The sequence below is a fragment of the Salvia splendens genome, chromosome 7 (genome assembly GCF_004379255.2).
Source record: "Salvia splendens isolate huo1 chromosome 7, SspV2, whole genome shotgun sequence".
Classification (NCBI taxonomy): Eukaryota; Viridiplantae; Streptophyta; class Magnoliopsida; order Lamiales; family Lamiaceae; genus Salvia; species Salvia splendens.
In genome coordinates this window covers 24,338,970-24,411,058 of record NC_056038.1, presented here as the reverse complement: position 1 = coordinate 24,411,058, position 72,089 = coordinate 24,338,970, and the positions used below count along the sequence as shown (strand labels likewise).

The 72,089-nt window shown below is 37.9% G+C and overlaps 3 protein-coding genes and 2 long non-coding RNA genes across 14 annotated transcripts; 1 reads left to right on the top strand and 4 right to left on the bottom strand.

The window, feature by feature from the left end:
* Positions 1-31,136: 31,136 nt before the first annotated feature.
* Positions 31,137-34,756, bottom strand: LOC121811648 (heterogeneous nuclear ribonucleoprotein 1-like). Its single transcript, XM_042212531.1, has 2 exons — positions 34,388-34,756; positions 31,137-32,329 (listed from the first exon to the last, which is right to left on the bottom strand). The coding sequence occupies exons 1-2, from the start codon at positions 34,613-34,615 to the stop codon at positions 31,364-31,366; spliced, it is 1,194 nt and encodes a 397-aa protein (XP_042068465.1). The 5' UTR covers positions 34,616-34,756; the 3' UTR covers positions 31,137-31,363.
* Positions 34,757-35,738: 982 nt separating this feature from the next.
* On the top strand, positions 35,739-41,506 carry LOC121740815. The gene is made up of 3 exons (XR_006037678.1): positions 35,739-36,804; positions 37,473-39,326; positions 39,406-41,506. It is a non-coding gene; the product is annotated as an uncharacterized LOC121740815 (long non-coding RNA).
* LOC121740814 lies at positions 41,498-46,380 on the bottom strand. The gene is made up of 3 exons (XR_006037677.1): positions 46,205-46,380; positions 45,921-46,016; positions 41,498-42,090 (listed from the first exon to the last, which is right to left on the bottom strand). It is a non-coding gene; the product is annotated as an uncharacterized LOC121740814 (long non-coding RNA).
* Positions 46,381-51,973: 5,593 nt separating this feature from the next.
* On the bottom strand, positions 51,974-53,540 carry LOC121742588 (60S ribosomal protein L23). Its single transcript, XM_042135774.1, has 4 exons — positions 53,464-53,540; positions 53,107-53,391; positions 52,336-52,377; positions 51,974-52,249 (listed from the first exon to the last, which is right to left on the bottom strand). The coding sequence occupies exons 1-4, from the start codon at positions 53,474-53,476 to the stop codon at positions 52,167-52,169; spliced, it is 423 nt and encodes a 140-aa protein (XP_041991708.1). The 5' UTR covers positions 53,477-53,540; the 3' UTR covers positions 51,974-52,166.
* A 1,007-nt stretch (positions 53,541-54,547) lies between these two features.
* LOC121741543 (probable inactive histone-lysine N-methyltransferase SUVR2) lies at positions 54,548-62,009 on the bottom strand. Of its 10 annotated transcripts, none has more exons than XM_042134361.1 (11): positions 61,908-62,009; positions 60,387-60,634; positions 60,240-60,266; positions 60,063-60,098; positions 59,342-59,945; positions 56,840-58,044; positions 56,446-56,711; positions 55,952-56,018; positions 55,794-55,844; positions 55,160-55,253; positions 54,548-54,923 (listed from the first exon to the last, which is right to left on the bottom strand). In XM_042134361.1, exons 2-11 carry the CDS (start codon positions 60,576-60,578, stop codon positions 54,910-54,912), a joined length of 2,556 nt encoding a protein of 851 aa, XP_041990295.1. In that variant the 5' UTR covers positions 60,579-60,634; positions 61,908-62,009; the 3' UTR covers positions 54,548-54,909. The 10 variants fall into 10 exon arrangements, 7 of the variants coding, with proteins under 7 accessions (XP_041990295.1, XP_041990296.1, XP_041990293.1 ...); XM_042134362.1 differs by having other exon boundaries at positions 60,387-60,631; positions 61,908-62,007; XM_042134359.1 differs by having other exon boundaries at positions 61,868-62,001.
* Between the last annotated feature and the right edge of the window lie 10,080 nt (positions 62,010-72,089).

Genomic DNA, 72,089 nt, shown 5'->3' with positions numbered 1-72,089 from the left:
CTTCGAGATGAACAAAAGGAATTACACCTTGGCAGAGTTGTTGACTGAACTTCAGTCGGCAGAGGACCTTATGGTCCAGGCTAAGGCGGCCATGATGACTTCGGCGCCTCGTTTCTCTGGCTTAAAGCCTAGCAAAGGAAAAAGGCAGGCACCGAACTCAGGACCGGCCAAGATAATTAAGGGAAAGAAGAAGAAGAGGGCTAACAAGAAGCCCACGGGGAAGTGTTTCAAGTGTGGAGAAAAGGGGCATTGGAAGCCAGGCTGTCCTAAACGGGGCAAGGCTACAGGTATGTACCAAGCTCTAGTTGTCGAGTCTTGTTTGACTTCGACATCAATTTACACTTGGGTTATTGACACATGAGCCACTGATCATATTTGTTTTGATCCTGACTTAATGCAGGTGACAAGACGGCTACATGATCGTGAGATCGAAGTCCAGCTGGGCGACACTACCAAAGTGGCGGCCGTTACAGTGGGAGACATTTATTTGCGTTTTAGTAGTGATAGATTTTTTATTTTGAAGAATGTTTTGTTGATACCTTCTTTTAGAATAAATTTAATTTCAGTTTCTAAATTGGTTTATGATGGATATTCGATTTCTTTTAATGACAACTGCATTATTAATAAAGATGGTTCTTATATCTGTCGTGGTATCATGGAAAACAATCTGTACACAATCACTTCTACACAGTTTAATAATCGCAAATCAGAACTCAATACAACATCGAAAATTTCAAAGAAACGAAAAGAACCTTCAAATTCAATGAACGAAACGTACTTGTGGCACCTTAGACTTGGTCATGCCAATGAAAGGAGGATCCATTCTCTTGTTCAACAAGATCTTATCAAAGGTCTAGAGGAGGAACCTTTTCATAAGTGTGAGTCATGCTTAGAAGGCAAGATGACCAAGAGGCCTTTTAAGGCTAAGGGCAATAGGTCCAAGGAAGTACTTGAGCTCGTTCATTCCGATGTATGTGGACCAATGTCAACTGAGGCAAGAGGTGGTTTTCGATACTTCATCACATTTATTGATGACTTCTCGAAAATTGGATATGTCTACTTGATGCGTCACAAGTCAGAGTCTTTTGACAAGTTTAAAGACTTTAAGTCATGGAAAGAATATCAAATGCCTACGATCTGATTGTGGAGGCGATTACCTCAGTGCCGAATTTTTGGACTACTTATCGGAAGTGGGAATTCAATCCCAACTGACTGTGCCGGGCACGCCCCAGCAAAACGGCGTGTCTGAAAGAAGGAACAGGACCTTACTAAACATTGTTCGATCGATGATGAGTTATGCACGTTTGCCTATTTCGTTTTGGGGACATGCCTTGCTTTCCGCAAGTCACATTTTAGACAATTTACCATCAAAATCCGTACCTAAAACTCCATATGAGTTGTGGACTGGGCGTAAGCCCAATCTAGCACATATCAAGGTTTGGGGTTGCCCGGCTCATGTATTGGAAAAGGATCCAACTAAGCTAGGATCTAGGACGGAGGTATGTTTGTTTATAGGTTACCCCAAAGGAACGAAAGGTTATGAATTCTTTAGTCTCCGAGATAAGAAAGTCATTGTGAGCACTCACGCGACATTCTTAGAGGAAGACTATGTAATGAATCATAAACCCAGCAGTGAAGTGGCTCTTGATGAGCTAACTTCAGTTACAAGTTCCATTAACCAAGAACAAGTACCAAGTGTACAAACAATTCCCGAAACTTCAACTTCTACTAAAAATATTGTAGTGCCGCGCCGCAGTGGGAGGGTCTCACATGAGCCCGACAGATACATTGGTTTGGGAGAATCTATGGATCACTCCTCGGACAGCAATGTATTAGATCCCTGGAACTTTGCGGAGGCGCAGGCAGATATCGATCATTGCGAATGGGTAAAAGCAATGGATTCGGAACTACAATCTATGATAGACAAAGACGTCTACGATTTGTCCGTCCTACCCGAAGGTTGTACTGCCATTGGGAGCAAGTGGATATATAAACGTAAACGTGGACCCGATGGACGAGTTAAAGTCTTCAAAGCAAGACTAGTGGCCAAGGGGTATACCCAAAAGGAAGGCATCGATTATGATGAGACCTTCTCCCCAGTGGCCATGCTCAAATCGATCCGGATACTGTTGTCTATTGCAGCTTATATGGATTGGGATGTATGGCAGATGGACGTTAAGACTGCATTTATAAACGGTAGTCTTGAGGAGACCATCTACATGGAACAACCCGAAGGATATGCCATAAAGGGCAAAGAACACATGGTTTGGAAGCTTAAGAAGGCCATTTATGGCCTCAAGCATCCAGATCGTGGAACCAATGTTTCGATCAAACTGTTTGCAAGTTTGGATTCGAAAAGTGCCCAAGTGAGAGCTGCGTGTATAAGAAAGTTGATAAGGGGAATGTGGTGTTCTTAGTTTTATATGTAGATGACATTTTTCTAATTGGAAACAATAAAAAGATGTTGTCATCAGTTCGAACATGGTTATCAAACCAGTTCGAGATGAAGGATATGGGAGACGCGGGACACATCCTCGGGATCAAGGTTCTTCGGAATCGAGAGAAGAAGATGTTGTGCTTATCTCAAGAATCTTACATCGAAACAGTACTTAGTCGTTTTAGCATGCAGGACGCCAAGAAAGGTTTCTTACCTTTTAGACATGGCATCCATTTATCTCAAGAGATGTGCCCTAAAACGCCGTCTGAGATACAAGCAATGAGAAGGATTCCATATGCTTCGGCAGTTGGAAGTCTCATGTATGCTATGCTTTGTACTAGACCAGATATTTGCTTTGCTGTTGGCATGGTGGCAAGATATCAGTCGAATCCGGGCCAAGGACATTGGACTGCCGTAAAGAACATACTGAAGTACCTTAAACGGACTAAGGACTATGCTCTAGTTTACAATGCAGTCGAGCTCTGTCCTTTGGGATATACTGACTCAGACTTTCAAGCTGATCAGGACTCGAGAAAATCTACTTCAGGATATGTGTTCACCTTAGGAGGTGGAGCCGTAATTTGGAAGAGTGTGAAGCAGAAATGCATCGCGGACTCGACCATGGAAGCCGAGTATGTGGCCGCATCAGAGGCTGCAAAAGAGGCTGTATGGTTCAAGAACTTCCTTATGGATTTAGGTGTGGTTTCGAATCTGCCCAAGAGCATCACTATTTATTGTGACAATTCTCGTGTTGTGGCAAACTCAAAAGAACCAAGAGCTCACAAAGCGAGCAAACACATAGAGCGGAAGTATCATATCATTAGAGATATAGTGCAGAGAGGAGACATAAAAGTGGTCAAGATTGCGTCAGAGAACAACCTAGCAGATCCTTTTACAAAGGCTTTGGCGGTAAAACCGTTCGAGTGCCACGTTGAAGGGATGGGAGTTCGACTCATTCAAGACCTCAACTCGCTTTCAGTATAAGTGGGAGAAATTTAGACGTGTGCACTACTATTTTGTATACTCGAAAGCTGTTTTGAGTATAAGTGGGAGATTGTTAGGGTTTTGTATACTAGAAATCACCTTTCGAGTGATTGGATACTGTAAAACTCTAATGGTTATTTTCCAATAAATGCAACAGATTATTTTTATCATAATGTTGTTATGTTTTACATTTAATGTTTGTTTATTGCATATTTAAATATATGAGCAAACGTAACAAAGTTTAAGTCTTTGTTTTAGTAGACCGGTTGTGGGCGTCGTCCAATTTAAGGTAACACGGTCAGTTCTAAACAAAGAAAAATAAGAATTTCACAACCTAGATAGGCCTAGACTACCTATCGCGAAAGGTTGCAATGTCAGTCCGATTATTTCTAAACCTTATTGAAATAAGATGACGTTGGTGTGGTATAGCACTGAATGGATCTAACAGCAAGACGAGTCTTTATGCTATCTACTGAAAGACGAGGTCTTGAGAATTAATTTCTTAATCAATGTACGTTAGCATTGAGCATACGATATTGAGTATCCACTACTTTGACTTACCAAATGTGCGGGTTTTTTGTAACCCAACGATCCAGGTATATTGTGTAGTGGTGATCATTATCTAGAGGTGCTAGGATTGCTATTATGTTGAAACGTGCGCGAGGAGAGTCTCGTTTGATAACATCCACAAGAGGAGCTCGAAACGAGGTTTTATTATTCGGAACCTAGCTAGTTGGAGTTTGATTACTCTATGAATAATAAATAAGAGTTTCTTGCTAAGTCCACTGTTGGAATTCGAAATATGTTAATTAATTAAGTCTATAGCAGACATTAATTAATTAATGGATGTTTCCATCTTAAGCGCGGGAAATAAATCAAATACAATTAAAGGAAACCCGGAATACTTGTAATTTCGGATTTGGAAGGCAGTGCAATATTACTTCTGTAGTGGCTGCTCGTAATATTCCAATATAAGCTTATATTAAATTGTGGGTTCAATTTAATTAGTAAAAAGCTAATTGGGTGAGGCCTGTTCCAGATTCTTCCTTAGATCCCTGACTGGGCCCAATATGTGACTTAAATAAATAGGAGAATAAAGGAGACAGAAAACACAATAATTAATTTGTCAAATTTTCGTCCCCCCCCCTAAAGAGTGATTTTCGAAAATTGTGCTCTCCTCTGTGAGCTGAGTTCTGTCTTCCATTATTCGAGTCCTAGTACGTTGGTGAGATTTGCCCACACAAATATCAGCGTATAGTCCGGGACACCAGTCAGAAGATCCGAGGTCTTGTATTGAATATCTTCACGTGGAGACGGAGCAAGCCATCATCGATTCTTGATTGAATCAACCAGGTAAATTGGCTAATTCCGTAGTAAGCATGTTTTAGGAATTTTATGTGCTAAAGCATGTTTTAATTCAAGTTATGAGCATGATACATGTGATAATTACGCGAATAGATTTTGTCTAAATAATCTGCTAAATAGATCAAATTCATGTGATCCGTTTTGTCCGCACGCTTCCGCTGCCAGCCCCTTCATTAATATACATCTATTCTTCTTTATCTTACAATGAATCTAACCAAAAGATTTACAGAAAACAAAAAACAATAACAAAATTTAAAAAATTCAGATTTAGGTGTCGCCGGAGAGGAGGTGAAAGCTGCTCCGCCACCTTTTTCGTGAGAGAAGGAGAGAGTGTGTTTGTGTGTGAGGGTGAATGGTGTGTGTATGTGAAAATATGAGAACAAAGTTGATTTCCTAAAATACCCCTATGCAGTTTTTATTAACTAAAAATGTTTACTTATTTTAGTCATTGGATTAAGATAATGTGTGGCTGAGATTTGTTCTCTAGTTATACATTTAACATTAATTATATCTTATCACTAACCTCTATATATATATATATTATACCACCATTCATTTGTCAAAGAGGGCAAGCGCGTACAATTCTTTTAGCAATAGCATTAGCCGCACATAATATTTGCATAAATCTAAGAAGAACTCGACTGTCGCGCAACTAGAATTCATCAACTTAGGATTGTTTACTGAAGTTTCCAAGTTCAAATTTATAGTATGGGTCGGATAAATGGGAGGAATCTAGTACGTTGCAAATTGAAAAGCAAAAAACATGTGCTACGCTAGAATATCAACCCCACCTAAGGTTATCATAAGGTGGTGTGTATAAATCACATATTTGATTTTACTGGTATTATGGGATTGATTGCTATGAGTCAAATTGGAATAAATATTTGGATTATATGATGGAATATGATATTGGAATTATTTGATGGAATATGATTTACATATGTTATTGACATTATTTGAATTATTTAATTAAAGATGATATGTGACAGTCTTGCCCTTGATCTAAATCACAATGGGACATATTGAGACCTATAGGTCGATCATATTGGGAAACATGTCAAATCATATTGGTTGAGGTGTGATAGTCACTCTTGAAATGGTTGGGTTTCTATGGGTCCCCCATGATCCTATGTAGGTCCACCACTGCAGACACATGGTCTGGTATTAAAGACGAAAAGACTATTGTGGCAGTCTGACGTAGTTTTGACATAACTACTTCATCCATAACCTCAAGAAGAAGTACATGAATTATTGATCACAACCTTTAACCACTAGTTGAGAGTTTTCTTTTTAGCATTAAAATTAAGAAAAATATGTTATATTAAGTAGAGAGAATAAAAGAAAGAAAATGTGTTAGAGCATTTATAGTGGTTGAACATAATTCCACCATATAAATCCGCTCATCTCATTTTCCTCCTGTCACGCCAGCATTTCATCCTCCGCCCTATATATCCGCCCATCCCATTTTCCACCTCACAACTTATTTTTATTTTTTTATAATTTTTGTTAAGTTATCAAATAAAATAAATTAAAATACCAAAATAATATATTATGAAAATCTTTGTCATATTATAATAACGAAAAAATACAACGCAAAACAAACTTTAAAAATGTACAAATACGCTTCAATGGTTACGAGCTCCCGTTGGAGGCGAGTATGGACATGTTCTTCTACAGTATTAACAAAAGCGAAAAGAATGTGTCGGTATCCGTGTAGTAAAATCCGATGTTGGGGTTCTCGGCCCACACCGGAGCTTGGTCCAGCAGTGTCTTCATCGCCACAATTGGTGACTTTTTCACCTTCATCCTCAACTAGACATGCCGAAGGTTCCGGAACCGCCGGTTTCGATTCTAAAAATCTTGAACCAGAACCGAACTTTGAGCATATTTTGCGGTTATGGTTTCGGTTCAAAATCGCCAATTCCGGTTTCGGTTCTAAACCGACAGTTTTCAGGCAGTTTTTTGTGGTTCGGCTTTGAACCGCCAATTTCCAACGATTTTTTTAGGTTCTGGTTCCGCATGGAACCGCCCGGAACCGCCGGTTTTGGCACGATTTTGAATCTGGAATTTTGGAACCTAAACCGACTCACGGTTCCAAAAGCAGTTATTTCGGTTCCATTTAACTCTCACAGTTCCGGTTGGGAACCGTAATCGTCGGTTACAGTTTCGTGGTTAACCGTCCGAACCGTGAATCTAGGGCATATCAATCCTCGACTATCATGTTAAGCATAATGATGGAGGTGTACATAATATCACCGATACACTCTCTCTCAAACAAACACGCTCAGCTTTTAACTATTCCCCAACATGCCTGGAGCACACTAAATATCCGGTCTACATTCTTCCGCGCAATCTATTGCCTTTAAGCAAAGAGGGCTCTCTTTGGATCTGATGCGCAAGAAAAGATCTTGATGCATTCGAAAATGCCGTTGGCCCCCACCGTGGCTCCTAGCTCACATTCTCATATTCTCTTGTTTTACTTTTAACATTGCATATTATTTTTAGTATACTTATTTCATTTAACACTTTCCTATTTCTATTTTTCAAATACACATGTTTTTTAATACTTCCTCCGTTTCAAAAGAATAAACTTTGGGTTCGGCACAGATTTTGATGCAAAATTGGTAAAATAAGAGAGAGGTAGAGAGAAAAAGTAATTAAAACATTATTTGTGGGGAATGGACCTCATTAGAGAGAAAATAGTTTCCACAATTAGAAAGTGCATATTCTTGTAGGTCGTACTAAAATGAAAAGAGAGCTTATTCTTGTAGGACGGGTGGAGTATTAATTTACCTACGCTTTTATTTTTTATTTCACACTTTCCAAAAAAAGTTCTCCTTATCAAATTATACTCCCTCCGACACCCATTAATTGTTCACTTTCACTCTTTATCATAAATAGTAAGTAGACCTCACATTCCACTAACTCATCTCACTTACATTTTATTACAAAACTAATATATAATAGTGAGACCCCTATTCCACTAACTTTTTCTACTCACTTTCCTTTGCATTTCTTAAAACTCGTGCCGAAACCAAAATGGACAACTATTGAGGATGGAGAGAGTCCTATTTTATAGTTACACCCCAAATTAACTTATTTCAATATCTCATTGATCGTTATAAACTACTACTATAGTACTCCCTCCGTCCCATAAGAATATGCAATTTTTCTTTTTTAGTCTGTCCCAGAAGAATATGCATTTTTTCAATTTGGAAATTTTTTTCTCTTTATTGAGGTGAGACCCATTCTCCACTAATAATATTTTAATTAGTTTTTATTTCTATCTCTCTCTTACTTTATCAATTATACATTAAAACTTATGGCCAACCTAAAATGCATATTCTTGTAGAAGGAACGAAGTAATTTACAATTTTCAATTATTTAAAAAAAATATGTGCATAATTGATTTTAAAGTATTGGTGATGGTCAACATCAATGATACTAACCGATAACCACCATATTTTTCTGTATCTCTAGTTTCTGCCGTCATACTATTATTCCCTCCGTCCCATAATAAGAGTCACACTTTACCATTTTGGTCTGTCTCATAATAATAGTAACACTTCATTTTTATCATAAACAGTAAGTCAGTCCCACATTCAACTAATCCACTTCACTCGCATTTTATCATAAAACCAATATAAAAAAGTAGATCTCATATTCTACTAACTTTTTCAACTCACTATTCTTTATACTCCCTCCGTCCACAAAAAATAAACAAGTTTTGCCATTTTGGTCCGTCCACAAAAAATAAAATAAGTTCAAAAAAGAAAGTTTTCAACCAATACGAACCCTACACATCATTCTAAATGTGGACCACACAATCCACTAACACTCATTTCACTACCTTTTCCCTCCATCTCTCATACTTTTCATATATCTCTCTTATTTTACCAATTATACATTAAAACTCGTACCATTCACAATCTTGTCTATTTTTCATGGACGGAGGGAGTATTTATTATAACCCGTGCCCATAATAAGAGTGACTCCTATAATGGGATGGAGGGAGTATCATTTATCACTTATTGCAATCCCCTTGACCACTACCACATATGCTGAACTACTTTTGGTAAGACAAATAATATCGTACTCCTACAACCTGTTTTAGTAATTTGGGTGAAAAGCCAAGAATCTGATATTCCAAGAATATTCCCTTGAGAATCTGGCCATCGTCTATCCTCAAACTGTTCGACGAAATGCCCATTAGAATCTTGCATAGTGTTTTTCTTATATTTCTTCTTTTAAAAATACAATTCCTGGTAACGAATCGGTTACTTGGAGCTCTACTCAGTAGACCAGACTTTCTTGTGTAAACGGTTGTTGCGATGCGCTTTGAAATATGATAAAGTAATATGATGTGATATTAATATATGAACAAATTATAAATAATGACAATATGCTATGTCCGACCACACCTCTCTGTGATTTTTTATTTCCTTAAAAGCCTTCTTGGTTCTTACTTTTCTCACTCATTGATTGCAGAATATTCAAGCAAAGTGTCTGTAAGATTTCTTAAAACGAAATCAAAATTCTAAAAATTTATTCATGCAAAAATATTATTATAGGACCTAATATTATAATAAAATAGTTAAAAATAACATTGCATGGCCTATCAATATTGCGCGTTTAATATTCTGTCAATTCGTATAATGTAATTCCAAATATAGTAGTAAAAAATATCAACATTCTAATATGGTTGATTTATTCTGTTGATGGCGGTCAACGAAATCTGCTTTTGAAAATGACTTTCACATAGATATAAGGATAAGCGACACCTACATTAATTCAGTGTAATTGTAGGGACCAGATCATTCGGGATTCACTAATTACTGAGACATCTTTTATTGATATTGATCTAAGATGGCTAATCTCGGAGGTACAAGCCAAGTACAACCGTGGTATCAAGATTACACACTAACTAAGTGATACAATACAATAGGAAACCCTAGCAATAGGCCAGTCATTCACTGGACTGACCTCCAAGCTCGATCCTATTGGTACACCTGCACACTGAGTAGATTCTTTAGAACCACAAGAAACTGATCCTACTGGATCAGAGAAACTACAGAACAAAGCAACTAAGGAAGAATAAAGAAGAGATGTGGCTCAGGTCGCAACAGCGACTACACCAGGCCAAGAACCTCCCCACACGCTTAAACCACAAGTTTCAAGGTGAGAAACCGTTGAACACTAAAGTCAGAAACCCTAGTCTCACTGACTACCGCCAGAACAGTCACCAACGCTCACAAGTACACAAATCTCACAGATCTTACAAAGATTTCACAAGTTCTCACACTCAACCACCGTACACAATCGGATCTCGAACCCTAGGTTCGATCCAACACCCAATCTCTAAAGGAAACCGAGAGAATAACCTAACTCAAGATATTCACCTATAGATCTAGCTAAAACACAGAATCATCAGAGAAACTAGAAGATCGGAGGAGATGACCAGCGGTAATCGCATAGATGTAGAGTGAGAAAGAAGAGAGAAGGCAGAGAGAAATCTTAGGGAGTAAGAGAGAGAGAGAGATTAGAATAGAATGAGTGAGAGATGAGGAGATGGCTCCTCTACTAACTCACATAGAAAACACAACCACAGATCCAACGGTTGTAATTTGTGTAGTTTTGGTTTTCTGTCTGTTCTTCTCACACTTAACACACAAAACAACACATCCTAAAATCCCGTGCCAATCCCCAAGTGTGACATCTACTATGGGACGGAGGGAGTATGTTTTTATCTTCTCCCACTTAGCCCACTGCTTGGTCTAAGTGTGAGCAGTTTGTTTCTCTGTTTTGACACTAACAACCCTGTTTTCCACTTCATTAAGTCACTTGAGGACAAGCTGTAATGAAGTGGGAGAGAGGAAATAGTTAGCGTCAACGTTTTGTGTTTTGTTTAGTTAGGAATCTTTTGTTAGTGTTTTCCTTTATGTGTTTTCAGATAAGAACTGGTTTAAAAAATAAAAGCAAGATTCCCTTAGTAAGAATGATTGAAGAAAGGATACATGTTGATAGGGCTGGAAAAATATACTGAAATACCGCACTTACCGTACCGAAAAAATATCGAAAATACCGAATTTTCGGTATACCGTACTTTTCGGTACGGTATCATACCGTTCCAACAGTTTTAGGTACGGTAAAGGTATGCATTTTGTTTATACCGTGGTATACCGCGTTATACCGCATCATACCGCAATTGCGGTATATACCGCAAATAACACGGTATACCGCAAATAAGGTATATACCGCAATTGCGGTATATATCGGAAATCATTGTATACCGCGGTATACCGCTTATTGCGGTATACCGAAATCACGGTACGGTATACCGACAAAAGCGGTACGGTATCGGTATACCGCAATTGCGGTATACCGACAAAAGTGGTACGGTAAAGGTATGGTTTTTGGTCATACCGCACGGTACGGTACGATATGCGGTATGGCCATTTTGGCGCGGTATACCGTACCTTTCCAACCCTATATATTGATTTGTGAGTGTCCCTTCTTTAATAACTAAAATCTGTTTGGAAGATGTGAGAAAGATAGAAGTAGCTTTAATCTAATACCTCTGTGAAGCCCTCTAAAATGTGAGTTAAAAGCCAGAGTAGAACACTTTCTACCAAAAAAAAATACAGAGGTTGTCGTTGATGCTTAGAGGGATATGACTCAAGCTAGTGAGGACTAAATGCAATAAGAACAACCAGGTGAGCTTAATTCTTTCGAATCATGCGATCCCGCCTCACTGTAAGGGCACCCCCTAGTTACACCTTTTGAGCCTGAAATATGATCATCCCTTCTTTGGAAACCCTAAGCCTTCATGTCATGTCAACAATGGGATAGGCTAGGGCAACTCACCATTTGGGGATAGGAAATATGGGAGTATAAAACAGAGAGTTAGAAAGAAAACGGGTAGGAAACATTGTAACCTGACCCACAAAAAAAAGAGAAAGGTAGAAAAAGAAAGTTAGAAAATTGGCAGGAAGAATGTATAACCTGACCCACAAAAAGAAAAGAAACTAAAAAAAGAGAGAGGGCAGGAAATGATGTAACTTGACCCTAAGAAAAAGTTAGATAAATAAGGCCAAAATGCCTAGGGTTATTTCCAAGGTTTCAGATTGTACATAGGAAGATTGTTCTAGTTTTTTTCTTAAGTTCACATGTCATTCATACTTCTACATACCTATGAACTTAGAACCCATAGAACTCTCACCTTTATACACTACAACCCTTGCCCCATTACAACCTAAATAAAGACCTAAAGGAGTTAGCTTCTGTCAACAGAACTCGAGCATCAATGGTATGACAAACTGAATGAGAGAATGGTCCTAACAATTCTGGTGAGGATTGAGTGACAGAGTGAATCCAATAGTTGGAAAGATAGAAGCTATCTTGACAAATGGACAAGCATGATTAGGTAGAAGAGGGAAGGGAAAAGAATCTGAGACTGTAGACGATTGGATTGACCTTAAGCTTGTGGGGACGATTGCCAAACAACATAAACATGTTCTGTCCTTTCTGTCTTTTCAATGTGTTTAGTTTGCTTATGTGTTTTTACTATTTACGTCTTTTACATTTTTACGTTTGTTTTATTTTCTTTTAAATAAGAACCATGCTTTGAAACTTGCCTCTTTTCTTTTTCTTTTCTTTCATAGTTGAGGACAAGTATGGGTTAAGTGTGAGCAGTTTGATGAGGCTCGTTTCACGCATGTGTTCTATCATAAAACTGCATCGAATTCTGTAACTAACGTCCAATTTTGCGCCAAGTGTGTGTGAAAAACCGCCATATTCAGAAAATGAACAGATCAATTGGGCGGATGAACGGATCACGGAAAGAAGTCAAAAACTGCGGCATTGAGTTGATCAAGTCAGAATCAAATGGAGCTAGCAGTAGTTTCCGCATGGAAGATAGAGCTGAAGACCCCACCACAAAATTGAAGGGCAGGAATGACATTTCGGAGAGGATGGTACCCTAGGGATCAGAGCCCTATGCCTCTCTAAATAAAGGAAGCCCAACACAAGAAAGAAAGAGGTCCGAGTGGGAGGTTAAAGGGGGGTCTCACAGGCATTCTTATAATATCATTAGGAATTCAGCTCTCTTCTAGGGTTGAAATCAGAGCTCTTTTACTTCATTTTCCTGATTTCCGTTGCACACACACTTGGTCTTGTTTTAGTTTAGATTAGTCGTGGTTTGGTGTTAGGTTTTTGCACTTTTAGCTTTCTGTTCTGTTATTCCGCTTCGACAAGAAGCAATGAAACAATTTCCTATTTTCGTTGTTTATTCCCAGCTCACTTTTGATGTTGTTGACTCTTTGATGTTTTTGATTTAGTAAAACTAGAGTTATGGTTTTATTTCTTGCTGATGTGTTCTGTTTTCATGCATGATACTTATGATCTGTTTTGATTTTCGTTTGATGTCGCATGTCTTAGCTCTAGTGTGTTGCTCCGTCTTGATTTGGTCAGATCTGAGTTTCCGAGTTGTGTTTCTATCTAGTTATGAAGAAAATTGTCATTAAGTTTGTTCAGGATGTTTAAATCTAGTAGTTTATGTTTTATTTCTGCATGATCATGGTTTAGTTTCTAGTTTACGTAGTCGTAAGTTAGATTTTAGGAGTAGATCCAAGTTTACAAGATGTTATGATGTTTTACTTTTCGTAACTTTTCCGATCTGTTTTCTTTTACTCTGTTTTTTATGTTGACGCTGTGAAGAAGATGAAGTTGTTGAAAAAGTTTTACTTTACAGTACTTTTTGCAGGACACTGACAGTCGTCCATTTTATGTTGTTTGTCCATTTATGAAAAGTTTAGTTGAGTTGATCAAGTGGTTTTAATTTCGTCTAGTGAGTTGATCAGTTTATTTAGTTTAGTCTCTCAACTCAAGTAGTTAACTTAACCTGCCCCTAGAAAGCGTGGTCGCAGCCATTCCCAAGCCGTGCCCAAGAACAAATGTTAAACACATCATCTCTGTGGGATCGATCCTTACTTCCCTATACTAGTTAATAGTATTGTGGGCTAAGGTTTTGAAAACACACTTTTAGATCTTCGGTTCATCTCACTCAAGTTGAATCTAAGTCAAGTTGATCAACCTGAGTTTCTATTGGATCCGTTCACCGGCATTTTGCATGTAGAAGACACGCATAGGCCAGCTGGATCAGTTTGATGATTTAACTTGAGCAAGCCACAATGATACAAAAAGAATGAGAAGAACAGAGAGCGATAAGTGCAAGCTTTTCAAATGGCGTCGTTGCTGGGGATGATGGCGTTTATCCTACATTTGTTGTGAGACACCTTGGGTGTAAAATTGTTGATATTTTCCTTATTTCTTTATTTTGATTTCAGTTGAGAGACAGCTCAGGGCAACGACAGTGAAGAATCAATGTCCTTATCTATGTGGATCAAGTGTTTTCCTTACTGGATTGAACCAAGGGAGCTACTGGAGCAAAAGAACACATAGATGGACAGAGCGTCTCAGGTTTTATTTAAGAATTTTAGTTTAAACTTTGTAAATAAACTTTTTTTTATTTTTTTTCCCCAGTTCGAAGGCACCGAGTTTAGGAAGCAAACATAAGAAGAAGGAGTGGTTGAAAAGATATTATCAGAAAACAACCAAGCAGATTTTTCACAGAAATTGCCTTTGTGGCAACATGTTTCAAACATGATGAGAAATGAGTGGTAGTTCGATATATCTAGCTCCAATACCTGCTTTGTGTATAAGTGGGAGAGTTTTTGGCAGTGGGTATACTCGAAAGCATGTTTTCAGTATAAGTGGGAGATTGTTAGGGTTAGTATACTGAAAAGCATGTTTCGAGCGAGAGTTCGTACGAATAGAACGTTGCATGTATACGTAAAAACTCTACAATCCACTTTTGACCCGATTCAGTATTATTCGAGCATTTCGCACGAATAGAATCAGTATATTATTACATTGTGTTTGCTTGTGCGTTTATGAGATGTTTTATAAACATTTAAATGCATAAGAAGTAAACAAAGCCTAAGTCTTTTGCTTAGTAGACTGGTTGTGGGCGTCGTCCACTTTAAGGTAACTACAGTCGGTTCTATGCAATGCTTTGCAAAAGAAAAAGAAGAATTTCACAACCTAGATAGGTTTTGGCTACCTATTGTGAAAGGTTACAATGTCAGTCCGATTATTTCTAAGCCTTATTGAAATAAGATGACGTTGGTGTGGTATAGCACTGAATGGATCTAACAGCAAGACGTGTCTTTATGCTATCTACTGAAAGACGGTGTCTTCATAAATATTTAGTTCTTAATCAATGTACGTTAGCATTGAGCATACGATATTGAGTATCTACTACTTTGACTTACCAAAGGTGCGGGTTTTTCGTCACCCAACGATCCAGGTATATTGGGTAGTGGTGATCATTATCTAGCGGTGCTAGGATTGCTATTATGTTGAATCGCGCACGAGGTGAGTCTCGTTTGATAATGTCCTCAAGAGGAGCTTGAACAAGGTCTTAATGGTTTGCACCATAAGAAGACGAATGGATTATGATCAGTAGTGGGAGTCTAATCTCCTTTGACGAATCCAAGCATTCTTCTAAAGAATTGGATAGTAATGTAAGAAGGAATCAAAGTCTTTCTAAGACAAGTTTGATTTAAGTGATGAGTTGTACTCATGAAAATCTTATCATTGATGGGATAAATGTTAGATATAACGAGATACACCTTAAAGAAACTACCATCATCAGTACCTTCTACAAAACACGAGTTGTGGACTAGAGCGACTCTAGTCTAGTACATCTCAAGGTGTAATGTTGTTCCAACGCATGTTGGAAAGGTATCCAAGTAATTGGAGTTGAGTACTGAGGTATGTTTTAAGGTTGTCCCAAATGATGTAAGATTATGAGTTCTGTAATCTTCAAAGATACAATTCTTGTATGAAGATCAAGAGATGAACTACAAGCCTAACAATGTGATAATTCTCAAGATAAAAAGAGAGATATCAGATTTTCCATATTTCCAAAGAGTCATACCATTAGAAACTTTTGCACTAATAAAATCAACTTCAACACCTAAGATTGTGAGAACCATGTCGTAGTGGGAGTGTTCCCAGGAACATAACAAGTTCATGGGTCTAAGAGTGTCGCAAGACTCGGTCTTAGATTAACTTGAACATATTCCCTTTAACTACTATGTAGAATTGGTTCATTTGGATATTCATCCTTGGAAAGGTGATAGATTCCAAACTACAATCTTAGATAGACAACATGTTTTACAAGACTTGCAATACTACCTACAGGCTGTGTCTGTCAGTGGGAGCTAGTGCATTTGCAAGTGTAAATGTGGATCTCAAATGGCTAGACAATGACAATGGGCTATGCCCATTGAGAAATATCATCTTCTCGATGTCGCTGTGCCAAGATTTGTTCGATCCTATTGTCTATCAGCACTCACATAATTAGAATGTATGTATCATGATTGTCAAGACAGCTTTCTATTAATAGAAGTCTTGAAGAAATCATCTACATGGAACATCCTAATAGGTATGTAATAGAGGGCAAGAAACACATGATTGGAGACTTAAGAAGACCTTTGTGGTCTTAGGCAAGCATCTAAATCAGAGATAAGTGTTTTGTCGAGATTGTCAAATGATTGGAATTTGACATGTGCTCTTTAAGTGTGTTGCAAGCACAAGGAAGTTGAAAGTGCATTAAATATGGTATTATTGGTACTCTACGATGATGAAATCTACAAAAGTTGCAAACAACTAAGATTGGCATCTAGCGTAGGAAACTGGTTGTCTACCCAGTTTAAGATAAAGGATTTAAGAGAAACTAATTACATTCTAAGCATCTAAGTCTTTAAGATTGCTAGAAAGAATGTTGAGATTCTCTTAGGAATCCTATATCTACACATAGCTTGGAACATTTTAGCATTAGAATTTCCATGCAAAGGTTTTTACCTTTCAAGATGGAATTGTCTTGTCTCTAGTCAAGTGTCGTTTGACGCTTAGTAAGAACAAGAATTATGAGACTAGTTCTGCAGATAGATGTCTCATGTATGCTATGATGTGTACTAAGTTTGATATTAGTTGTGCTCTTGCATAGCAAGTATGTATCATATTAACCATGGCAAAGGACTTTGATTGAGGTAATGAATATACCATAGTACTTGAGAAAGACTAATCGCTATATTCTAGTTTACCAGTCATTCATGTAATGTCCTTAGGGTTACACTGACTAAGTCTTATGACTAATCATTGATCGAGTAAGTCATCCTCAGTTTATGTGTTTACATTAGGAGTATACTCCTAGTAGCTTTGATTGTAAGTTTGAGTATACCTATGAGTATTTTTACTCTAGCAAAGGTTAACTCAAGAGGAACACGAAATCATAAGCTAAGCAATCACATAGAGAGATGAAATTAATTAAAGATCAAGTACGCAGCAAAGACATAGTGGTTGAAAAGATATTATCAGAAAACAACCAAGCAGATTTTTCACAGAAATTGCCTTTGTGGCAACATGTTTCAAACATGATGTGAAATGAGTGGTAGTTCGATATATCTAGCTCCAATACCTGCTTTGTGTATAAGTGGGAGAGTTTTTGGCAGTGGGTATACTCGAAAGCATGTTTTGAGTATAAGTGGGAGATTGTTAGGGTTAGTATACTGAAAAGCATGTTTCGAGCGAGAGTTCGCACGAATAGAACGTTGCATGTATACGTAAAAACTCTACAATCCACTTTTGACCCGATTCAGTATTATTCGAGCATTTCGCACGAATAGAATCAGTATAGTATTACATTGTGTTTGCTTGTGCGTTTATGAGATGTTTTATAAACATTTAAATGCATAAGAAGTAAACAAAGCCTAAGTCTTTTGCTTAGTAGACTGGTTGTGGGCGTCGTCCACTTTAAGGTAACTACAGTCGGTTCTATGCAATGCTTTGCAAAAGAAAAAGAAGAATTTCACAACCTAGATAGGCTTTGGCTACCTATCGTGAAAGGTTGCAATGTCAGTCCGATTATTTCTAAGCCTTATTGAAATAAGATGACGTTGGTGTGGTATAGCACTGAATGGATCTAACAGCAAGACGTGTCTTTATGCTATCTACTGAAAGACGGTGTCTTCATTAATATTTAGTTCTTAATCAATGTACGTTAGCATTGAGCATACGATATTGAGTATCTACTACTTCGACTTACCAAAGGTGGGGGTTTTTCGTCACCCAACGATCCAGGTATATTGGGTAGTGGTGATCATTATCTAGCGGTGCTAGGATTGCTATTATGTTGAATCGCGCACGAGGTGAGTCTCGTTTGATAATGTCCTCAAGAGGAGCTTGAACAAGGTTTTATTATTCGGAAACTGGCCAGTTGGAGTTTTATTACTCTATGAATAATAAATAAGTGTTTCTTGCTAAGTCTACTCTTGGAATTAATAAGATGTTAATTAATTAAGTCCATAGCAGACTTTAATTAATTAATGGACATTTCTATCTTAAGCGCGGGAAATAAATAATAAACAAAATGGAAACCCGGAATACCTATAATTTCGGATTTGGATGGGGAGTTCAAATTACGTCTGTAGTGGCTGCTCGTGATATTCCAATATAAGCTTGTATTAAATTGTGGGTTCAATTTAATTATTAAAAACCTAATTGGGGGAGCCCATATCCAAAACCTTCCATAGATCCCTGACTGGGCCCAATATGAACTATTATAAATAGGAGAATAAAAGAGACAAAAATAACAATTTTTTGAGTGAAATTTTCGTCCACTCTAAATTGAGAGAGGGGGACGATTTTTCTTAAGGAATTTCTCCTCCGTGAGATTTTCAGCTCCTCCTCCGTGAGAAAGTTCTGTCTTCTTTATTTGAGTCCTAGTGTTTGGATAAGATCAGCCCACCCTGATGTCGGAATACAGTTCGGGACACCAGTCAGAAGATCTGTGGTCTAGTATTGAAGATCATCGTGGAGAAGGCGCGAGCAATCGACGATTCTTTGGAGAATCAACGAGGTAAATTGGCTAACTCCATAGCAAGCATGTTTTAGGATTTAATTGTTCTAAAGCATGTATGTAATTCAAGTTATGAGCATGATACATGTGATAATTACGCGAATAGATTTTGTCTAAATAATCTGCTAAATAGATCCGTATTATGTGATCCATTAGAACGCACGCTTCCGCTGCCAACCCCTACACTGACATCTGTATCACTCAGGGGTAGGAAGCTGTGTATGTAAAACTAGAAGTACTTGGCATCTTACCTAAATTTTCGGGAGCTAGTGATGAAAGCCCAATTGAATTCCTTCATGAGTTCAGCAAAATCTGCAGAGTGCAGAAAAGGCCAAAGGGGTCAAGCGAGGAGGATTTCAAGCTGAGAGTTATTTCCTTTTCTTTGAAGGGAGATGCAAAGATTTGGTTTAGGGGATTGGAACCCAACGTCATCAAGACGTGGTCAGATTTTAAAATGGAGTTCCTGAACCAATTCATTCCAGCAGCAAAAACAAATGCACTCCGAAGGAAAACTAGAGAGGCTACCCAAGAGTATGGTGAGAGCTTGAGCAAATACTGGCACAGATACAGAGGTCTTCTGGATGCATGCCCAAATCACAACCTGATGGAAGTGGAGGTCTACTCAGAGTTCTACGATGGAATGGATGAAAAGGGCAAGGACCTAGTGAACTCATCAAGCGGAGGAAGTTTCTACAAACTCAGGTTGAGTAAGGCCAAGATTGTCATGGAAAGGCTTCTAAATGCAAAAAGGGAATACGATGATACATCGATCACTCCATTGCAAGAGAAAGTGAAGAGTACTCCCGTAGAAGACAATGACAATCTGCTGAAGAGCCGAATTGACAAGCTAGAGGAAACACTCCAGTCAGTGATTAAGTCAAGCCAACCTCAAGTCCTTTAAATCCAAACCCACTTCCAGACTGATCAAGTGAGTCTTCGCCAGAATACATGGGAGATCTAGAGTTCAAATAGGAGTTGGAACCCTTGAGTTCAAGCAGAGGTGTACCAACAGGAATACCCACACTATGGAGAATGAAACTGGTCAGAAGAGTACCCACCTTTCCCACACCATACAGAGCCTTATCCGATCTCCACCCAAACACCCTCTTGGAAAATGCGATATCCACACTACCAACCTTACCCTTAATTTCAAAGCCATGAGTTCAGCCCACCGACATACCCACCTGACTATTCTAGTCATTACCCTTCATTCCCAAGTTATCCTTATCAGACCTACCCTCCCGAGGCAGTGAATCACTTTTCGACATGGTCAAATGAGGACTGGCAAACTCAAGATCCTCATTATTACCGAGACCAAACTTGTCGTGATCAACATCTATATCAACCTCAACCTCAACAGAGTTTTGAACCACCCTTGAACGAAAATCGACATGCAGAATCTGAATGGGAAAGAGTGAGGGGTGGAACGCTTCACAACAGAACATGAGAAGCTGCACGAGATCAAATGATGAATTGGTGATGGAAATGCAATGCACTTATGATGAGCAGAAATCCAACATGGATGAAATGATCAGACAGGTAGCTCTACTAACTGATATGATGAAAGGCATACAAAAGGACAGAGCAAAGTCTGGGGTGAATGAGAACAAGGGAAAGGAAGAAGGTGTGAGTGAGACCGAGGAAAAAGAAACATCTACTGCTGAGAAAAAGTCAGAGGCATTACCGTAGAAATAAGGGGAGGTAGGAGCTGTTGAGGTAGAATTAGATGAGACAAAGACGTTAGCCGAAGAAGAGTCAATTACCACACCTCCTGATGATAAAGCATCGCAAAAAATTCAAGAGGAAGCGAAAGATGAACCTCGAGAGAAAGAAGATAGGGTCATCAAGCGTAGTGTGGAAGTCGTCAATACACTATTCTACCTCCGGACAAGAAAAGTGCATGGACTCAATGAAAAGGTGGAGAAATTCACAGCTCCAGCGGAAGGAGAGAAAGCACCTGTAGGGAAACCACCACCAATGATTGACAAGTCTGATGGATGTTGCTACAAAGAAAGTGAACCAGAGCTGAAGAAGGAGAGAAATAAAAGAAAGGCTGCAAGGTATACCTATTGGGTGCAGCTACAACCATGACCGAAACCGCTTAAGGAAGAGAAGTCTCCTAACCCTGGACTACGACCCAAGGAGGATTAGAAGGTTCAAGGGACATACAAGAATCACAAAAAAAAAGCGGGCAGACACAATGGTGGAGTACCCTAAAAAAAATTGGTGGGAAGCAGGGAGAAGAGTTAATTCAGGAGCTCTAGTCGAAGATTATTCCCATAATGGTTTCCCGACTTCTGAGCTGATCAAGTTGGAAAAGACTTCAAAACCACTTGATCCAGTCATTTGCAAGGGTGGCACCGAGAACCAGAGGATGGATTACTATGAGGAGGAAAGGAAACTGCTTAATCATGTGCATGAAGATGCGAAGGCTACAAGCTGGGCAGAAAGTACTACTTCTCAAGTTTTGATGGGAATTGAAGCAAGAAAAATTCATAAGAGCAAGTGCAAACTTGCAACTCAATAGATCCACCACGTCCGGGCAGCTACAAAGTTTCAGGAAGTATCATGCCTTATAACCTTTTCTTTGTTAATCCACCTAAAAAGGATAATGGTAAATAAATCGGCAGTAAATGTGAAAGGAGAATTCCCACTATGCATATTCAGCCTGATTAAGTGAATAAATAGTTGCTAGACAATTCTCGAAAATTTACTTACTCGGCTCAATGAGCAAGGTACTTGATCAAGTTAATCCCGAGAATTTTCCTACAACCTTATTAAAGTTTTTATTTGAAAACTTCCAAAAACAAATTTTAAGTTCGAAAATGACAAAAATATTTTCCAAATCTTTGGACGTGTCTGGCGGGGAATTTTAATTTCAACTCAATTCTCTTTTATGTCTTGAAAACCCTCTGCCAATACTCCAGAGAATCTTTTATTTTGTTTTTTGGTTCTTTATTTTCAAATAAGGGTTTGACTGAATAGGTAAGAGAGAGAATTATTGCAAAATTTTTGTTTTTAACCGTAAGAGGTAAAAAGAGGGGGAAATATAGAGAATTTCAAAATTCAAAATCTGGCGCGGAAGTCAAACGGTCGCTGACATCGCGGAGACCGTACCCTCTTCCCCTTTTACCTCTATTTATCAAAATTCCTCCTCTCTCTACCCTTTTCACATTTCAAAAAACCCTTAGCTTCCTCCAACCTCCGAAAATTCCTAATTTTTTGTCTCCCAGTTTCAGGCGCAAACAGCCTACACCACCACCCATGGACAAATCATCCACCAGCCATTATCAGAAACACTCAACAGGGCGACAAGCATGGTTGATTTCGTCGACTCCTCACCCGGAAATCATGACACCACCAACTCCCCAGTCGATGACACCCCCAACTTCAGGTACGCCTCAGCCAACAGAGACGTCCGTGAGGAGTACGTACTTTAAAATTCTTGGAGACGTAATGGGGAAGTTCGTTCCGAGCGACAAGACGAGTGAGGTTTTCTCCAAATTGGTAGAAAAATTTAAGGAAGAAGAAAGTCAAGTTACTCCTATTCCCATCGGAACCCCAATCAGAGAACTAATCCCGACAAAACCAGCGGCACAATCCCTCAGCCCATCAACTACCTTTCAGGCTCAAACCCTCGTATCAGAAACAACCAGATCTGCCGATAATCTTGAACAAAAAGCAGAGATCGATGGGGGAGTAGAGTCCGGCAAGGAAGAAAACAACCGAGAAAAGGGTGAAACCGGTGGAGAAAAGGAAAGAGAGATTCGGAAGCCAGTAGGGGAAGAAAAGAACTGGTCTGAAGTTTGAAGAAATCACTTCCGAAGTGATTAGGGAGATACGCAAAGCTGAAGAGAGGGATGAGGAAAAATCAAAAGAAAAGTGATGAGGATTGTTTCATGCATGTGTTCTGTAGTAAAACTACATAAAATTCTGTAAATTACAACCAATTTTGAGCCAGGTGTGTGTGAAAACCACCATATTCAGAAGAAGGAACAAATCACTTAGGCGGACGAACGAATCAAGAAAAGAAGGCAAAAACTGCGGCGATTGAGTTGATCAAGTCGGGAATCAAATGGAGCTAGCAGGAGTTCCGCATAGGAGATAGAGCGAAGGACCCCACCACAAATGTGAAGGGCATGAATGACATTTCAGAGATGATGGTACCCTAAGGATTAGAGCCATATGGCTCTCTATATAAAGGAAGCCCAACACAAGAAGAAAGGATTCCGAGCCGTAGGTAGAAGGGGGTCTCAAACACTCTTAGTTAGAATATCTTTAGGAATTCAGCTCTCTTGTAGGGTTGAAATCGGAGCTCATTTCACTTCATTTCCTTGATTCCGTAGCACACACACACTTGGTTTTGTTCTAGTTTAATTTAGTTTGGTTGGCATTTGGTGGTAGTTCTCTGCACTTTAGCTTTCGGTTCTGTTATTCCACTCCGAGAAGGGGTGATGAAACAATTTACTGCTTTCGTAGTTCATTTTCTAGTTTCACTTTGATGATATTGACTTTTGATGTTTTTGATTTAGTAAATTTGAAGCTATGTCTTCATTTACAGCTGTTGTGTTCTATTTAATGCATGATGTTTCTGATGTGCTTTCAGTTTCCTTTTTATGTTGCATGTCTTAGATAAAAAAACGTATTGTTCTATTTTGGTTTGGTCAGATATGATGTTTTTTGTTTGAGATTTCTTAGGATGTTTAGATCTAGTAATTTATGTTTCATTTCTGCATGATTATGGGTCAGTTTCATTTTTACGTAGTCGTAGCTTAGATCTTAGGAGTAGATTTAATTTTCCAAGTTGCTAAGATGTTTCGACTTTTGTAGCTTTTCAGATTTGTTCTTTACTTTGTTTTTCATGTTGATTTTGAGAATAAGATGAAGTTGTTAAAATGTTTTTACTTTATCGTACACTTTGCAGGGGACTGTCTGTCCCCCGTTTATACTGTTTGTCCATTTATGGAAAGTTCTGTTAAGTTGATCAAGTAGATTAGTTAAGCTTTCATGAGTTGATACGTTTAGTTAGTGTAGTTTTCTCAAGTCAAGTAGTTTAACTTAAACCACCCCTGTAGAAAGCGTGGCAGCAGCCATCCTCAGGTCGTGTCATGCAAACAAATGTCAAACGCATCATCTCTGTGGGATCGATCCTTACTTCCCTGTACTACTTAATAGTATTGTGGGTTAAGGTTTTGAAATCACTCTTTTTAGCTTTTCTACTCATCTCACTCAAGTCGAATCTAAGTCGAGTTTATCAGCCTGGGCTTTCACTGGATCCACTCATCTGCAGTTTGCAGGTAATGGGCACATATGGGCTGGCTGGATAAGTTTGACGAATTAACTTGAGTAAGACAAAACGATACAACAAAAAGAAGATGAAGGAGAGAACGAAGAGAGTCTAGACCATTCAAATGGCGCCGTTGGCGTTTATCCTACATTTGTTGTGAGATACCTTGTGTGTAAATATTGTTAACATCTTCTGTGTCTTTGTTTTTATTTCAGTTGAGAGACAGCTCAGGACAACGAGAGTGAAGAATCAATGTCCTTATCTATGTGTATCAAGCGTTTTCCCTGCTGGTGTGAACCACGAGAGCTACTGGAGCGAGGGAACACATAGATGGGCGGAGCGTCTCAGGTTTTACTTAAGAATTTTAGTTTAAGTTTTGTAAATAAACTTTTTGTTGTTTTCTGTTTTCCCTAGTTCGAAGGCACCGAGTCCAGAAGGCAAACAGAGGAAGAAGAGAGAGTGGAACCACAGACTGCTCAAAACGAATCACCTCCCACTCCACCAATCAACTTGGAAACCAACTGTGAATAAAGTGAAGACATAACCTTTGTGATTCCACGTGAATCAATAGCCACCTCGGACAAAGAGGAAACCACCATGGTTTGTGATCAGAAAGATAATCTGGAGATATGTTCACTCTATTCCCACTCGACAAATGAGCCGACATCTGCAATATCTATCACTCCAGGGCAGGAAGCGGTGTATGTGAACCCAGAAGTGCTAGCCATCTTACCTACCTTTTTGGGAGCTAGTAAGGAGAACCCAATTGAATTCCTTTGTGAGTTCGACAAAATTTGCAGAGTACAGAAAAGGCCAAAGGGATCAAGTGAGGAGGATTTCGAGCTGAGAACTATTCCTCTCTCCTTGAAAAGCGATGCAGATGCCTGGTTTAGAGGATTGGAACCCAACAGCATCAAGACGTGGTCAGATTTCAAAATGGAGTTCCTAAATCAGTTCATTCCGGCAGCAAAAACAAATGCACTCATAAGGGAAATCAGAGAAGTCACCCAAGAGTATGGCGAGAGCTTAAGCAAGTACTTGCACATATACCAAGGTCTACTGGATGCATGCAGAAATCATAACCTGATGGAAGTGGAGGTCTACTCAAAGATTTACGATGGAATGGATGCAAAGAGCAAAGACCTGGTGAACTCGTTAAGCCGAGGAAGTTTCTACAAGCTAAGGCTGAGTAAGGCTAAGATTGTCCTGGAAAAGCTTCTAAACGCAAAAAGGGAGTACGATGATACATCAGTAACTCCATTGCAAGAGAAAGTGAAGAGTACTCGCACAGAGGACAATGACAATTTACTGAAGAGCTGAATTGACAAGCTAGAAAAAACACTCCAGTTAGTGATCGAGTCAAGCCAACCTCAAGTCCTTCCATTCCAAACCCACTTCCAGACTGATCAAGTGAGTCTTTACCAGAATACAAGGGAGTTCTGGAGTTTAGATACAAGTGGGACCCCAGGTCAAGCAGAGGTGTACCAACGGGAATACTCGCACAGTGGAGAATGGAGCTGGGCAGAAGAGTACCCACATTTTCCATACCATATAGAGCTCTATCCGATATCCACCCAAACACCCTCTTGGAAAATGTGATATCCACACTACCAACTTTACCCTTAATTTCAAGGCCATGAATTCATAATTTCAAGGCCATGAATTCAGCCCACCGACATACCAACCTGACTACTCCAACCATTACCCTTCATTCCCAAGTCATCCTTGTTAGACCTACCCTCCCGAAGCAGGGGATCACTTTCCTACATGGTCAAATGAGGATTGGAAAACCCCGGATAGGCACTATTACCGAGACCAAACTTGTCCTGATCAACATCAACTTCAACCTCAATAGAGTTTTGAACCACCAACTTGGACGAAGAATCCATGCATTTCAAAGTGTTCAACCAGAAGATGGTGATGAGCTATAGGGACTGGTCACTGCGACTGGGTCTGCTGAGCCCTGAAGAGGACAAAAAAGGAGATTGGTCTCGGTGAGAGATTGGCCAACCAAAATGCACGGAGGAGTTTGATGTGGCTTGTTTCGTGCATGTGTTCTATAGTAAAACTACATCAAATTCTGTAACTAACAACCAATTTTGAGCCAGTTGTGTGTGAAAACCGCCATATTCAGAAGAAGAAACAAATCAGTTAGACGGACGAACGAATCACTAAAAGAAGGCAAAAACTGCAGCGATTGAGTTGATCAATTCAAGAATCAGATGGAGCCAGCAGGAGTTCCGCATAGGAGATAGAGAGAAGGACCCCACCACAAATGTGAAGGGCATGAATGACATTTCAGAGAGGATGGTACCCTAGGGATCAGAGCCATACGCCTCTCTATATAAAGGAAGCCCAACACAAGAAGAAAGGAGTCTGAGCCGTAGGAAGAAGGGGGGTCTCAAACACTCTTAGTTAGAATATCTTTAGGAATTCAGCTCTCTAGTAGGGCTGAAATCGGAGCTCATTTCACTTTATTTCCTTGATTCCGTTGCACACACACACTTGGTTTTGTTCTAGTTTAGTTTAGTTTGGTTGGCATTTGGTGGTAGTTCCCTACACATTAGCTTTCGGTTCTGTTATTCCATTCCGAGAAGGGGTGATGAAACAATTTACTGCTTTCGTATTTCGTTTTCCAGTTTACCTTTGATGTTATTGACTTTTGAAGTTTTTTGATTTAGTAAATTTGAAGCTATGTTTTCGTTTCCAGCTGATGTGTTCTGTTTAATGCATGATGTTTCTGCGGCGGAAGAGAGTAACTTGATTAATTGTTTTCAATTACAGAATCCCTATTTATATCTAAGGACCCTAGGTTTGGTTCGAGTCGATCATTCCGGGAAAGAACCAACAAGAAAACCCTAAACGGAGCTTATAGTTACGCTCGACTCGAAATGTTTTTAATTAAAAATATCTAACAGTAATTAAATAAATAAAGTACTAAAAATTGCAATTAATGAGAAACAAAGTCGCCATATTTTATAGGCTTCTTGGACTGGCGCTGTGGTCTTCCATCCCTCCTGGTTGGCGTCACCAGGTGCACCTCCGGCTCCTCCTCTTCCCCCTCGGACTCGCTCAACTGATCTTCAGACTCCGGTTCTCTGTAGCGGCGGTATTAGTCGGTGATACGATGGTACTCGTATCAATTCCCTCCCCAATAACAAGCCCCTTATCCGCAAGGAGATCAGGAAAATGAAGCCCAACATTAGCCAACGGTTCCCAGGATAGCTACGAATGCAGATCCTCTCTCCACTCCACCAAAACCTGCTCGATTGGGACCCCGTCCTGCAAAGCCATTCGTCGATCCAACACCCGAGCTGGCCTGACTACTGGTTGAATTCCCACCACCTCGCGTGGTAAGTCAGTCACAGCAACCCTTTCATCACCTTCCACAAACGGCTTAAGTAGACTTACATGAAAAACGTCATGAATCCTGGCCCCTGGTGGAAACTCCAAACGATAGGCAACCAGACCAATTCTTTCAATCACCCGAAAAGGGCCATAATATCACTGTGCTAGTTTTGCCGGCAATGGTTTCGCCACAGAGTGTTGGTGATAATGTTGAAGTTTAAGGAGGACCCTCTCCCCTACCGCGAAATTGACATTTCTTCTCCGTTTGTTAACTACCGACCGCATCTTTTGTTGTGCGCGTTCCAGGTTCTTGCGCAGCTTCACCAATAATTCTACACGCTGCTGAATTATCTCCAGTACCTCGGGGTCATGCCTCTTTGGTGACGGTTGTGCAGCAATCGGAGCTGGAGGCTCACGTCCATATAGAGCACGAAAAGGCGACGTGCCAAGGCCTACATGGTGAAAACAATTCAACTCCAACTCCGCCCAAAGGTAAAAAAATTTCCCACTTAGACGGACAATCTATCGTGAAAGATCTCAAATATTGCTCAAGTCCGCGATTTCGTACCTCCGTTTGACCATCAGATTGCGGATGATAAGCTGTAGAGAAATGCAGTTTAGTACAGCTAAGACGAAGCATGTCCTTCCATATCTCCCCCAAAAAATAGGATCCCGATCAGACACCAATGTCTTTGGAAAACCGTGATGTTTCACAACGGTATCAATAACAGTCTAGCTACCCTCATTGCATCAAACCGAGCTGGAAGTGGCGCGAACTGAGCATAATTCGATAAACGATCGACCGCCACCATAATCGTTGTGTAGCCCCGCGAAGGTGGAAGACCCACGATAAAATCCATTGACATATCGTCCCAAACTTCAGTGGGAATAGGTAACGGTTACAGTAGGCCCCTAGGTTTCTGGGTGGAATATTTTGTCGTTTGGCACTCCATACATGCTGCTACAAAACGCTTGACATCTTTCCGCATACCGGGCCAATACAAATGGCCAGACAGCTGGCGTAATGTTCTGCCAAAACCAGGGTGACCAGCTTGTGGTGTGATGCACATAGCGAAGGGCATCACGCAAAGGCGAAGTTTCGTGCACATAAATCCGGCGTCCAGAGAAAATCAGATCGTCCACAAACGAGTATTGTGGGTCAGCCGTATCTGCCTCAATTCTGCTACGCAAGTCACGGAGGGGTTGCAGCGATGTAGTTTCTGCCCATAATAGCTCCACAATATCCGGCATTGGATGGGCAATTGCTTTTTTGATCACTGCGAATTACAAACTCTCGCCCCAACAAATATTTTCTACATTTCTGGACCGCCCCCACGATAGCGTATAATTCCTTATGGTAAGTAGACGTGCTACGTCGACGAGGGCCTAATTTTTTACTTAAAAATGATATTGGGTGACCATCTTGCATCAATACTGCGCCAATACCAAAATCACAGTCATCCGTCTCCACATAAAATGTGAGTGTAAAATCTGGTAGTTTGAGGACCGGGGTTGCGGTCATTGCTCGTTTCAAGGCTTCAAAACTCTCTGTCGCAGCCTGCGTCCAACAGAACGCCTCCTTCTTCAGCAAATCTATCAATGGAGAAGCAATAATCGCATATCGCGCAATAAACCGGTGATAATATCCGGTAAGGCCCCAAGAATCCCGTTAACTGCTTGACGGTCACAGGTTTGGGCCAAGCCACCATCGCCTCGATTTTGGCCGGATCCGCAATCAACTTGCCCTCCGAAATCAAAATGTCCCAAGTAATCCACAGTTTGACTGCAGAACGAGCATTTAGATAACTTCACAAAAAATCTGTGGCTCGCCAGCATAGATAGGACTTCACGAAGATGCTACGCATGTGTATCGAGAGTGGGACTAAAAATCAGTATATCATCGAAGAACACTATCACTGACTTCCTCAAGAGTGGTTGGGAAATACTCCCAACGTTCCATAGTAATTGAGGCATTTCTTTTCGGCAAGGAGATTAAGAAAAAATGTGTTAGGTGGGTTAAGTAAATGGAGAATAAAGTGAAAAATGAAAAAGGTAGAGAGATGAAGAGAGAAAAAAGTAAGAGAGAGTAAAGTAGGTGTGGAAAAATGTGTTGATTTTTACTAAAAAGAAAAATGACTCTATTACTATGGAACGTACCAAAATGACTCTATTACTATGGAAAGGAGTAACTACAATTCATGGCCGCCTGAAAGGTGGAAGGGGCGTTCGTCAGGCCGGACGGCATCACCAAAAGTTCAAAGTAACCGTCGTGGGTGCGGAACGCCGTCTTATAAGTATCATCCTCGTTCATCCAGATCTGGTGGTAGCCCGAGCGAAGATCTAACTTAGTGAAATACCGAGCTACGCCCAATTCATCAAATAGGTCATCTGCAGTTGGTATCGGGAAGTGGCCTGGTACTGTCTCCTTATTCAAAGCTCTGTAGTCCACACAGAAACGTAAAGTGTCATCTTTCTTGCGAACCAACAACACGGGAGAGGAAAAAGGACTATGGCTCCGCTGTATCACATAGGGTCCAACATATCCTTAACCTGTTTCTCTATCTCGTTTTTTCTAGAAATAAGGATACTTGTAAGGTCGGACATTGACCGGTTTCGAGTTAGGCAGTAAATGGATGCGATGATTGAACTGTCACCGGGGCGGCTGGCCCGTGGGGAGCTGGAAAACCGGCGCAAAGGCCTGCAATACCGTACTGATTTCGAGCGGCATCCTGGTCGAAAACTCCACCCCCGACTCGGTAGGCTCTAGTTCGGACAATGGCTGCACCTGTAACATTTCGTATAGCTCAAAAAGTGAATCCCTAAACATAATTGCCGCCAAAGAAGCTAAGGATATGCACTGAGGTGACTGAGTAGTTCCATGCAAAACCATCAAGTCATTGCCCTGAAAGAATTCCATTGATTTTGCGACATAGTCTATTGTGACACGTCCTAAAGATTCCAGCCACTCCATTCCCAACACAACGTCCGGTCCATGAATGGGAAGTATGTGTAAGTCCACCACAGATGATGTACCCTGCACGACCAACGGTGTACTTTCTCTCATGTGGGACCATAAAATCGATTCACCATTTCCAACGTAGACACAGAAGGGTTTCACCGCAGTCAGGGGAAGTCGCAGGCGTTCTGCAATGCGTGGGTGCAAGAAATCATTAGAGCTACCCGTATCTACCAATATTGTGACTTTCGCGGTGCCGATGTCTCCGGATAATGTAAGTGACTTAGAATGACGCTTTCTGTCCATAGCGTGCAAGTGCGATAAGTCAGCTGCTACTATCTCCTCGTTCAGTGGATCCCTGGGATGAACATCCGGTATCTCATCCTCCCCATCCTCGCCCACTGTCATTGTAGTATATTGCAAAACATGTTCCTTAAAAAACTCTTCAAATCCAATCTCAATAGATGATGCCGGATGCAGAATATCACATCTATTTGAGAATTTCAGAGAATAACAAGTAACAATAAACGAAGATAAACAGACACCCATTAAGAAACCAAAGCTTACCAAAACAATCGATTACCTTATTCAAGGCTAGTCGAAAACAATGGATCACTTCAGAACACAGAGAACATACATCGTTCACATCTGAATGTGAGACGGAAAGCCACTTACTTCTCTTTCGAGTAATAACACTAAACTCATCGAGTCCTCCTTCGCGAATGGGTTTTATCTTACAAGTATATATAGAACCCCTGGTAAGAGCCCGAGGAGGTACAAGAAACATATCCAGTTTATGCATTGAGCTGATGAGCAAAACAAACTGAATAATTACATAAGCAGAAAAGAAAGGTCTAGAAAATCGTTATCATTTGTGTCTAGATTCATGATTTAGAAACAATGTAACAGAAGATAAATACGGCTAGATTTAAGCACACTGCAAATACAGGCTCGATACATATTCCAAACAAAGCTCAGTCACCAAGCTTAGATAGTGGAGTTTCAACTTTCTGGTTTCCAACTACCATCAGGATGCATTGCATTCCCACCAGCATAGGCGTGAGATGCATCGTCCCCATAACCATTATAGTTGTACCCTTTATTAACAAACTGAGAAGCACCACTCGGAGGTCTTCCTGCCTGTGCATAACCACTGGCACTACTCCTCGATACATTGCTCCAAGGAACAGAAGCCCCATAGTTAGCAGTTTGACCATATCCAGAGGCACCATAACCAGCTTGCTGGCTACTCCATTGATTTTTCAAGAAATCGGTATTTGGTGAACCTAGGTTCCCATAAACTCCTGCTGGACCAGAATAACCAGCATTGGCACTTCCATGACCACCGACCTCATAGCCACCATAAGCCCCGTAGCCAGGATTGCTATTCCCTGCATAACCATAGCTAGCACCTCCATAAACTGAATAAGGAGGATAACCACCACTTGCTGGTTGTGTCTGTTGATAACCACCACTTGTAGGTTGATTTGGGTGATAACCACCATTTCTTGGTTGTGTTTGCTGTAACATTCTACTGTTTCCAATGGGACTATTGTATGAGTCATTACTAGAAAAGTTCGAGCCGTAGCCTCTGGAGCTTCCACGAGAACCAACACCTGTGACTGCATCTTTGGGGAGTGCTCGTTTTACCTCGACAAGCTTGCCTTTCAGCTCATGAAATGTCTTTTGAAGAACTCTATCAACAGAATCTTCTGTGGTAAAGCTGATGAAACCAAAACCACGTGGCCTGCCAGTATTCGTATCATACATGATCACTACATCAGTTACACTACCAAAATCTTGAAAATATCCCCTAAATTCATCTTCTTTTAAGGTAGAAGGCAACCCCCCGACAAATATCTTCTTACTTTTGAGATTCTCAGACCCTACAAAATTTCCTCCAGTACTATTGCTTCCGGTTTTCAGAGTCTGCTGCTGTTCTCTTGACATTGCTCTCTTAGCTTCAACCTGAATAAAAAAAAAGTTGTGCCTCAGATAGCCATAGAGTGAAACACACACAATTCAATAACTACATTAAAAAAAAAGCTGATCAGAGATAGCTCAGATGAACAAACAATGGTCCCATATCCGAAAAAACAATCAGTGCAAACTAGAGATGACATAGTCATACTGACAAGAACAATTCATTACTATATACACAACTTACTAGCTTTTGAAAGATAAAGAAATGATATATAGACACAATCAAATCAGATACGGAAACAGAAAACGCTAAATACTGCAGATACAAGCTATTCAAATTACTCAAAACAACATTACCACACCCTAGAGATGATGGCACTTTTTTTATAATAGTGAATAAGTTTTCTTTAGTAATGAATATAAGTTACAAACAGTGAGAACATATCTACCCCCGCCCCCAAAAAAGGAAAAAGTAGACTCCAGTGACCCAATCTAACAATATATGATACAAACAAATGTAAAATGCCTACAGATCATTAAGCTTTAGGACCCACAAAGCTACCCTTTTTATTTTAATTCCATCCCAATTTCCAGACATCAAATGACAGGAGCCACAATATAATTTTAAAACTCTTCTATTCCTCTTTGATCAATGAAAAATACAATGGGAACAATAACTCATCGAAGGATTTTTCTCCTCAACCCCAAAACACATTAAATTAGCCACAAAATATGCAGACATGATTAAAATCATCCAAACCACCCCAAGCTCTGCCAAAATATAGTATCACTGAATCTTTGTCAATGGACAATGAGTAAGATATGCTCAAGACTCCTGAGTCTTTCAACTGTTTCTATGAGGACACATCAGCTTGGAGAGAACATTTACGTGTTTCTCACTTACATACATAATCACATCAAATGTATGAAAGTTACTAAAAGTCAAAACCATCAACCAAGAAAGCAATTACTACAGCACCTTCCCATGATTTCACAAAAAGGAAATTGAGAAATCAAGGAGTGTGGGAGAAAGACTAGGTGTAGTACTTAAATGAATAAATATCAAATAATCCTACAAAGACCTCCTCGTATACTACCATCCTCTACCTACATGATAAATTTATGAAAGCATATTCTGTAATCTTAGAAACCCAGACAGCGGAAAATAGGAAACACATTTGATGAAGAAAACTGGACAAGAGAAGAGATGCAACCGGTAGAAATCAGATTCAAAGCTGAAATAAATCAGCAAAGCGAGAACCTCAGCCATCAGGTCTACTGGACCTCCTAATACTGTAATCTATAAAATCCCCTCAAACTGGAACAAACTTATCAATGGATAGGTGGATATGCAATAAAAACGCTTTAAGAATAGGAGAACAAATATAAGAACTGTTCTACAGAATCCTCAAAGACTTTATTTCACCTCAGGTAAATAAGACTTTGCTAATAATTAATAACCAGGATGACCAAAAGGGAAGCTAGACGCTGCGAGAAAGAGTAGGACAAGGAAAATACTACCTCTGTCCATGAAAAATAGTCTTGATTTGCCATTTTGGGTTGTAGTTTATATCTATTTGTGGTAAGTTTCTCTATCTAATGAGGTTTGCCCCGTTTTCCACTAACAAAACTTCAACCATCTTTACTCTATCTCTCTCTTACTTTATCAATTTTGCAATCCTATAGCAGGACTATTGTTTTTGGACGGCGGTAGTAATTTTCAACAGAATTAATCTCGCACAGGGCACAGGAACAGAACCACACCAACCCCTAATGAACTCACAAGTTAATTTAGCAAAGAAAAACAACAAGTAACCATGCTTGAGATCTGAAACCAAGCACTTGAACATAGAATTGAAGGATTCAGCAGCTATGAATAAGCTAATGCGGTTACATATATCAATCCGTTTTCAACTAAACATGTATTTAGCAGTTCCGTTACACACTAACGTATCAAATACCAGAAGATATATATTTTTCAAAACAAGAAAAAACACAAAATCAACCATAAGTCCATAAATAGATTCCGTAAAGTAGAACACTTGGCGAGAAAAAGGATCGCATAAATAGATTCGATTAAGCAAACATGTGAGAGAGAATTACGGTGCGGCCTTCGATGCTATGCGTTTGCTGGAGGACAGAGGGGATGACGGAGGGATCGGAGAATACGACGAAGCCGAAGCCGCGGGGCTGAGAGGTGACTCTATCGCGCATGACGACGGCGTGAGCAACCTCGCCGTAGCGGCTGAAATGGTCTCTGAGGTGCTCCTCCGTCGTCTCCCAGCCTATGCCGCCGATGAAGAGCTTCGCCTCGTCGGTAAAAGAGTCCATCAGTGTGTGTTGTGAGTGAGAATTCAATCTCGGCTTCAGATTCGCAGCTTGGCCATATTAGGGCACCAGCTCGTGATGTGCTCCAAAACGGCGCCGTTTTGAGGCTGTGCTCGTACAAACGGCATCGTCTACTCAGCCTGTTCTACTTTTATTCTTCCAAATACTACTACTGTTTCATTATCTGGTTACAATAATAATTTAAGACAAATCCTAAGTTGATTAAATTAGGAAAATTTAGTTATATAACCTAAAATGATTAAAACAGAATTACCTATCAATTTAGTTTTAATAAAGGGTTATTAAACTATCTAAAATATTACTGCTTCATCTCTCCACTATTAATTGAGTTCGTTTGGTTCAGCTCGGATTTTAAGTAATATAGCGGAAAATGGGTTGAAAAAATTATTGGAACATGGGTCATACTTTTATATAGGGATGTCAATCGGGCTGGCCCGTTGGGTTTCGGGCCAACCCTACTCGGGTTGCGGGTCAATCGGGTGCGGGCTAATCGGCTTGTGATTTATTTCGGGTTATAAAAGCTCAGCCCTAACCCTAAAAGCTCGGGTTTCGGGCTAGACCAGCGGGTTAATCGGGTTGGTACCGATAATATTAACATGCGATCAATCCAATAAATAATGATTAAAATTACTAATATTCATACAATGTAAAATATTTAATTATGATATATTTGAGATATATGCTTAAACTCAATCATAAACATGATCAAATACTAATATTTGAGATATTTCGTAGAATTTTAATGCATGTTTTAGAAATTTAAATATTTTTTTGTGAATTTGAAGTTTTTAATTTATTTATCAATTATTATATTAATAAAAATTCAATATATAATTTGTATATTTAATGTAAAATTGAAAGTTATTTTTTAGTTAATATTAATCAATGAAATGTCGAATTAGGAGTAAAAAAATAGAATAATAGAAATTTTATCGGGTTTTCGGGCCAGCCCATCGGGTTTTCGGGTCTGGCCCTAATGGGTTGCGGGTTAATCGGGTGCGGGCTAATCGGGTTTTGATTTTATCGGGCTAGAAATTTCCAACCCTAACCCTATAAATTTGGCGGGCTATTCGGGCCAGCCCACGGGTTACGGGCTACATTGACATCCCTGCTTTTATATATTAGTTGTTTTTAATAAAATATGAGTATGATAAAGTCAATGGAATGTGGGGTTATTACTAAAAGTAAAAAAGGTAAGAATGTCAATTAATTGTGGACAGACAAAAAAGAAAATTGATGTCAATTAATCGTTAACGGGCATAAACTTCAAAATTGGTAAATAATATTTCATACATCCACCAGAAAATAGTCTCATTAGTGAATGTCATAAATTTTAATTTTTTAATGCAAAATAGATCAAATGTGAGGGAGAAAAAGATAAAATGGGTAAAATAGAACAAAGAAACAAGAAAATGGATAAAGTACGAGAGACAAAAGATTTAAAAAAAAATTGATTAGTATAAAGGGTAAATTGTTTCTAAAATCATGAACTTTCACAATAGTTAGGTTTTTCCCGTGAACTTTATTAGTTGCGTAAAAAATTATGAACTTTGCTCTCGCGTGCCGATTTCTCTAGTCAGGTATTCTGGCTAAGTAGAGTGCTGACGTGTGTAAGTGTCTATCGTGGATGATGTTGTGGACGCTGATATGTGCAATGACATGGATTTAAATTTTATATTTTTTAAATCAGATTTCAAGAGACAGAAACCCCCAAATTGATTTCAAGAGACAAAAACGTCTAACCCTAACATAATACTCTCTCCATCCCAGTTTAGGAGTGTCAATTAGTTATAACACGAGTTTTAAGAAATTGGTGGAGTGTGTAATTAATGAAGTGAGATGGTGGAGTGTGTAATTAATGAAGTGAGTTGATGAAAAGTGAGATGATTTGACTTTTTAGATTTAAAATTTGTTTTTGGGTTTATTTTTGTGTAGATAATGGTATTTAGGTGTAATTTTGTTGAATAATTGGGTAAAATTTTATGTCCAAATATGAAAAATTCTAAATGTGACTCTTAAACTGGGACGGACTTTTATGTCAAAATGTGACTCTTAAACTGGGACGGAGGGAGTATCAGAAATTAAACATCACATCTTAACTCTTTCTTCTGCTCAGCGGCGGCGACCTCGACCCCGACGGCGACGGCAACATCCATGGCACCGCCGACTCCGTAAGTTCTGCATTTCCGTTTTACCTTCGTTGCTCATTTGTAATCAGTTTTATAGATTTGATGTTTTGCATTCCGTTTTAGATTCGTTGTTCTCTCATTACCCCTCCTCCAAAGCATGTCAGCTTCGTGTTTTGTGGTTCAGAATTTGGGTATAGCGTAGACTGCCATTTTCGGTGGTTAGAGTCGGCCATATATAGTATTTCAAATTCGTTTAAGGGATTGGGGTTTTTATTGTGGAGACTGCCATTTTCGCACAGCTTGTGAATGGATGATATCTAAGACTAGTCTCAGTGGCCAAATAATTTCGCACAGCTTGTGAATGGATGATATCTGGAATTATTTCGCACAGCTGTTCTCAATTTGTGTTTTTTATTAAAGGATTGGAGTTTATTTGAGACAGAATGTAGTTGAAGCATTTGCACTTTATATGCTTGTTTTGGTGTTTCTGATATGTGATAGAGTTTATTAAAGGATTAGACAGAATGTAGTTGAAGCATTCGCAAATTTTGGTGTTTTGGTGTTTCTGATATGTGAACAAAGTTTGATAAGTTCTGATATGCGTACATTTTCAAGTTTACTTATTTGAGACAGTATTTCAAGTTTTGTTATATTTTTTGATAAGTGTAGTTTGTGTACATTTTCTAAATTTGGAATTTGAATTTGTCCAGGGACGACGTTTTTGGCCTCTATATTCATCATGGAGGACATTTCATTCCAAACGGTAAGTTTCATAAATATATTGGTGGTGGAATGGCACAAGCAAGTGATCTAGACCCAGACAGATTTGGGTATTTTGACTTAGTTGAGGAATTGACACATGTGGTAGACTCACCTTTGTGAATCCTATGTCAGCAACCCACGTGGATATAAAAAGTGATAAGGAGGTGATGGAGATGTTATCTGCTACTCTAAGAGTCAGTTTTAACAGGATGTGTAGTATATATGTTGTTGATAGGAGGAAGTCAACTGAAGGCATGGGTAGTGAACATGTGGGAGAGAAGGTGGTGAAAGAGGTTGAAACTGTGAAAAATAGCAAGAGTGTGGTAGAAAGGAGTAACTTTGAGTCTGCCACAAAAATTAGAAATTCCACTTCTATGAGCAAGGGTAAGAGTGTGATTGAAAACAATGTGGAGAAAAATGTGGTTCAATCAGCGGAGAAGAGGGTTGTTGAAAGTGTTAGTAAGAAAGTTGCTATATCTTTTGGTAGAAGTGGCACTGAGAGGGTGGTTAAGTCTACTGAGAAGCAAGGTAGTGAGAGGGTTAAGTCTACTGAGAAGTAAGGTAGTGAAAGGGTGGTTAAGTCTACTGAGAAGCAAGGTAATGAGACATTTAGTAAGAATGTAAGTGAAGCTGTGAGTAAGACAATGGCTCGATCTGTGGATAATAATGCAGGTAAAGTTGGTAGTAAGAGTTTGAGTGATTCTGTGGAGAAGAATAATATGAGTGGCTCTGTGGAGAAGAATTTGAGTGGTTTTGTACATGAGGGAGTTGGATCAGCTAATGAGGTTTTTGGAGAAGGTGAGTATGAGAGTTCAAGTGATGGCAGTTATATACCATCAGGTGATGAGGAGACCGATGATGAAATGGAAGCGATGAGCTAGTGTCTGAGGATGAAGAATATGAACAATGTAGAAGGAAGATGAAAGAGAGAAAGAAGCCCTTTGTAATAACTGATGAGAAGTTCCTGGGGATAGTCAATGGAGGATATAATAGTGACTATGTGTCTGAATATAAAAATTCTGAAGAGGATGATATTTATTCTGACTCCACTGATTTAATGTATGGCCCAAAATGTGATCATAAGCTTCTTACATTCAGTTCTGGTATGGGAATTATTGATGGACACCAGGCTAGAGACGCACTGATAGATAATGAAGTGTTGAATGGATGGAAAATTCATTTTAAAAGAGCAAGAAGGAACTTGAAGCAGGTTGTCAGAGTCCTTGTGAATGGATGATATCTGGGAGTCGAGTGAGGACAAGTGGTGTATTTTTAATAAAAAATCAGGAAGGGGTTCACACTTGTCCTGGGGCTATGAGGAATAAAATTGCTACATCAAATTGGATTGCTAGAAAATACTTTCATGTCTTTAAGCTTAAACCAAATATGAGTTGTAAAGATTTAGGTAGGGATTTAATGCAGAGGTATGTTGTTGAGGCCACAAGGTGGAAGGTATTCCATTCAAAGAGAAAAGCTATTGATCTGCTGAGGGGATCTGTGGAAGATCATTATGCCAAGTTGAGGAGCTATGTACTTGAGTTGAGTAGAGCTGACAAAGAAGGTAGGTTTGAGCTACATGTGGATGTAGGTGTTGTGTTCAAGGCAATGTACATTGGATTTAGTGGGTTGAGAAGAGGTTATCTGCAGCGGGAACTGATGGGAATAATCAAATGTATCCTATAGCTTGGGCAGTAGTTGAAGTTGAGAACGAGGTTTGCTGGACTTGGTTCATTAACATTCTAGTGCAAGAGCTGAACTTGAGTGAAGGAGTTGGAATTACTATCATAAGTGCTCAGCAAAAGGTATAATCTAAACTGACACTTTACTTGTGCATTCACTAAACACTTAGATTACAACTTACGCAAATATTTATGATTGTAGGGGCTTGAGAATGCAGTCAAGGAGCTTATCCCATTGGCTGAGCATAGAAATTGTGCAAGACACATCTATGCCAATTGGAAAAAAGTTCACAAAGGTCCTAAACTGAAGCAGCTTTTTTGGAAGCTGGTTAGAAGCACCTACATGCAGAAGTATGAATTGGCATGCAAGGAATTAGAGAATGAGGATGGGCAAGCATTTGCTGATTTAATGGACAAGAACCCGAGCAGATTCTGTAAGGCCTTCCTCACCACAACACAATGATCTGATGCAATTCTGGACAATGTCTGTTAGTGTCAATGCATACATTTTGGATGCTAAAAATAAACACATAATAGACATGCTTGAGGAGATAAGAACAACGCTTATGGAGTGGTTGTATAGAAAGGCTGTAGAGATTGCATCTGTTGGGAGTAGTTCAACCGTGTCTCCAAAAATTTAAAAAAAATCAATGCAATGGTAGTGGGATGTAAATTTCGAAGTTACTCACTTCGATGACAGATTTGTAGTGACTCCTTTAAAAAGACGGTGTGGTTGTAGGAAGTGGGATGTAACAGGCATTCCTTGTTTGCATGGTGTTGCTGCTATTAACTTTCTGAATGAGGATGTCGATGAATATGTCCACCAATACTTTTCAGTGAGCAAGTATAAGTTGGCATATGGGTATAGCCTGCCAACTGTGAATGGGGAGAAACTATGGCATGTTGCTGAAGGTTATCCCGTCACCCCACCACATGTGAGAAAGATGCCTGGTAGACCTAAGAAGGTTAGGAGGAGGGACCCATTTGAGAAGGATCCAGAAAGACCAAACAAGCCAAAGAAGATATGTGTGATGACTTGCCAAAACTGTTTCCAATAATGCCACAACTCTAGGGGTTGCAAGAATGAGACTGTTCATCTGCCAAAGCAACCAAGGGTCAGTTTTTGTTTGACTTTAATACAGTGATTAGTGTCTTGGTCTAATGCATTGTGAACTGATTCAAATTTTATCAAGCAAAAAGGGGAAGGCCTCTCAAGACGCCACAAGCATCGACGTCACATAGTGGCACCACCACGGTTCGAGGGAGGGGTAGAGGTAAAGGGACTGGAATAAGAGGGAGGGCTGGAGCTGGACCGAGTGGAGCAAATCCGGTTGGAGTAGTCTCTACTCAACAAAGTGCAGCCTAGAGATGACATGAAGATGTTCTTTGTTTATTTCTATTGCATTAACTGTTCGTTGTTATGAAATGACATTTGGAGATAGTTGGTGTGTTTTGTTGACATTTTGAGCTATTTGGTTTGTTTTGGTGACAATTTGAGAAATGTTGACATTTTGAGCTATTTGGTTTGTTTTGGTGACAATTTGAGAAATTTGGAGATATTTGGTGTGTTTTGTTGACATTTTGAGCTATTTGGTTTGTTTTGGTGACAATTTGAGAAATTTGGCGATATTTGGTGTGTTTTGTTGACATTTGAGCTATTTGGTTTGTTTTGGTGACAATTTGAGAAATATGGAGATATTTGATGTGTTTTGTTGACATTTTGAGCTATTTGGTTTGTTTTGGTGACAATTTGAGAAATTTGGAGACATTTGGTGTGCTTTGTTGACATTTTGAGCTATTTGGTTTGTTTTGGTGACAATTTGAGAAATTTGGATTGTTCTATTGACATTTTAAATCTCAGAAGTGGAATTATTGAGAGGGGGTGGGGAATTATTGTGCTTGTGCTAGTTGTGGCAACGATGAGGAAGCTGAGATGCAGCAGAGCCGTTATATGCATGTTTCCTTTCGACGCAACCGCTTCTTGTCTCTCATCCCTCTCAAGCTCAAGGATCTCATTGCTCCAACCCCAACTCCAACTCTTTCCGGGAATGCTGGGAATTATTGAGATGCTGGGAATTTCAGGTCGGGCGTTTTATGAAGTATCCCGGGCATTTCCACCCACAAACCGGGCATTCACACTGGTGCCAGGCATTTTCACTAGAAAATCGCCCGACCACACCAATAAATCGCCTGACCACACCTATATATCGCTCGGTTAGATAACTTAGTTTCCCTTCATGTAATTTTAGCATAGTGTTGTAAATTAATAAAGAACACATGAACAAGAAGGATAATTTAATTAAGTTAACACTGCATCTGCATTGAAAATTTCATAAAGTCTACAACGAAGATAAATTTGAGGATACATTAGAACTTTAGTGTAAAATCCTAGACATAGGTGAAATACATTAGACTATTACATAATCTGTACTATTATAGTCTAGATAAGAAGCCAGACCACAACACATAAACACAAAATAGCATACTTCAAGTTCTGGTTCGGTCGACGCAAATTTCAGCCACTATTTGGAGTGATTCCAATTCAACTTCTTTTGGAACGGACTTTCTCTGTTAGCATATCATGCATAGCAACACTGGCTTTCAATGCTTTTTGCATGTTGTTCTTGTCCATCTTCAATTTTTGCATGTTGTTCTTGTCCATCTTCAATTTTTGAATATAGTTTTCTTATTCGGTGACAACGATGGATCAATCCAATGGAAGAACTTGCAGTCGTCCTCCTTCCAAATAAAGTACCGATAGAAACGACGTCCAGGATTGGCATTCATTTTCGATGTTACAACTTGAGCTTCAATTCCATGATTACAAACCACGACTTCTGGCCTTAGCCAACTCCCAAGGCTCATATTACACGACGATGTGGACATCCTACACACGCACAAATGATAAACACAAAACACAAACAAGAGACAGTAAAAATGATTCTCAAGCTCAACAAATAGACAGTACAAGCTTAACTAAGATCAGCTGACTGCTTTCATTTCATATATATTTCATATGAGACTACATCTTATACATATGCTTCCATCATCTAAGGTTTCAGCTTCTGCAATATTAGTGTTGAGTTTGTAGTTCCTTGGTTTTGAGAAGCATCACTTTTTAGTAGGACTCGATTCGAGTTTCTATGCTTTCACATTATAAAAAGCTGAAAATTTATGAAAAAAAGACGGACTAGTTGTAGAGTTGCTCTAAAATGATGCGTATGCTTAAATGACTATTGTTTCATTTTCAGGTGCCTATCGTACAAGCTTAACCAGCACAAGCTTAAATCAGACAGTGTCCAGAGCCTTTATCCTAGAGGCAATGAGCTTAGACATTATTGTAAGAGGTGTCGAGTTCGAGCCCTCTAGACATCAATTGTAATTTCCTCCTTTCTATAGGTCTTTAAAAAAAAGCTTAAATCAAACAGTACAAGCTTAACCCTTCTGGAGTTTATTTGTAATTTCCTCCTTAATATAGGAGTTTCTTTAAAAAAAAGCTTAAATCAGACAGTACAAGCTTAACCCGTACAGAACTAAAAATGATTCTCTAAAGTCAAAATATCAAAACATCAGTATATCCTTCTTCTGTGCTTCCCAGGTTCACTCATAAACAAGAAAGTATATCTATTAGTAGAGTGCAAATTTCAGTTAATTTAAAACTTGACACCACAACAGCTTAGGCGATTATCAAATTTATAGCAAAGATGGAATTGAAAATTTCAGAGCAAAACCTTTTCTAAAAATTTCCCCCTAGCTTCTACTATCAGAAACTGAAATAAATGCAAGAACAAGAATAAACATACAAATCGAATCGAACCAGATGAGGCTCATTTCATGCATATGTTTTGTGATAAAACTACACTCAAATCTGTAATCTAACGTCTAATTTTGAGCCAGGTGTGTGTGTGAAAGTCCGCCATATTCAGAAAGCAAGTGTATCAGTTGGGCGGACAAACAGATCAATGAGAATTAGTTAATTGCATCGCAAACGGCTCAAGTTAGATCAAATGGCATGCGGCAGGAGCACCCCATTGATGCGTCACACAAGAAAGATCCCTAAGGGTGAAGGGTAAGAGAGACTTTTCGAAGGATAGTTTCCCTATGGATCAAGACCTCACGCCTTCCTATAAATGGAAATAGATAAGGAGGAAAGAGGTAGCTTCCAGTTCTTGACACTCAGTAGACCTAAGCTCTCTTCTAGGGCTCAAATGGGGGCTCCCAACACTCCAAACTCCTGATTTCCGTAGCATACACACTTGGTTCCTGCTTAGTTTTAGTTTAGCAGTGGTTTGGTGTTGGTTCTTATCACTTTAATCATTTGGTTCTGTAATTCCGCTTCGAGAAGTGGCGATGAAACAATTTCTATCTTTGATTTTGTCTACTTTCAGTTTATGCTTGATTTTGCAGACTCTTGATGTTTTGATTCAGTGAAATTTAGTGTTATGATTTCAATTCTCGTTGTAATGTTTTGTTTACCATGCATGATGCTCTAATTTACTTTCGACTTTCGATTTATGATGCATATCTTAGCTAAAACGTTTGTTACGGTTTGATTTAGTTGGATCTGAGCTTTCGATTGATGTTTCTGCTTGATTGCGAAGAAAATTATGGATAAAATGTTTGAGGATGTTTAGATCTGATAGCTGATTTGTGATTTCTGCATGATTATGGTTCAGTGTCTTGTTTACGTAGGTGTAGTTTAGTTCTTAGGAGCACATTTAAAATTACAGGTTTTTATGATAGTTTCGTTGTTCATAATTGTTCAGATCTGATTTTACTCTGTTTTTCATATTGATTTCATGAAGAAGATGAAGTTGTTAGAAAAGTTTTACTTTATCGTACGTATTGCAGTAGCCTGACTGTCGTCCACTTTATTCTGTTTGTCCATTTCAGGAAAGTTCAGCATGAGTTGATCAAGTAGATTTGAGCGAACAGATCAGTCTAGTTAGTTTAGTCTCTCAAGTCAAGTAGTTAACTTAACCCACTGGAAAGCGTGGCCGCAGCCAATCCCATTTGTGTCTGATGAGGCTCGTTTCACGCATGTGTTTGTCATAAAACTACACCAAATTCTGTGAACTAAAGTCTAATTTTGACCCAGGTGTGTATGAAAGTCCGCCATTTTCAGAAAACGAGTTTATCAACTAGGCAGACGAATGGATCAGGAGAAGGAGTCAAATTGTTGCGCAAACGGATCAAGTTGAATCAAATGGCATGCAACAGGAGCACCCAATTAGAAGACTAATACGTCACACCAGAAACATCCCCAAGGGCAAAGGGTAAAGCAGACTATTTAGAGAACAAATGCCCTAAGGATCAAGACCTCACGCCTTCCTATAAATGGAAATAGAGAAGGAGAAGGGAAGGGGGTTTTTCAGCTTTCAACCGGCGACGCTCATTAGTTTTCAGCTCTCTTCCAGAGCTGAAATGGGAGCTTCCAGCACTCAACACTCCTTAATTCTGCTACATACACGCTTGGTTCTCGTCTTAGTTTAGTTTAGTGGTGTTTTGGTGTTGTTTTTTGTCATATAGATCTTTTAGCTCTGTTATTCCGCTTCGAGAAGAGGCGATGAAACAACTTCTCTTTTGTTTTGTCTATTTTCAGTTTACTTTTGATGTTGCAGACTTTGATGCTTTGGATATAGTTAAATTAGAGTTATGATTTAGAATCTCGTCTATACATTCTGTTTACTATGCATGATATTTCTGATCTACCATTGATTTCCGACTCATGATGCATATCTTAGCTCAAATGTCTCGTTATGTTTTGATTTGGTCAGATCTGCGTTTTGGAGTTATGTCATGTCTAGTTGTGAAGAAATTATGGATAAGTTGTTTTAGGATGTTTAAATCTGATAGCTGTTCGTGATTTCTGCATGGTTATGGCTCACGTTTTCTTAATTACGTAGGCGTAGTTTAGATCTTAGGAGTAGATTTAAGTTATCAAGTTGTTATGATGTTTCGTAGTTCGTAATAGTTCAGATCTGTTTTACTCTGCTTTTTATGTTGATTATGCGAAGAAGATGAAGTTTTTAGAAAAGTTTTACTTTACCGTACGTTTTGCAGGAGACTGATAATCGCCCACTATATTTTGTTTGTCCATTTCAGGAAAGTTTTAATATGAGTTGATCAAGTAGATTTTAGTTAAGCTTAAGCTAGATGATCAGTTTAGTTAGTTTAGTTTCTCAAGTCAAGTAGTTTAACTAACCCACGCTCTGGAAAGCGTGGCCGCAGCCATTCTCATTCATGTCCACAACAAATGTAAAATACATTATCTCTGTGTGATCGATCATTACTTCCCTATACTAGTTAATAGTATTTTGGGTTAAGGTTTTGAAAACGCTTTTAAGCTCTTCCATTCATCTCACTCAAGTTGAATCTAAATCAAGTTGATCAGCCTGAGCTTTCACTGAATCCACTCACCGGCATTTTACAGGTAGAAGGCACACATAGGCCAGCTGGTTCAATTCGACAATTTAATTTGAGCATTCCACAATGATACAAAAAGAACGAGAAGCGAAGGAGAGCGGAAGCGCACTTTTTCAGTGTCCGCAACAAATGTAAAACACACCGTCTCAGTGGGATCGATCCTTACTTCCCTATACTAGTTAATAGTATTTTGGGTTAGGGTTTTGAAACGCTCTTGAGTCCCTCCATTCACCTCACTCAAGCCGGATTAAGGCAAGTTGATAAGCCTAAATCTCCACTGGACCCACTCACCAGCATTCGCAGGTAGAAGGCACACATTTGGCCAGCTGGTTCAGTTTGACAATCCAACTTGAGCAATCCTGAATGGAGCGAATCAGTTCCAGAACCCTACACTGATTTCAGTCAGGTGACAAATTGAATAGAACCCTAAATCGATTTGAATTCACAATTCGAATAGAATCCTAAATCAATTTGAACCCACAATTCGAATAGAACCCTAAATCGATTTCCATAAAAGTAGAACAATACAATTCGAAATAAACCCAAAATCAAATCTGACTTTCAAGAAATCTAACCTCGTTTTTGTCAAAAATGTCTGGATTAGGATGGATTATGATGTGAAATCGATTTAGTTCGGATGGTGATGTTCTCCAATCAGTGATTTTCTCCCGATGCAGGCTCAGAGAGATTAGCGGGATGCAGCGAAAGAAATTTTAATTTTTTTCCTCCAGTGGGATTTATTCCTACAACGGGATGCAGCATGTGAAATCTGATTTTTTTATAATTTTTTTTTCGCAAAATACAAAACGACGTAGTTTTTTGTTCCGGTTGCCTAGTCACGCTTCCGGCTGCCACATAAGATAAGTTTATGCCGGAAAAATACCGGGTCAGGTCATTTGGGAAATTTGCACAACCCGACAAAGTTCATAAATTTTGATGCAATTTTTAAAGTTCACGGGAAAAACCAAACTATTGTGAAAGTTCATGATTTTAGAAGCAATTTACCCTAGTATAAATTAGGAGCAACTTTTTATTTTTAGTACTCCCTCTGTCCCTGAAATTTGTCATTTATTTCCATTTTTTCATCTGTCCCTAACCTTTCACTTTTACTACTCCCTCTGTCACATAAACGATGTCTTACTTTCCTTTTTAGTTTGTCCTACTAAAGATGTCACATTTCTATTTTTAGAAAAGTTCTCTCTCACATTAATATAAATATTATATTTTCTCTCTCCACTTAACACATTAAACAAAACCTCCTAAAATCTCGTGCCGTCCCACAAGTGTGACATCTTTTGAGGGACGGAGGGAGTACTATTTTTGGCAGTGGACCCCACATTCCACTATCTCATTCTCACTCACATTTTATTATAAAACTAGTATATAAAAGTAGGACCCAAATGCCACTTCAACCCAGTTTCTATTACATTTCTTAAAACTCGTGTCAGATTTAATGGTGACAAATTATAAAAAACGAAGGGAGTATGAAATTATTTTTCTGAATGAAAAGAAAATGAAATGATGAGACTATTTTCTATAGATGCGAAGCTACTTAGAATTGTGTTGTGAGTGTTGGAGTAATAATGGAGTAGAAGCGTTAGAGTATAAGATCATTTTCGGTCAATTAGACTCTCATTTGATTTGGTGTCAAAATATAGGTAATGGCTCATCAGATGTTTACATCGATTTGGTTGGCTTTTTTCGCCCTTTAATTTCTTGAATTGAATCATTTATATTTTTCATTAATTTCTCTTTCTCATTAATCAAATTATATTATCAAAACTGTGAACTAATTCTTTTCATGCTTAACTAAAAGAAGAAAATGGTGAAAATAAAAAACAAAAAAATCTTATGTTCTGAAGATGAGGAAGAGAAAAACATGTAAATAGCTCGATTTTAAGATAAAAATAGCGAATCATGTGATTGTTCTCAAAATCCAATAACAATCAATAAAGATTTCCGTTAAAAAATATAGTATCCATGAACATTGTATGCATGCCCGATGCTGCTTCTAAGATGGCTCTCCAAAAGGGCCACAACGTTAACCGTCTTCCTTGATTGCATGAATCCTTCTAGAAGGTGCGTAACAAAATTCAAGATTATATGAATTCTTCTATGTGTTCATGATCATACATAATTCATGATTATATGAATCCATCTGTATCCATAAGAGCATCCACAACCGTGCCCTTGCCAATGAGCACGGTTGTGGGTCTGGCCCCACTTTTTCTACCTGCTCTTAGGCAAGAGCACAACACCCACAGCCGTACTCTTCCGCAAGGACGAGCACAAGGGTCTCACCATTCCATTATTCAATTTAAATAAAAACATTTCCACAAAATTAAAATACATTAAACATACCCAGAATAATATTACATAATACAATAAAAATTAAAAATTACATAATTAAAATCTTAAAAAATAAAAATTACATAATTAAAATCCTAAAAATTAAAAATTACATAATTAAACTCCTAAAAATTAAAAATTACATAATTAAATTCATAAAATTAAAAAACCCACTACTCGTGGCTGAATTTCGCCCACATGTGTTTGATTAGGTATTCTTGTAGCTCAACGTGGGTTCGGGTATCGCGCATTGTGTGTGTTGTTTCGATCCTCTCACCCACCGTCGTATGCACACCTCGGCGTGGGAGAGACCTCGCGCTTGAGCTCTCAGCTTCATCCTCGTCGTAAAGGCTAGCCGCCCTCGGTCCTTCGTCGGCTATAATCATGTTGTGTAAGATAATACAGTGTACATGATGTCGGCGATATTTTTCACATACCACAGCCGAGACGGGGCCTTCACAATGTTGAATTGGGCTTGAAGGACCCCAAAGGCTCTTTCAACGTCTTTTCGCGCGGACTCTTGATGCTGCGCAAAAAGAACCGGTCTCGTGTCTTGCGGGTTGCGGAGTGTCTTCACGAAAGTCGACCACCTTGGGTAGATACCATCGGCGAGATAGTAACCCATGTGGTATACATTTCCGTTGACGGTGAAGTCGATCGCCGGTGCTACACCATTCAACACATCATTGAAGAGGGGTGAATAATAGAGCACGTTCAAGTCGTTGTTGGATCCGGCAACACCGAAATATGCATGTCAAATCCATAGGCGGTAGTCAGTGACCGCTTCAAGGATAAGTGTTGGGCCGCCGCCTTTGTGGCCGCTTAAGTGTTGCCCCCTCCAAGCAGTCGGGCAATTCTTCCACCTCCAATGCATGCAGTCAATGCTGCCAAGCATACCGGGAAAGCCATGGACTGATTCGTGAAGATAAAGCAACCGTTGGCAATCATCGGTGGTGGGTGCCCGAATGAATTCATCACCGAAAACTGTACGAACGCCCTCGCAAAAAAATTTAAGACAAAGGATTTCAGTGGACTCACCGACATGCAAATACTCGTCGAAGAGGTCGGCCGTTTGCCCAGTAGCGAGTTGTCGGATGGCACACGTACACTTCTGCAACGCCGAGAGACTTTGTCGACCGGCTGCATCTGGACCTGTTTAGAAGAATTCAACACAGGCGGACAATGTGTTGACAATACGCATAAACAAGCGCTTTGACATGCGAAAACGGCGCCTAAAGTAATCTTCCGGAAACCGCGGCGGGTCGACAAAATAGTCGGCAACGAGCCTTTCGTGGGCTCCCTCCCGGTCATGATGGATGAAGCGGCGAGTTGATCTAGTTGGTTGAGGAGAAGGGGCGGGGGTATTCGCTGCGACATATGCTTCATAAGCGGCACGATGTTGTTCGTAGTATTCTTGTTCTTCGCGCTCCGCTTCCGCAATGAGATGGGTGAAATCCATTTGAGATTTTGAGTGAGAGATGAAGGTGTAGATAAGTTGTATGAAAAATATGAATGAGAGATGAATGAGAGATGATTTGATGTGAAAAATGGATGATGAATGTGTGTATTTATAGATGATTTTGGGGGGGAATAATCAAAAAAATACAGAAAAACGGAAAAAAATGGTCATTTTTTTGGGATTGGGAAAATATATATTTTTTTTTGGTATTATTTTTTATTTAAAGAAAATTATTTTCCAACGGATATGTCGTTGGTCAATCACAAGCTGCCACGTACGCTGCTCGTTGGCACGGACGTGCTCGATGCATCGAGTAGCGCCGTGCCAAATGCAAGAGCCCAACGGCGGACAGCGGTGCCGCGCCGCTGGCACGGACGGACGGACGAGCGCATGCTCTCCGTTGTGGATGCTCTAAGAAATTCATCTACTTAGCCCATAAGAAATTCATCAACTTAGCTAATCAATCGTGTTATAATCAATTTATGTGTTTTTTTAAATTTATTTAATCATATCATTATTTGTTATACAACTCTTATTATATACTCTCTCTGTCCCTTGTCAAGAGAAACATTTCTTTTCGGCACGAGATTTAAGAAAATGAGATTTTGTTATTAAAGAGAATGAATAGAGTAAAAAAGAGAATGAATAGAGATGAAAAAGTAAGAGGGAGAATGCCAAAAAATTAAATGAATCACTTATCTCTTTGGACATCTCAAGAAAAAATACAAATCACATGGACAGAAGAGTACATAATTATATTTCAAATTCATACAATGATAAAGTGGTCTTAAATTAATTTTCAAAAAATTAATTTATCCGTGCATCGCACAGGAGGAGTGGATACTAGTCATTCTAAAAGAGACAGTAACGCTACTATAAATGAGCCTACCCAAAGTCCAAATACTACACTGCATAAGCCATCCATTCCCCCAAACCTCACCATGATGATCTATGCACAAGCTATGAGAGTAAGAGATAATGAAATATTATCTCAAGTAGTAGCTTCGACTTTCCTTGAAATAAAGCAAGATTCAACGCCGAAACAAAAATAAAGTAACATTGATAGATCTCAAACAAAAAATGTTTCTTTGCTTGAGATCGCTCAGATTTTCTTTATTTTTGTTTCTTTGTTCGAGACTGCTGGAGATTTGTAAATAAATCTTCCATCATTTTGACTCACTTTTTCGCATTCCAAATCGGCTCGAGAAAAATAGAGTGTAGTGGTGGATGAAGAAAAAGATGATTCTCAAGTCCTATTTATAAAAAAACAATTAATCTTATTTTAAATGGTAAACGATCTAAATCTTGTCAAATAATATTTCATCTGTCCCATAATAATTGTCACTTTTTTCCATTTCAGTTCGTCCTACAAAAATTATCACACTTCATTCTTACAATAAATGGTAAGTAGGTCTCACATTCCACTAACTTACTTCACTCACATTTTATTATAAAACCAATATCAAAAAGTGAGTCTCACATTCCACTAACTTTTTTAAGAACTTTTCTTTACATTTCTTAAAACTCGTGCCCATAATAAGAGTGACAATTATTGTGGGATGAAGGGAGAAGTAAATTTTTATAGGGCATTTTGGTTATCAAAATATAATTATGATTTTTTGTAATATTATTTCAAAAAATATAATTTACTATAGATTAATTATTGATATAGATTGTGATACGACGAAGGACCCGTTGGATATATTGTACAAGAATGTAGAACCCCACGTATAAGTATTAGCAGCAGATTCCCTTGATTGAAAATCTGGTTTGATCCACTCCAAGAGCTTGGAAAACCTCAACACGTTTGCTATATGATCAGCCAAGAACTTCGGTATGATTGAACGCCACAAGAACTTGCTCAAAGTATCTTGATAAGTTGCAAAGAGAATTCAACTCACAAAGACAGTCTATTTTCGTGCTTGATCAATGGGTCTTTAAATGATATACTTATGAGCCTTTATTTTCGTGCTTGATTAATGGGTCTTAAAATGATATACTTACGAGCCTTTTTATATGTCATTATTGACTCTTTAAAGTCTCACATCATTAGTAGGATGTCAATCGGATCGGCCTACCAGGTTGCAAGTAAATTGGATGCAGGCTAATGAGATTGTAGCTTTTTTAAGATTGCAAAAGTTCAACCCTAATCCCAAAAGCTCAAATTTCGGACTAGCCCAACAGATTAATTAGATTGCTATCGATAAAATTAACATGCGACAAGATCGAACAAATAATAATGAAAATTAGTTATTTTCATAAAATATAGAGCCTTTAATTATGAAAAAAAATTTAAACTGTATTCAAATAGTCACATTTGGAAATAGAAAATATTAGCTGGAAAAAAACACACAAATCAAGTAATATAACGACATCAAACTATTAATTCATTTTCATGCCAACAGTTTTAGGGAACTCGGTCAGGTGAAACAATAAAGAATCACACAGGTTAATTAAAAGAAGTGAACGAGGTATTATACAACGGATCAGCACATAGAATCAACAGCAAAACATAACATTCAAAGAAAGAATCATAGAATCAGAAGCCACAGCATATAAATATATAGCATGGAAGAAAAATTCCTCTGAGCTATATGATTAACAGTCCAAAATAAGATAAACCTCAGAAATATCTTAAGAAATTTCAAAAAAAACATATAATCTCCAAGTCACTTTTTACCAAACTCACAAAAAGCACAAAATTTGAAGAATCTCAAGATTCAACTTCTCTAGACAATAGCATTGGCAGCGCTTGCAATCCTAGGCCAAAGATCAGCACATTCCTTACCAATAGGACCAGTAATAGCAGACCCTACAAAACAGAAAATACAGAAAACTTAACATATTGCAAAAATATGTATAAACAAAACAATGGGGCAAATATAAATGTATCATTACCTTTCATTTCACCCTTGGGATTGACAATAACCCCAGCATTGTCTGCAATTGTAAAGAAAATGCGTTAATTACAACTGTAAAATCAAAAGTAAAGCAATACTTCAAATTCATTCAAATTAGGGGTGTTATAAGTTGAAGGGTCATAAGAATAAACTCTTAGGTTTCTGAGCCTATGTATTTGTATAAGCATTTCAAGTAGCTGTATTATGAGGCCTACCTTTGTTGATCATAGTAATAATAAGAATTTCAAAGATAAAATACTTACATTTTTTATTCACAAATAGCTTGGAGTTTAGGTAAGGTTAACTGCCTAAGGAGGATGCAAAAAGTTTCAAAATTCTTTATTTTTGCACAAGAAGTTTCATTTGGTATATGTTTTGTAAATCACATAGGCAGAAAGTTTACAGTATAAACGACTGGGATGTATTAAAATGAAACCTTTTATATTATGCACGCAAACTTCAAACTATTGTACAAATTCAAAACATATATGAAACATTTAGCATGAATGGTGTTATTACCCTAATATCGAATTTCATCAACATAACATAACCAGCTAAGAATGTATATTTTATTGAAAAAATTAAAATTTCGAATAAATTTTCAGAATGTTTCAGATAGCAAAATCAAAACATTAGAGTGGAGAGCTAAGAACAAACTAAGATACAATAATACGACTCAAACCCTAGATATAAAAGCCAGATTTGTTATGAAATTATTGAAACAATCGCCGATTTCGCAGAAATTGAGTAACAGTAAGCGAAACATCACCTTCGAAATACATGAAGACGCCGTCCTTTCGGCGCCAGGGCTTGCGCTGGCGAACGATGACGGCTGGCATGACCTTCTTACGGAGATCGGGTTTCCCCTTCTTCACGGTCGCCATAACCATGTCGCCGACGCAGGCAGACGGAAGCCTGTTGAGTCGACCCTTGATTCCCTTCACGGATATGATGTAAAGGTTCTTGGCGCCAGTGTTGTCGGCGCAATTGACCGTCGCCGCCACCGGCAGACCCAGCGACATCCTGAACTTGTTACCCGCGGAACCTCCGCGTCCTATCACAACAAAATACCATTAAATCAAAGCCAAGATAAATTGAAATTCGATTTGAGGGAATTGGATCATACCTCTCTTCGACATTTTCGGCTTCTCTCTGGAAATGAATGAGCGAGAGAGGCGTTAGGGTTTTAAGGGAAGCTTCAAGTCGTAAGTGGGCTAGGGTTTTCATCTAATTGGGCTTCATATAAATGGGCCACACAAAATTATCCATATATCAGGTCCCTTATTTTTAATGACAAGAACAACAGAGTGTTGTTTTTTTAGGACTTGAAAAGAGAAGGAAAAATTTACTAATGTTTCTAAATGAACTTTACGTAGAAAATATTTTATTCTTTAAAATATGATAATCAGTGCAATACGCGATAGTATAAAATTTAACAAATTGTTGTAACTAAAATATATAGTATAAATTTCACCAAAAATGTGTGCACTTTAATCGATACATGTCTAGCTAGCAAGCACTTAAACATTAGGTTAGGGTCGTGTTTATGTCGTTCTCCAATCATTTAAATCAGACACAAATCCATTTTTAAGTATATATGTCACACTAAAAAGTAATTATACTCTAACCATTTACATCAAACTCAAATTTTATAGTACTATTTTTCTGTAATATGTCTCACAAAATTTTTGCAGTAGCTACAGCATACACTCTTATTTGGTATTGTTAGTAGAAAAATGCTATGAGTTTGAATTTACAATATGATCGGAGAAGATTACTACACAAAAAATGAGATTTGGTGTATTGTTGGAAGATGGTGTAATGGATAGATGTTTATGTGGGTGAAATATTGCATACAAATAAATCTATATATAGCGGCAAATATCAAATTAACTTCTTGTCACAAAATAATTATTACAGTGTACCGAATGATTCAATTGAGAATTCTTTTGAAATGAGAATTTAGCAGTTGCCAACACAAAATATATTAATTGTAAACAACTAATATATTTTGTATTACCAACTAATATCAATTGACAATTAATATAGTTTATACTATTAACTTGTAGTAGTATGTTTTATGCTTCCAACTAAACTAATAAGTTCTCAAATTCTCTATAGTTATAGTGTTGACAATACTTTTTACTTTTTCTAATTAAGAATCATGTAAGTTTGACGTTATGCATCCGGTATACATCTAAAACTTAGAATAAACAACAAAAAAAGAACTTCGAATAAAGCTCCATGGATAGATACAGGAGGGACATTTACAAGGTACAAATTGAAAAGATAAGTAGAGTTGTAATGTTTTATTGCAGCAGTTGTTTTACTACGCACTCTTTCAACTAGAAACACTACATATTAGTAATAATCCAAAACATTCTTGGGAGGGCCGTTGAGTAAGTATTTGCACAAGGAAACACTAAATCAAAACAGGTATCCAAGAATGGAGATTAGATATGGCCTTCTATTCAAGGAGGGAATTTACATGAAAGAAGCAGCCAGAAAATGGCATCCGCAAAGATCACTTAGCCGATCAGGGCAGACTGCTACAACCACCTTGTCACATTCTTTAAGCTCTACTTCCTACACCACAAAAAAACATTCTGGTTAGAAGCTGGTAAAACTAAACTACACAGATACCAAATTTTAGATGATGAGTCATGCCAGCATTTTATTTAATTTATGTGAGAATACTAATAATGATGATAAGCTGCCAAAAATCATTTTAGAGGACACGAGATGATTTCTTTAACATCATGTATTCAAACGAATGGATCAGCAGTAAGCTGGGATAGCAAGAGATAAAATGTCATTCTTACTTGACCGCCTAATGTTGCGGCAGAACTTGCTACCACATTGACAGTGAAACGCCTTAACAGGGTGATCATGGTCGTCAAAATCAATCCCATAATCCTGAAAGCGCAACAGCCAAAACTGTAAGCTTTCCAAGTTAAATTTAATGCATCAGCATATAGATAACATCTAAAACAGCTCCCGTGAACAAACATTTAGGTGAAATATGTTTCTCTTTCTTAGAAATGTTTTGTGTCTTCGAGAATACAAAATTATCTGCTAATTAAATAGAGGGATATATCCTGTTACTTCCTACCGGACACAATTCTAACACACTGGTACACATCCGAACTCAAATCAAGAAAACTATCACGATTCTATTGATTCGAAATAAAAAAAGGATCTCTTAAGTAACTTCGTCTCCCTATAAAACAACAAAAATATCACTAGAAGCCTATATCCAACAATTCCATGTTATAAAGGAGTTTAAAAGAGAGTTTAGGCATTTGGCATTTTCACAACCTTGATCGGCCATAAAAAATTTCCCCCCAGTCATAATTTTTCCTTTATGATCTGTAGCCTTTTCACGTTATGCCTGTTTACAATGTAACAAGGAAAAATATTATGATAGAGCATGACTTATGAAATAGTTAAACTTACCCAAGTGAGTTCTTCCATAACCGTTATCTTTCTTGCAGTGAAAAGAGCAAGCTGCATTTAGCGACACATCCAATAATATTATCCAGAATTTGGTCACAAAAACTCAAAGAAGACAATAACTGGGTAAAATATATCTGAAGTATGATCCAACTACTTACACGATAGTAGTGGTGATCAGAAGTCTCCACTTTCACTGGTATCTCCACCAAATTTGAATCATAACATCTAAAATGGTAGAAAAGGGAAATGGGTGTTAAGAGAATCTGCAATTAGAATCAGAAAATCAACATATCTTGGAAGCACATCGGCTATTCGAGAAAGACATGTTCTATCTTCAGAATGTACTCAACTTACTCGAGCACCAAAAATTGTTTGAGCAAGACAGCAAGTAGATTTGCACCAGCACCAGCAATGCAAGTGAAGGAAGATCAACACTCAATCATAGAGAACATAATTAGCTTCAGGAACCAAAATTCCATTGGTTACAAATAGAATTTTTATGAAACCATTTATCCAGGTGGAATCTAGCTGAAACAACCCGACCCTACCCGACCCAACCTAATAACTCAATCAAAACTTATATTTTAGAATTAGAACACAAACAATGTCATCAAATAACTTCAACACAAGTTCAATACTGAAACAAACTTACCTGTGGCTAATAAACCTTGCAACATTTCCATAATTTGAAGCATCTAAACAAAGCGCTTCTTCATTTTTCAGCGATTTTTTCGCACCCCAATGAGCATCCAGGACAATAGGATATGAATATTTCTCCTGTTTAGTGCTCCTCAAAATGCGACCAAAGAACTCTGAATTGGTTAAAACTTCTCCAACAAATTCACAAACAAAAGCACCTTCTGGCAGGTCCTCCAGAGTACGCAGACCCCACCCTTTTCCTTCCGGGGTCATGAACACCTGATCACACTCGGCAAGGAAAACACACGGAGAATATTATGTAATCATAGGGAAAGGACATGGACACTGATACAAAGAATTGCCAGAGTTGGGATACAAATTTGCTGCAGCCAACAGTAAACTGTTACCTGTAAATTGCGAGTTATTCCTCTCTGCACCACACGGTTGCCACATTGTTTATTGCAGCCACATCTCAACCAACATTCTTTGATGAACTTCCTCACCAGATGACCTTTGCAAGGTTCAGGAGTATCATCACTCTTTGATCTTTCCAGAGGACATTCCTTACAGAAAAACTGATTCTGTTTCTTCAGATCACGTTTCATGGAAATACACTCTTTAAGAAGTCCATCCTTAACCAGACCATCTGTAGTATATGCAAACTCACCTCTAACTAAATGTGCACATGCACAAGGTGCAGAAGATGACAAGCAATTGCCAGAGCAAGCAGAACAACTGCTATCTCCAATATGGGACAAGGAGAAATTCACAGAAGCACTTTGGAAAACAACATTTTCACGTATGTAGTAGAAGGATGGCAAGGACTCACTATTTACTTCATTCACCAGTGAAATTATAACTTTTTCTTGTCCCTTTGCTATGTCAAAAAGATCATGCAGTGGCTTGATTATTTCAGGAGTTACTGAGTGATCAGCAACCACCAAGTTCAGACCATTTGTTTCTTCTACATGATGCTCTTTGTTCTCAGTATGGGTTGCATGGCCATCCCCACCATTCATCTCCTCCAGATGAGAGCCATCATCTGTGCCATTGCAAGAAATAACCGGTTGTGTTTCAGATAAAGGTAAATTGCCATTAGACTGGGGATCATTTGCTCCAGTTAATGAATTTAACCGCAGTGCACCAGCACCAAGATCTGTAGCAGATGATTTACTCGGTAAGTGAGTTGGATGCATGTCTATGGTTGAAGGGCCAACACTATTCTGATCTGATCTTAAATTTAGAAAGCACTGACAAACTTCTTTTAAAATATTCATCACAGAAAAGTTTGGGCCCAAGGTTTTGTGTGATCTGAGACATTTATCATCCACCAGTTGTAGTACTGTTTCAAGACTAGGCATATCGGAATCAGGCCTTACAAGAGGCAAGTTGCAGCTCAAGGAAATTTTCACCTCCCCAAGAGGCGAGGAAGCAATCTCTAGGTTAGAAGCAAACTGACTTGATGCCAGTTCAAGCTCACCATTTGTTATTGCTTCAGCAGCTCTATTGTTTCTTTCTTTTCCATTTACGGATGCTGAAGCTGAGGGTTCAAAACAAGACAGTTCTCTAACTGAACCATTCTGATCAGATGAATCTCTTTTAATAGATTGCTCTGCAAATTATTCGCAGAGGTACTGATGGTGAGTATTAAACTACAGCTTCTACAGAAGTTTCTTACAGAGTGACGATCAGTAAGCAACATACAACAAAATCATCAATAGGTCATTATGAAGGTTACTGAACATTCATTGGTTATCTTATCTCAAATAAATTCTAGTCTAGGACCTGTAAAATATACTTAGAGCTACACAACAACCACATTCCTTTACATTTAGCACACAAAAGGAAATATCAGAATCTAGAAAGTATTGTACCATAATCAATCAAGGCTCCCTTACAACCAAAACTAAGACCCTAATGCAACAATGTTACAGATAAAAACTACAATAAAATATGAAATGCAACAAATAAAAATGACAAAAACATAATATCTGAAACCTTAGAACAACAATTAAGACATAAAGTCATAAACCATTACATAATATGTCTAATAACTGAAGTCTTAGGACAATAACTAAAATGAAAAGTCAAACATCGATATTATGTCTAAATTCAAATCCTCATCAACCTCAGCATAGTCATCCTCGACAAGTCGACATATTAAAGTCCTACTGGTACAGAAATTTTGTTTTACTGCATTATATTCTTTTACTGGTTCATATTGTTTTATAGCAACCAGCATTATATTGTTTTACTGCATCATATTCTTTTGCTTGAGGTTATTGTTGTGGAAAAATTTTATAACAAATTAGACTTTGAAGTTACAGAAACCATTCACTATAAACATAAGTTAAAACAAATGTATTACTACAATTTACAACAAAATAGCAAACATAATTACTACTAGTTAGTGAGTTACTGAGCAGCGGGGATAGGGTTTGACTTTTGAGAGGGAGATAGATGTAGGTTTTCAGGTTTTACTGTTTTGGAGGCTGATTTGAGGTTTTAGAGACTAAAAACCCTATTTTAAATTGGGGAAGGGGTCTGGTTGCAGGTTAATGGGCTGAAAATGACAAAACGACTGCCATGGCGCAGCCATAAAAATCTGCCACAAATCTTCGTGGCAATGGTGTTTTTACAAATACCACCACAGAAAAGCACCATGGCAGATAATTGAATAACACTGAAGTCTGAAACTAAGCATTTTTGGGGCTTATAGGAGTAGATTTTCATGATCCAAGGGAGTCAATCAGCACAGAGCATGGAGTAACGAGGAAGGCAATCAGTGAAGACTAGAACAGTAATTGTGATACTAATGGCAGTGTAAAAGTAAAAAAAAGAAGCAATATAAAAAAAAGCAATATCTGGAACCGTATTATTTAGCACTCAGCCCCAGAGGAAATTCCAACCTGGATCAATGATAGCATCAGGAAGCACGAGTTGTGGCATGTCATCTGTAACAGGCTCTTCTTTAGGAATAATTAAAGCAAAATTTGAAGCACGCTTCTTTTTGGGAGCCGGAACACAACCACGCACGACTTTCCACTCCTTCTTACGAGTAGCCTGGGGAGAACCATGTGGAAACAAACTCTTATCTCCAGATGATGTTTGAAGACAGATGGATTGCTTTCCTCTGTCTCTGAGCTTCATAGCATGAGAAGGACTTGTGGCGCTATTGGGCTGGCAGGGGTCACATGCCTCATGGACAACCAATGATTCAGAATAAGCAGGCTGCTTTCCTTTTACTTTACCAAGTAACTGAGGATCGGTCCTTCTCCTGTTTTCAGCACTGGGCTGAGGTGTCAAAACCAAGCCTTGAGATGCATTTACCTCTGGTGAGCGTATATTAGGTGGTTCAGTTGGTTCATCTTTAGGAATGATCAGGGGCATCGTGGGACCACGATCAGTAGCTGCAGCAGAGGAGGTGCTTCGACCATCTTGGTATCTAAGTCGTGCCCTTTTTAAAGGCTGTGTCGACTCTTCAGCTGCCTGAGCTTGTTGCTCCAACCTTTCCTATTTTGGAAAATCAAGCCATATAGAATCACAAGATCGAGGAAATTAAAATGAATGAAAAATATCACTTAAAATTGAAACTTTAAGGGATGGCATAGTGCAAAAAGGATAACCTACTTCAGCATTTGTTTTCTTCTTTGAACACTCAGATGCCTGAAAGATGAGTACAAAATATAAGCACATTTGAATCTCTTGTATAATTAGATTGCTTTAGTTACTAGCAGAGTACTTGTAAAGGAACAGAAGCTTTTGTTGAGATTGGAATATAAGCAATTCTATTAAAAGATAACATACTTCCCTGTCCACTGTCTTCATTGAATGCTTGTTTGCCAGAGTGAGAATAAGCATCAGCAAATCATGTGAAGTAAGCTATTGACTAAACAAAAATAACTAAGATATGGAAACAGAACTTCAACAGAAGACATAGCACACATCACTTACTTCGGCTTCTTGTCCCTCAAATATAGCATCAGCAAGTGCCCTATAATTTTCCTCTTCAATAAGTTCCCAATTTTTGTCATACAATTTTAGCAATTTCTTCAAAACCGGTTTCACCATAGCTTCAGAGATTCCAATGTCCTTCATAGCACGAAAGGCATTGGCAACCCTAGCTTTTGTCTGCTTGCTGCTCATCTCAGCAGTTTTTTGTGATGCAAGCTCATAAACTTCCAATGCACCAGTAAGCTCTTCTAGCAAGCACATTAAAAAATAGATAAGAAGAAAACACATAAATGTAAACTAATTAGTACTTAGTGTACCCCCCTGAAAACAAAATAATACATAATAACCACTTCGAACCAGCAGCATTCAATTCCAGGTTAAACTTCACGTAAATAACAACGAGCTAGATGAAGTGCTTTTACAAATCAAAATATCCTACAACCACAGAAATACTAAGCAGACGAGCCAAATAATATCCACAAGATAATTAGAGAATCTGGTACACCACATTCATAAAAGTGGCAGAAACAATAGCAAGAGACAAATCAAAGTTTGAGAGTACTCCTAAGCCCCTAAAATTACTGAAGAACATGAAGCAATGCCTTTTGTTTTCTACGTATCCTTTAATATAATACTTAACTGGATCATATTCTTTTTTGGGTTGTCCCACTGTAGCAGAGTCATTTCTTTTTTTTTGGAAAAAAGCTACCTATTTCTTCTTTCTTACTATACTCTCTCTTACTTTATTCTCTCAACATCTCTCTACCTTTTTCCTTTTCTACTTTATTCTCCCTTCACTTACCTCACTTCTAACACAATTTCTTAAATCTAGTGCCGAAAGAAACGCCTCTACTACAGAGGGACGGAGAGAGTACCAACGACCAACGGACAAATTTTTGGAGCCATATGTTCTATACATGCAACACAAGATAAGCATGCAAATGGAAGCCATTCTCACAAACAAGAAAGATGTAATGCTCAACCAGACATTCCATCTTTCATAACCTTAATGTTAATAGCCTTATCGACATATGCTAAGCATGCAAACAGAGCATGTTAAATCAGATAAATACTGATAAAAGCTTCACCAGATGACAGTAGTACTGATAAATACATTTCCTGGCAACAAAATCACTCCACCCTCAGCAATGAACGATAGCAATGCTAAAACGTAGTCGAAATAACAAATGAGAATTTCTCTACACGCGCAAAAAGAAGGGACACGAATGAATTCAACTATACTACATAAACCCATAAACCCTAATTACCCACACAAAATAAACGGAAATTAAATATGAATTAACAACTGAAGCAAAAAAGTTGTTTCCAGGAAATGTACACACAATATGCGAGAGAAAATCTTTAAAGCTTAAATTAAAGAATCATGGACGAATTAATCAGTATGCATTCAAGAAATTTGGGTGCTTTTTTCAAAAATAAAAATATAACGAGAATTGTTCAAGAGAGTAGCCACGAGTTACAGGGAATCACTTAAGCCGAATTCTTCTTGCCGTCACTTACAATTCAGATACAACGACGACTGTTGAGTGGGAGTTTGAGAGGGAAAAAATGCAGTAGATACCGTGGTGGTAGTAAAAGAGAAAATAGTCAATATTCGATTAAAACAGGGAGTGTATAAAACGCAGCATTTTGCATCAATCGAACTTAAACTTTTTTAATAACTAGTATTACACACGCACGGACTAAAATAATTTTAAAATATTAATTTTAGAATTTAATTTAATTAACTAAAATTATAAACAATATCATTATATGAAATTTGTTAATTTTAGAAATGTGTTGAGTTTTTACTAAAAAGGGAAATGAATCTATTACTATGGAATGTACCAAAATGATAAAATAACTCCATTACTATGGGATAGAGGGAGTAGTATAATATTATATGTTTAAAAATATTATCACCTTTTAAAACTTCTAACTCCGCATTCTTTTCAAAAGCTAGATTAATTTAATATTATGAGTTAATTTATTATTAGACACATGCTTATTTTATATTTTATCCTTTTAAATTAGTACTATAATTTCTAACTATTAAATGAATTCATGACTACGATTTTATAATTTGTGATTAAATTTTAAAGAATGCATATTTGAATTTCATAGTTGGATAGATAGCAAATGATTTATCTCTATTAAATATAACACAAGACATTTGATATAATTAATCCATAACTATAGGGATAGATTGTGCCAAACCAATTTATTATAAATAGAAATTAATAATTTTGCCAAATTAAAAAATTGAATATTGAGCCAAATTAGATAAAGAAACCCAAAATCATAAAACAGCTAAACCGCCAAGGCCCCAATAAGTAGTTTCTTAACATCAAATATTTGAACAAATAAAATTACAACCACTACTCATATTGTTAGATTATATTGAATTAAATTTGATTTCAATGGTCATTGTCTTCCATTTATTAAAGAAATACGTTATTAGTTATTAGAGCTCTACTAATCATATGTTCTAACATATAATTATATCTTTAGAAGCCCTGTGGCTGTAATCACACATTTTACCTTTTATCTTTAATCGTAAATATGAATTAATCGTTTTGTATTTAAAATTGAAAAATGAATTCAGCTAAAATATAAATATGTGGAAAATAATATTGTACATTATTTTTGTAAAATGGAAAAATGACTCTGGCCGTGAGACTAAAAATAAAGCAAATTTACATCACACAAAACAAAAAAACCTAAAGAATGTATAATTACCACTTCTCCTAATGAGATTTAAGATATTGTTTATTAGAAGCTATAATATAATATTGCACTGGTGAAACACTTCCTAGTTCATTTCATTGCAATATAATGACCCTATACACTAAAAACTCAAACCTTGAAACTTAAATCCTAAACCCTTAACTTCACACATCATGACCAACAAATGAATCAAATACCAATAAAATTTTCCCCCCGTCCCAATTCAATTTTACTTTGTTGATCGCTTATTCTATTTTGGGGCTTTTTAGATATGTATTCGATATCTTACACTGGGTTGGCCTACTTGATAATCCTTACTGATAGTAGAGGTTTTTTTACTTGAATCTTGGCTGTAAATTTATTTATATGCTCATATCAAGAAAGTGTTTTACAATAGGGCTATGTGAACGGTAAACAAAAAAAAATCTTGCTTGCATTCATCCAAGCATCTATTCACCCAATGGTATTATTTATTGGAGCCGAAGTAGTGTTTTGTTGAAGCTATACTTCTATCTAATCAAATAATTGTGTTTCACAGGTGCAAGGAGTGTAATAGTATACGATGGCTCAAAAAATGAAATGCAAAGCAAGACATTTTTTTTCCATCACGGTCAATTTTAATTAACAGAATTGGTATTTATAGAAAATTTAGTAGCTTTTGCCATTCTAATCCGGTAATCCCTTTTACATTCTTCTCTATTGACTCTTAGTGATCCGAATTATAATTTATTATAAATTAAAGTAGTAATAAATGGCATAGAAATTTTTAACCGTTCTCAATGGAAGATTTTTTTTTAATCTAAACCAAATGTGTGTAGAAGTTCAACCATTACACATATTGTTAGGTTTTATTGAATTAAATTTGATTTCAATGGTCATTGGCTTCCATTTATTAAAAAAATACGTTATTAGTTATTAGAGCTCTACTAATCATACGTTCTAACATATAATTATATCTTTAGAGGCCCTTCAATCACACATTTTACATTTTATCTTCAATCATATATATTTTTTCAACTAAAATTCCATAAATACCCCTAAAACTCCCCTTTTGTATATGTATAGATAGATGTTACTATTTGTTTGGAAAAAGAAGAATCCAATCGAAAAAAATGCATTCAAGAAAAATATTGCCATTAGTCTGTTATGGAAAATCTAATTATGAGGCCCAATTTTTAAGGCCTAAATTAAACTATTAAAATATTTTAAACGCTAAATTAAAGCGCTGCTTTTTTATCTTCTATTGATCATCATATTCTTCACTGAGTCGCCTTAGCCTCTCACTGAACAATCGCATGTTTCCTTCCTTTCATTCTCGATGAAGATTTATGCTTAGTAGTAGTTCGTTTTCCGGACGATGCCGCTACTGGCAGCCGGCTGTAATGTCTCCTGCGTCCATCTCCATCCCCTCCTCCACGCTGCATCTTCTGCAATTTCTGAGAACTCCTCCATCTTCTCCGGCATCGCGTCTTTCTTCTTTCTTCCTCTAGCGGCGCCTCTGCAAAATTTCGCCATCAAATCTTCGAGCAGTTCAGTTGGTGGCGATAGTGGAGGCAGCGGCAGAGGCGAGAATCGAAGGTTCAGTCAGATGGTGAGAACGTGTACATCTTTGATTATATATTGTTGGGTGGTAATATGAATGTATTTAATTAAGAGTCTTTTCAATTCAAATGCCCTGACTCTTCTCATTTCTGATTGTTTTTATAATTAAAAAGTGGTTTAATTGAATAAATGAGTTTGAATGGTAATTAATATTTTGGTAGAATGAAAGAGAGGACGCGTTTTTTGCCTTAATTTCCAGACTGATACACCCTACGATTTAATTATAGAATAAAGATAAATTATAAACGTATGGGGTGAATATTGTGCATTAAAATGCACATTGATGCTGGGCGTTATTTTTGTTGTAATTAACATGCAATCATGCATAAAATGTATTGTCAAACATTGAGGGAAAAAAATGGACGATCTTTTTGACATTGTCTTCTTGAATTCTTTAAGATTGGTTAAGCCATGAATTACATTTAAATCTGAAACGGTTGGCTGGAACTTTAACGCATAATGATGAGATTTTTTTTCAATTTCATAAGATTGCCTGAATAATATCCGTGAATAACTGAAACTCTACAAATTCATTAAAAACAGTATTAATTAGATTAATATAATTTTCCTCCTAAAATGACATTGTTGTAAATATCTCCAAAACTTCCCTTTTATATATGTATAGATAGATGAACCTTTAAATCTATTCAGATGTTAATATTTATTTTTTCTAATTTAGAGCATTCGTAACGATGCTCGGTCAAACGAGATGTCTTGTCCCCTCGGGATGAGTCGCGACCAAGTCGCCTTTGCACATGGGACGCAAAGAGCATCGCAGTGTGGAGACCATGGCTCGGTACGCGAGTGGGCGTCACTTTAAACTTTGAATTTTTATTTTTTTTAAATTCAAAAAATTCAAAAAAATCCCAAAATTTCAAAAAAAAAAAAAATTCGCACTTCCCCAAATATTACCGTCTAACCGTTTTTCCCATTTTTATTTCTTTTTATTTTTTATCCTCCAATTTATCCCAAAATCATCTATAAATACATCATTCACCCAAAAAAATTCACACCAAACTCTCTCTCTATATATAATTTTTCTCTACACTTTTTTATAACTTATTGTGCAAAATATGTAGGACAAACAATCAACACCCAACCAGAGCTGGTGGAGCACGCCGACCCGGATTACCTGGGACATGATTACCCGACATCGGGTACCCAAGGATCTGCGATGGCCAACATGTCTGGATCGTGGCCTCCAACTGCGTTTTTCTACCGACCTTATCCGGTAGACATGCAACACACTGGCGCGCCATTTGAGTAGACGGCGAACCCGACTTACTCATTGTCCTTGTCCTAACTTCCAGAAGGAAACACTTAACCGGACGATGTTCCAACATTCAATGTCCACAATCCGTACTATCCGGCCGAGGCGGATAAATTATTCGAGGCATGAGTTGCCACTTTGGAAGATTCGGTCATATATAGAACCAACCAAACCGGGAAGAAACTTTTGGGAACAGGTCACCAACCTCAACAACGTTAAGCGGCCGAATTGTTGATAGCAATATAAAGATGCTTCGCTTGCATTTCACACTAGCAAGCGAAGATATCCAAAAGTTCAGCATTCTATTCAATAATGAAATGTGGCAGACTGGCAGCGGATCGAGCGACGTTTTGGCGGCAACCATCTTTCTCTTCCTAAATGACACCCATAGAGCCTGCAAGCATATCAATACTTGGAAGAAGGTTAGTCATATATCTATCTATCTATACAATCTAAAATGTCAATTGGGTGAAAAGATAATTTTATCCTTTTTGGAGGGAAATGAGAAGTTGAATGTGTAATTAAAAATTTTCTTTTTTTATTTAGTATTTTATTGTATCTATTACTATTGTTAAAATATGTAAAAAATAGCTACAGTCTGATTGTTGTGTGCACGTGTAACAGTGTATTATTAGTTGCCTTTTTTTATTATTAAAAAATTAATAGAATAGATACAGTGTGCGCGTGTGGCAGTGTGTTTAAACACAACAAACAAGATGTCTTCAATGTTTCCAAAGCTGCAAACCTATTTTTTTATTCCATTTCCACCTGAAAATGAAATATAATTTGGTTAGTTCTATCATCATTTAAAAAAGTATTCAATTATTTCGATGACAATTTAATCAATCTTATATAAAAGATAACTAAATATGTACACTGAAGACATGTATTATTATGCAGTGTTTGTTCAGATCTCTATAGGCAACTAATATGTACAATGAAGACATGTATTATTAAATATATAGTGCATTGTGTAATGCAGATTATTAATACCTTATTCTGTAAAATGAAGACATGTACTATTATTAAATATATTGTGCATTATGTAAGGTAGATTATTAATACCTTACTGTGTAAAATGTTGAACCTTGAATTTGTAGTCCTTTTTCTGCATCTGTATGGAATTTGATACCTTTTAATAAGATCTCCCGCAAATCATCATTTAATTAGTATTTTAATTTTATATACATAATTAGTATGAAGTATAAGCACTTACATTTCTCTAAGGAATAATGTGATAAAAAAAAGAGAGAGTAGATAGATTGAAATGACATTCATTGCCTTGAGGGTACTTTGGTCATGAAAAAATTGAAAATAGCAAAAAAGTAGTTTAATTGATATTAACTCGTAGTTGACGAACCTCAAAAGATATTATGAAATGTTATGGACCAAATTTGAGCATTTGAGATAGTTGATGTATCAAAAAAGATGTTCCCTCTTTATTCAAATGTGCTTTAAGTGAAGAAGTGTCATTCTTAGTATCTCCACAAATTGTATTCCCACAATGCAGACACTTAGCTCTATGTTTCTTATTTTTATCTAAGAATGGAGTAAAATGATCTCAAACCTCTGATATTTTCTCCATGGTTTTTCTCTTTTTTGGCTCTCCTTTGTCTTGAGGATCCTTAGGTGGAGTATCTTCTATTACATTATTTTCGATGATATCTCCAACCACTTTACTTTCATTACTCAACGTCTACAATAAGAAAGATTTAGAGATACTTAGCAATCAGTTTGCAACTTAACAATACATAAATGACATTAAAAATAATGAATAGATTTACATTACAACTTGATGTCGGAAGAGGGGGGATGAATTTGTTTCCAAATATAGAAAGTGAAAAGGTGGACATCTTAAATGGAGCGGAGGTTGTAGTTTATAACGACTAGTTTATAACGACCTTGTGATGACTGTCCCAAGGATTATTCAATGTTGTTTGAGGTTTCGACTATGTCCATTCTATTATTCTCTATGTTTGTTGACTGACAATTGAAGTTTTGAACCTTTTTTTAGTTTAAAGATTGGTTCATACCCTCTTTTTTCTTATTTCTGATTTGCAGGGGACTCAAACTCAGAAGAAAAATGAAATTCTTGATAGACTCACTGGAATTCTCAACTATTACAACACACTAGTATTACACCTGTGCTACGGACTAAAAAATTTTCAAAAACATTGATTTAGATTATAAATTAGTTAAATTAAAGTAGAAACATATCATTATAAGAAAATGGTAAACGAAAATGTGTGTAATAAATATAGATCAATTATAAATTCTACTATAAAACAATGAATCACTGACTACAATATTTCATTGTTAAATCATAGCAGGAGATAAAAACCTATCATATTTAAATCACTTTATTTAAATTATTATTGTAATTAAACATTAAACTAATAATGAATGCTTAAAAACAATTTATTCAATATTTTTAAAATAATACTACAAAGATTTGTTATTGTGGTTGATGTGTCTAATAGATATGTGCTCTTTTTTTTGTTGGTATTAGTAATATGTGCTCAATTTTGTGCTTAATAGTTATGTTAATTGATATTACCTAAATCTCATGTTATTTGACTCGCTTCTTTTTACGCTCGTTTTGAAAAAATGATAATAAATATTTAAAGTGGAGAGAAAGTAAGAGAGAAAATAGGTACGATAAGACTCGTTACATTACTCTCTCTCTCTCTCTCTCTCTCCATATTAACTATTTATTATCATTTTATCAAAACGAGCGCAAAAAGAAGTGACTCAAGTAACGTGGGACAAATAGAGTATATTTTAGGTTTCACAATGACAACATCTTCAACACATGAGACTCATTTATTTTGTTGTCCTAAATTCCCTATTATGCTATTTGCAAAACCACCACATCTCAGGAGTATTTTGGTTAGGCATGAGCGCGAGCCTTTCAAATGTCGCAAGTTGGATGACAAAATTTGGAGAGACACGTTGGATGAGATTCTTTTGGAATACAATGAAAGGATGAGTTTAGGTGGAGTATAACATTGAGGGAAGTCAAAGCAACTGGACCATCAACTCATTGTCGATTTGATTGAGCGTTGGCGTCTGAAGACACACATTTCACCTTCCTGTTAGTGAAGCTATATTGAGGCTTCAAGGTGTTGAGGTATTATGAGGTTTAAAGGTTGATGGTAGGGCTGTCATTTCTCATCAAATCAAATTCTCGTCTTCGTACTAGAGGGACATGTGTGTTGGAGTGACAATAATTTGAAGTTGGTGGATTTATTGCAAGTATGCTAGAGAAGTTCATCAAACAACCTCTTGATGACAGCCTCCACGCGATGTATTACACGCACTACGTGTGTATTGAGTGTAATACATATACACCATGATACTCTTTGGTTCTTTGATATTGCCGGACACTTCGGGGACCAAAATCCCCTTCCACTACTTGCTATTACTGTAGATCGGATCAAACATCGGAATGTAGTTTCTTAATGTTGGTTTGTTTTATTTTTGTTAGTTTTGTTTCGATTTTTCTAATCTTAGTTATAATATTAGTTTTTTAATGTTAAATGGATCGGTAAAAGGGTTGTATTTTCATTAATATGTTAAACTGTACATCAAACACCAATATATAGTGACCACAGAGGATTATACAAGGTAAACCTAAATTTACATTAATTAAATTGATTCCATATCTTCTATACTTTGCAAGAGATAATCACTCCAATCTTTCCTCAAAATATCACGTGATTTTCTTCCAACACTCCCCCTCAAGTTAAGTAACGGGATTGCCGATACTGAACTTGCATAATACCTCTCGAAAGGATTTTGAGTTCACCGCCTTGGTCAAGATATCAGCTAGCTGGTCTTCAAACTTGACGTAAGACATTTTCACAATCTTTGCTTCAATGTTCTCCTTTATGAAGTGTCTGTCAACTTCTACATGCTTCGTCCGATCATGTTGGTCTAGGTTCTCCGATATGCTAATTGCTGCTTTGTTATCACAGAACACCTTGCACATCTTAAATGAATAAAGATCTAACTCCTTCATAAGCTTCCTTAGCCAGAGTATTTCAGTCACTCCACTTTTAATCCCGTGAAATTCTGCCTCTGCACTCGACAGTGCAACTAGCTTTTGTTTCTTATTTCTCCATGTTACGAGGTTACCCCCTATGAAGGTGAAGTACCCTACAGTGGACTTCCTATCATTTGGATTCCCTGCCCAATCCTCGTCCGTGAACCAATGTATCTCCAACTGTCCATGCTTTTCGAACAATAGACCATGTTCCGTCGTTCCCTTCAAATATCGGACAATCCGCAAGACTGCCTCCTAGTGTTCTTCCTGCGGCCCATGCATAAACTGACTCACTATTCCCACAGCATAAACAATATCTGGTCTGGTGTGGGATAAGTAAATTAATTTTCCAACCAATCTCTGGTATCTCCATCTGTCTGTCTGTTTCGCTTCTTCTTTCATTTGCAGTCCATGGTTTTGGACCATTGGAGTGTCTGTTGATTTGCAATCGAGCATCCCAACTTCTGCTAATAAATCCAGTATATACTTCCTCTGATTTAAGAAGATTCCCTTCTTAGACCTCAATACCTCTATGCCCAAGAAGCACTTGAGAAGTCCCAAGTCTTTCAACTCGAATTCGTTGAACAAGTTCTTCCTCAATTGAGCTATATCCTCCTCATCATCTCCAGTAATTATCATGTCTTCCACATATATAATTAGGCATGTGATTTTGCCATTCCTCTTCTTGATGAATAGTATAAGATCAGAATTACTCTGCTTGTACTCGTACTTCTTCATTACCTCCGTGAATCTCCCGAACCAGGCTCGTGGGGATTGCTTCAGCCTGTACAATGTCTTCTTCAGTTGGCATACCTCCCCGTCTTGGAAGTCGTCAGTGAACCCTAGTGGGGGTTCCATGAAGACTGGTTTCGGTAATTCTCCTTGCAGGAAAGCATTCGTCACATCAAAATGATGCAGTGACCAATCCTTATTGGCAGCAATCGAGAATAATACTCTTACAGTGTTGATCTTTGGCACGAGTGAGAAGGTCTCATCATAGTCTACCCCATAGGTCTGGGTGTACCCTTTCGCCACAAGTCTCGCCTTATATCTCTCTATAGTGCCATCTGGCCTCCGTTTTATTCTGAACACCCATCTGCACCCGACAGTTCTTGCTCCTTCTGGCAGCTTGCCTTTCACCCATGTGTTATTCCTCATTAGTGCCTTCATCTCTGTGAACATAGCATCTCTCCAATGTTTGTGTTTTATTACTTCCTCAGCTGACTGTGGGATCTCTGATACGCTCGGATTTTGCATTGTTTTAAGGCCTTTATTTGGTCCGTTTTTAGTGTCAAAATCACAATTAATGTAAATATTTTGTATATTTAATCTATCTTGGTATTTTGACATGTTTTGTGAGAAATGTGCATATTTGAGCCCAAAAAGATAGCTAGAAGACGAAGTTGGAAATATGAAGATTCTGGGAACGTCCAGCGACCGCTGAATGCGCAGCGGTCCGCTCCGGAAAAGTTGTGCATGGAATGATGAACACGCCCAACGACCGTTGGGCAGTGCGTGGCGACCGCTCCAAAAGTTCCAGTAGCTACGGGACATTGTGCAGCGACTGCTGGCCAAGGTGCAGCGGCCCGCTGGGAAAACGTGGCGCACAGAAATTGCCCTACTTACTCCCAAGATTTACCATACTTTGCAGTATTTTTCCTTATTTGAGGAGGACGAATTTTCAGCTATAAATACCCCCTCAAGCTTCATCATTAGGATCCTCTTTTTGCAACATATTTCCAGAGTTTAAAATTTAGAGTACTTCATTATGCAAGGAGTTGAAGAAGGATTCAAGATCATAAAAGCTACGAGGATTTAACCTTTGGGTTTTATTTGCTTTAGTTTTATGTTTTCATTGTCTTCCCTTCAATCTATATTTTTAGATTATTCTATCATGTGTAACTAAATTCATAGGATTCTAGGGATGTGTTAGTGACGACTTTGGTTATACAATTCTTTTTTCTATTTAATATCCATTTTGTTCTTACTTTGTTTCTTCCTTAAATTAATGGATAATGCTTCACGTTCGAGAGACACATTTTGTGATGATTTAATATAA

Excerpts from the sequence above, each read along its gene's own strand:
- LOC121811648 (XM_042212531.1), bottom strand. The coding sequence starts at position 34,615 with ATGGACTCTTTTACCGACGAGGCGAAGCTCTTCATCGGCGGCATAGGC. Across the intron at positions 32,330-34,387 it reads ATAGCATCGAAGGCCGCACC|GTTGAAGCTAAGAGAGCAAT; the intron begins GTAATTCTCTCT and ends TTTTTTATTCAG.
- LOC121742588 (XM_042135774.1), bottom strand. Across the intron at positions 52,378-53,106 it reads CGTCTTCATGTATTTCGAAG|ACAATGCTGGGGTTATTGTC; the intron begins GTGATGTTTCGC and ends TTACAATTGCAG. Across the intron at positions 52,250-52,335 it reads TCCCAAGGGTGAAATGAAAG|GGTCTGCTATTACTGGTCCT; the intron begins GTAATGATACAT and ends TCTGTTTTGTAG.
- LOC121741543 (XM_042134361.1), bottom strand. The coding sequence starts at position 60,578 with ATGAGCAGCAAGCAGACAAAAGCTAGGGTTGCCAATGCCTTTCGTGCT. Across the intron at positions 60,267-60,386 it reads TTGAGGGACAAGAAGCCGAA|CATTCAATGAAGACAGTGGA; the intron begins GTAAGTGATGTG and ends CTGGCAAACAAG. Across the intron at positions 59,946-60,062 it reads AGAAGAAAACAAATGCTGAA|GAAAGGTTGGAGCAACAAGC; the intron begins GTAGGTTATCCT and ends TTTCCAAAATAG.